The sequence below is a fragment of the Oncorhynchus gorbuscha genome, linkage group LG06 (genome assembly GCF_021184085.1).
Source record: "Oncorhynchus gorbuscha isolate QuinsamMale2020 ecotype Even-year linkage group LG06, OgorEven_v1.0, whole genome shotgun sequence".
NCBI lineage: Eukaryota > Metazoa > Chordata > Actinopteri > Salmoniformes > Salmonidae > Oncorhynchus > Oncorhynchus gorbuscha.
Genome location: NC_060178.1, coordinates 105,451,074 through 105,523,162, shown reverse-complemented (window position 1 = coordinate 105,523,162; position 72,089 = coordinate 105,451,074).

Below are 72,089 nucleotides of genomic sequence, written 5' to 3'. Positions count from 1 at the left end.
TCTCCAAGTCATTAAGGTTTCGAGGCTGATGTTTGGCAACTCGAACCTTCAGCTCCCTCCACAGATTTTCTATGGGTTTAAGGTCTGGAGACTGGCTAGACCACTCCAGGACCTTAATGTGCTTCTTCTTGAGCCACTCCTTTGTTGCCTTGGCCGTGTATTTTGGGTCATTGTCATGCTGGAATACCCATCCACGAACCATTTTCAATGCCCTGGCTGAGGGAAGGAGGTCCTCACCCAAGATTGACAGTACATGGCCCCGTCCATCGTCCCTTTGATGCCGTGAAATTGTCCTGTCCACTTAGCAGAAAAACACCCCCAAAGCATAATTTTTCCACCTCCATGTCCGACGGTGGGGATGATGTTCTTGGGGTCATAGGCAGTAATCCTCCTCCTCCAAACACGGCGAGTTGAGTTGATGCCAAAGAGCTCCATTTTGGTCTCATCTGACCACAACACTTTCATCCAGTTGTCCTCTGAATGATTCAGATGTTCATTGGTAAACTTCAGAAGGGCATGTATATGTTCTTTCTTGAGCACGGGGACCTTGCGGGCACTGCAGGATTTCAGTCATTCACGGCGTAGTGTGTTACCAATTGTTTTCTTGGTGACTATGGTCCCAGCTGCCTTGAGATCATTGATAAGATCCTCCCGTGTAGTTCTGGTCTGATTCCTCACCGTTCTCATGATCATTGCAACTCCACGAAGTGAGATCTTGCATGGAGCCCCAGGCTGAGGGAGATTGACAGTTCTTTTGTGTTTCTTCCATTTGCGAATAATCGCACCAACCGTTGTCATCTTCTCACCGAGCTGCTTGGCGATGGTCTTGTAGCCCATTCCAGCCTTGTGTAGGTCTACAATCTTGTCCCTGACATCCTTAGAGAGCTCTTTGGTCTTGACCATGGTGGAGAGTTTGGAATCTGATTGATTGATTGCTTCTGTGGACAGGTGTCTTTTATACAGGTAACAAGCTGAGATTAGAAGCACTCCCTTTAAAAGTGTGCTCCTAATCTCAGCTCTTTACCTGTATAAAAGACACCTGGGACCCAGAAATCTTTCTGATTGAGAGAGGGTCAAATACTTATTTCCCTCATTAAAATGCAAATCAATTTCTAACATTTTTGACATGCCAGAGCCGCCGGTCAGTCAGGAGCGGCCAGAGCCGCCTTAACAGTCAGGAGCTGCCAGAGCCGCCTAACAGTCAGGAGCTGCCAGAGCCGCCGGTCAGTCTGGAGCTGCCAGAGCCGCCGGTCAGTCTGGAGCTGCCAGAGCCGCCGGTCAGTCTGGAGCTGCCAGAGCCGTTCGTTACTTCAAAGAGGCCACGGAGGCAGGTTAGGAGGTGGACAAAGACTATGGCGGAGTGGGATCCACTACCCGTGCCAGAGCCGCCACTGCGGATAGACACCCACCCAGACCCTCCCCTATAGGTTCAGGTTTTGCAGCCAAAGCCCGAGTCATTTTCAAACCATCTTATTACTTCATTATTTTACATGTGATAAGGCCACACAGGGGATCAGATATCATTACAGGCACCTGTAAATATATGATCTACCGACAAGGGCCTCTACATGTCTTTTCATAGATGATATAAAATCCTTGAAAGATACCAAAATGGTAACCTGTGGTGGTGTTTACTGCTAGACCCTGCTACTTCAGAGGATGAGCTCAATGGTAACCTGTGGTGGTGTTTACTGCTAGACCCTGCTACTTCAGAGGATGAGCTCAATGGTAACCTGTGGTGGTGTTTACTGCTAGACCCTGCTACTTCAGAGGATGAGCTCAATGGTAACCTGTGGTGGTGTTTACTGCTAGACCCTGCTACTTCAGAGGATGAGCTCAATGGTAACCTGTGGTGGTGTTTACTGCTAGACCCTGCTACATCAGAGGATGAGCTCAATGGTAACCTGTGGTGGTCTTTACTGCTAGACCCTGCTACTTCAGAGGATGAGCTCAATGGTAACCTGTGGTGGTGTTTACTGCTAGACCCTGCTACTTCAGAGGATGGGTGGAACTGTCAACTGATCTGTCTTCCCAGGTGTGCATGCATCATCACAGCTTCCCTCCCTCCCTCCCTCTTTGCCTCCCTCCCTGCCTCCCTCCCTCCCTCTTGACAAACAGCAGCGCCTCATTTTCTGTGTCATCAAAGGGCCTGCTGTCGTTCTGTTCTCCTCATCCCAAGAGGCCTTCATAGAACAGAACATTCTTTGATGGACCCTTTGCATCTAACACAAGGAGTCACACATATGCACATACCCATGCACACACACATACCCATGCACACACACATACCCACGCACACACAGACATAAACACATACACACATAACAACACACACACAGATAACCAGGCACCCACACACATCCACACACACACGTAACCAGGAACACACACACATACCCACGCACACAGTTAAAGAAATTGCACCATGTGTATTATACTAATGAGAAAGAACAGTCATTCAAGGACACTATGGGTCTATTCTCATTGAAGAGAATTAAGGATCATTTTGAGAGATTCTCAAGAGGTATCGATTCTCGATAGATATTACTGTAATGTAATTGTACTGTAATTGATCACTACCTCTGGCGGTTGCGCATGACACTCGCCCAATAGTTGCCCCCCTTAAAGCAGGACAACGTAAACAGAATTGTCAAGTTGAGACCAACATTCACATAGTTAAAATACTAATAGCACAGCATGATTTTGAAACAACTGAAATGAGTAGACAGTTTCATTATATTGGAGACTTGTTTTATTGAATTTTCACTTGACAATGAATTACAGGGACTATCCGCAACTATATTCAATGTGCAGGACAAAATTGAGGCTATGATTAAGAAGTTGGAGCTCTTCTCTGACTGCATTTTTTATTTAACCTTTATTTAACTAGTCAAGTCAGTTAAGAGCAAATTCTCATTTTCAATGACAGCATAGGAACAGTGGGTTAACTTGCCTTATTCAGGAACAGAACGACAGATTTTTACCTTGTCAACCTTTGGACGACTAAAACAACTGGATTCGTTATCTTTTTCATGCCCTGCCTCCTGTCCACTGACCGATATCTGAGCCTCATTGGAATTGCAACAAGCAGTTCTGTGAAAATGTAATTTAATCAGAAGCCACTGCCAGATTTCTGGACAGGGCTGCGCTCAGAGTATCCTGCTTTGGCAAATTGAATTCTCAGTCCTCACTAGCATGAAAAATAAATACAGGCCCAGACTGTGTGTGGAAAATGACTTAAGACTGAGACTCTCTCCAATATAACCCAACATGGCAGAGGTATGTTGCATCCTTTCACACATACCCTTCTCATTAACCTGTGGTGAGTTATTCACAATTTTTGATGAACAAATACAGTAAGGTTTTATATGTAAGATGGTTAAATAAAGAGCAAAATGGTGGATTATTATTACATTCATTTTTGTGCCCTGGTCCAATTAGAGCTCTTTGTCACTTCCCACGAGCCGGGTTGTGACAAAAACTTACGCTCATTCTTATGTTTAATAAATGGATTGTATATTGTGTGTGTGGCAGGCTTACAATGATGGCACAAAACAACATTTGAGAGTGTGCGGACCCTGGTGCTAGAGGGGGTACACAGCTGTCCCTGGTGATAGAGGGGGTACACAGCTGTCCCTGGTGCTAGAGGGGGTACACAGTTGTCCCTGGTGCTAGAGGGGGTACACAGCTGTCCCTGGTGCTAGAGGTGGTACACAGCTGTCCCTGGTGCTAGAGGGGGTACACAGCTGTCCCTGGTGCTAGAGGGGGTGCACAGCTGTCCCTGGTGCTAGAGGGGGTACACAGCTGTCCCTGGTGCTAGAGGGGGTACACAGCTGTCCCTGGTGCTAGAGGGGGTACACAGCTGTCCCTGGTGCTAGAGGGGGTACACAGCTGTCCCTGGTGCTAGGGGTACACAGCTGTCCCTGGTGCTAGAGGGGGTACACAGCTGTCCCTGGTGCTAGAGGGGGTACACAGCTGTCCCTGGTGCTAGAGGGGTACACAGCTGTCCCTGGTGCTAGAGCGGGTACACAGCTGTCCCTGGTGCTAGAGGGGGTACGCCGCTGGATGTTGAATGTTTGAAGGGGTACGGGACTATAAAAAGTTTGGCAACCACTGTTTTAGAATAATAGTTTTCAATCTCACTGGCTAGTTGCTACTGTGATACTGATATTTATAGGAGCAGACAGGTTAAAGAAGGATATTTAAGCTTTAAGACAATTGAGACATGGATTGTGTGTGTGTGCCATTCAGAGGGTGAATGGGCGAGACACAAGATTTAAGTGCCTTTGAACGGGGTATGGTAGTAGATGCCAGGCGCACCAGTTTGAAGGTGTCAAGAACTGCAACACTGCTGGGCTTTTCACACTCAACAGTTTCCTGTGTGTATCAAGAATAGTCCACCACCCAAAGGACATCCAGCCAACTTGACACAACTGTGGGAAGCATTGGAGTCAAAATCGGCCAGCATCCCTGTGGAACACTTTTGACACCATGTGAGTCCATGCCCCAACTCTTCTGAGGGCAAAAATGCTGCATCTCAATTTTAAGAAGGTGTTCCTAATGCTTTGTACACTCAGTGTAGAGGGGCATTGAAGAGATGTTGGCTGTATCTAAAAACATTACTGTCAAATCCTTGTACCCTCCAATTCCTTGCCTCCCTCTCAGCGATTGGAGGTGATCCAGTTGAAATCTCAGTAATCAAGAATCAATCATTAAATTACTAATTTACCACATTGTTCTGTTACCCACAATAACACAATGCACCACGCCCACTGCCACAAGGCTGTTGTCTCTCACAGCACCAGCACACACACTGACACTGACACTACACAACCCACACAAACGTGTGCAGCCATCTGTTACGGGCCTGCTGTAGCTTATTTGTGAAGGGGAGAGGAAAAGTTCAGATGTAAAGTCATGTTTACAGTACGCTTGATTAGTATAGATGGGAATTCTACTTTTGGTGCAGATTGGGCCAGGTAAGAAGTCAGGTGAGAAGTCAGGTGGTGACGCCAGGAGGTGATGCCAGGAGGTGATGCCAGGTAGTGACGCCAGGTGGTGACGCCAGGTGGTGACGCCAGGAGGTGATGCCAGGTAGTGACGCCAGGTGGTGACGCCAGGTGGTGACGCCAGGAGGTGATGCCAGGTAGTGACGCCAGGTGGTGACGCCAGGAGGTGATGTCAGGTGGTGACGCCAGGAGGTGATGCCAGGTGGTGACGCCAGGAGGTGATGCCAGGTGGTGACGCCAGGAGGTGATGCCAGGTGGTGACGCCAGGAGGTGATGCCAGGAGGTGATGCCAGGTAGTGACGCCAGGTGGTGACGCCAGGTGGTGACGCCAGGAGGTGATGCCAGGTAGTGACGCCAGGTGGTGACGCCAGGTGGTGACGCCAGGTGGTGACGCCAGGTGGTGACGCCAGGTGGTGACGCCAGGAGGTGATGCCAGGTGGTGACGCCAGGTGGTGACGCCAGGAGGTGATGCCAGGTGGTGACGCCAGGTGGTGACGCCAGGAGGTGATGCCAGGTGGTGACGCCAGGTGGTGACGCCAGGTGGTGACGCCAGGTGGTGACGCCAGGTGGTGACGCCAGGTGGTGACGCCAGGAGGTGATGCCAGGTGGCGAGGAAAGTTATGGGACCTAATCTCAGCTATTTGTCCCTGAGAATGTATTGATCAGCATTGTGGGTTCAGATCATTGGTTGGTGGTGATCATCATCCATCAGGCTTGTCCAGAACTGCATCCCAATTTGTCACCCTATTCCCTATGTAGTACACGATATAGGGAATAGGGAGCCTTGTAGCCCTGGAGAAGGTATTCATCTTGATTTTGAGAGATCCCTGTGTATCTGGGGACCAGTTACGCCACTCAAACACACCTCCCATGATGCAGGTGTGTGTGTGGTTTTGGAGGGGCAGTGTGTGTCTTTGGACGCATTAAGCCACTCACACATTAATCCGTGCTGCTGTCATCAATCACTCAAGCCGCCGCTCCACCAAAATGCCTATTTACCACTAATAGTCTGTAGGTTCAGAGGTTAGCCAACAAATGAAGGAAAGGTGAGGATTAAGTATTTTTTTGGGGGGGGACTGGTTCATGAAATATTGGGGATTTTATGAAATATGAAATCTTAGCATAGTGAAATGAAACAAATGGAATTGAAGGGGATTGCACCCTAACAGGCTTACCTGATTGAGGGAAGATTGTGAATGAGAGAAAGATATAGAAGAAGAAGAAGAAGTCTGGAATAATTGTTGTGGAATATGTCACCTTCAGAATAGAGTGCACTTTATTCTCAGAGGGAACGCAGTGGAAAGCCTGTGGCAATATTTGCTCATTGCCATTGAACAGGGCTGGTTAAAATCAGCAATTACCACGTTGAAATGGAGCCAGCCCTGCTTCAGTATGCCCTCGGGTTGAACAGCTGCATCTCCGCACAGCAGTGGCTGAGAAATTGGGCTTAGATGAGGAAGAGAATAAGAAAGAGAGCGAGCGAGGGAGAACTGGGAAGGAAGAGGGAGGGGGGGATATGTAGAGGAGAGAGAGAGAGGAGGAGAGAAAGATAAGAGGGGGAGGGTGTAAAGGAGGGAGAGGGAGAGGCAGAGAGAGAAAGCAATAGACACCAACCTCATTCCCATTAGAATGATAACACCTGCCATGATGCACAGTCAGTACCAGCTTAATCTCTGGCGAGTGCTTAATACGGTCCTCATCCCCTTTATGAAAGAGAGAGTGAGAGGGTACCGATGGGAAGTAAGAGGAAGGAAAACAGTCAAGTTGTGTGGAATAACTGATAGCTCCCAGTTATGAGGGAACTGGAACATCACTTAGCAACACGTCCCTGTTCCAGTCCCAGACTGATAGCTTCTAGTTATGAGAGGACTTAAACATCACTTACCTGGTGGTTAAGTGACACAGCAGCTAGTACACACACCACAACCACAACCACAACACATTGACACACACTGTCATGTTTGTCATTTATTATCATGTCTTGTCCCTGTGCTCCCCATTCTATTCGTTTCCCTCTGCTGGTCTTATTTGGTTCTTTCCCTCCTTCTATCCCTCTCTCTCCCCCTCCCTCTCTCACTCTCTCGCTCTCTCTTCTCTCTATCGTTCCGTTCCTGCTCCCAGCTGTTCCTATTCCCCTAATCATCATTTAGTCTTCCCACACCTGTTCCCGATCCTTTCCCCTGATTAGAGTCCCTATTTATTCCTTTGTGTTCCGTTCCTGTCCCGTCGGTTCCTTGTTTAGTATTCACCATGCTGTGATTGCGTTTCGCCCTGTCCTGTCGTGTTTTTGCTGTGATTGTGTATCGCCCTGTCCTGTCGTGTTTTTTGCCTTCATCAGATGCTGCGTGTGAGCAGGTGTCTCTGTCAACTACGGCCTGCGCCTACCCGAAGCGACCTGCAGTCTGTGGCCGCTTCTCCAGTTATTCCCCTCTACAGACTAGAGGATTTCTGTTATTCCCTGTTTGGACTTAAATAAACTCTGTTTCTGTTAAGTCGCTTTTGGGTCCTCTTTCACCTGCATGACAGAAGGAACCGACCAAGGAATGGACCCAGCGACTTCAGACGCTCGTTACACTGCCGTCAAGATCCAAGGAGCTATGCTCGGCAGACACGAGCAGGAATTGTCTGCTGCTCGCCATGCCGTGGAGAACCTGGCCGCTCAGGTTTCCGACCTCTCTGGACAGTTCCAGAGTCTACGTCTCGTGCCACCTGTTACTTCCTGGCCTGCCGAGTCTCCAGAATCTAGGGTTAATAACCCACCTTGCTACTCCGGGCAGCCTACTGAGTGCCGCTCCTTTCTCACGCAGTGTGAGATTGTGTTCTCTCTCCAACCCAACACATACTCTAGAGAGAGAGCTCGGGTTGCTTACGTCATTTCTCTCCTTACTGGCCGGGCTCGAGAATGGGGCACAGCTATCTGGGAGGCAAGGGCTGATTGCTCTAACAAGTTCCAGAACTTTAAAGAGGAGATGATTCGGGTTTTTGACCGTTCAGTTTTTGGTAGGGAGGCTTCTAGGGCCCTGGCTTCATTATGCCAAGGTGAACGGTCCATAACGGATTATTCTATTGAGTTTCGCACTCTTGCTGCCTCTAGTGAGTGGAACGAGCCGGCGCTGCTCGCTCGTTTTCTGGAGGGACTCCACGCAGTGGTTAAGGATGAGATTCTCTCCCGGGAGGTTCCTTCAGATGTGGACTCTTTGATTGCTCTCGCCATCCGCATAGAACGACGGGTAGATCTTCGTCACCGGGCTCGTGGAAGAGAGCTCGCATCAACGGTGTTTCCCTGCTCCGCATCGCAACCATCTCCCTCCTCTGGCTTTGAGACTGAGCCCATGCAGCTGGGAGGGATTCGCATCTCGACTAAGGAGAGGGAACGGAGGATCACCAACCGCCTGTGCCTCTATTGCGGAGTTGCTGGACATTTTGTTAATTCATGTCCAGTAAGAGGCCAGAGCCCATCAGTAAGCGGAGGGCTACTGGTGAGCGCTACTACTCAGGTCTCTTCATCTAGATCTTGTACTACTATGTCGGTCCATCTACGCTGGACCGGTTCGGGTGCTACATGCAGTGCCTTGATTGACTCTGGGGCTGAGGGTTGTTTCATGGACGAAGCATGGGTTCGGAAACATAACATTCCTTTCAGACCGTTAGACAAGCCTACGCCCATGTTTGCCTTAGATGGTAGTCATCTTCCCAGTATCAAATTTGAGACACTACCTTTAACTCTCACAGTATCTGGTAACCACAGTGAGACTATTTCTTTTTGATTTTCCGTTCACCGTTTACACCTGTTGTTTTGGGTCATCCCTGGCTAGTATGTCATAATCCTTCTATTAATTGGTCTAGTAATTCTATCCTATCCTGGAACGTTTCTTGTCATGTGAAGTGTTTAATGTCTGCCATCCCTCCCGTTTCTTCTGTCCCTACTTCTCAGGAGGAACCTGGCGATTTGACAGGAGTGCCGGAGGAATATCATGATCTGCGCACGGTCTTCAGTCGGTCCCGAGCCAACTCCCTTCCTCCTCACCGGTCGTATGATTGTAGTATTGATCTCCTTCCGGGGACCACTCCTCCTCGAGGTAGACTATACTCTCTGTCGGCTCCCGAACGTAAGGCTCTCGAGGATTATTTGTCTGTGTCTCTTGACGCCGGTACCATAGTGCCTTCTTCCTCTCCGGCCGGGGCGGGGTTCTTTTTGTTAAGAAGAAGGACGGTACTCTGCGCCCCTGCGTGGATTATCGAGGGCTGAATGACATAACGGTTAAGAATCGTTATCCGCTTCCCCTTATGTCATCAGCCTTCGAGATTCTGCAGGGAGCCAGGTGCTTTACTAAGTTGGACCTTCGTAACGCTTACCATCTCGTGCGCATCAGAGAGGGGGACGAGTGGAAAACGGCGTTTAACACTCCGTTAGGGCATTTTGAGTACCGGGTTCTGCCGTTCGGTCTCGCCAATGCGCCAGCTGTTTTTCAGGCATTAGTTAATGATGTTCTGAGAGACATGCTGAACATCTTTGTTTTTGTCTATCTTGACGATATCCTGATTTTTTCTCCGTCACTCGAGATTCATGTTCAGCACGTTCGACGTGTTCTACAGCGCCTTTTAGAGAATTGTCTCTACGTAAAGGCTGAGAAGTGCTCTTTTCATGTCTCCTCCGTTACTTTTCTCGGTTCCGTTATTTCCGCTGAAGGCATTCAGATGGATTCCGCTAAGGTCCAAGCTGTCAGTGATTGGCCCGTTCCAAGGTCACGTGTCGAGTTGCAGCGCTTTTTAGGTTTCGCTAATTTCTATCGGCGTTTCATTCGTAATTTCGGTCAAGTTGCTGCCCCTCTCACAGCTCTTACTTCTGTCAAGACGTGTTTTAAGTGGTCCGGTTCCGCCCAGGGAGCTTTTGATCTTCTAAAAGAACGTTTTACGTCCGCTCCTATCCTCGTTACTCCTGACGTCACTAGACAATTCATTGTCGAGGTTGACGCTTCAGAGGTAGGCGTGGGAGCCATTCTATCCCAGCGCTTCCAGTCTGACGATAAGGTTCATCCTTGCGCTTATTTTTCTCATCGCCTGTCGCCATCTGAGCGCAACTATGATGTGGGTAACCGTGAACTGCTCGCCATCCGCTTAGCCCTAGGCGAATGGCGACAGTGGTTGGAGGGGCGACCGTTCCTTTTGTCGTTTGGACAGACCATAAGAACCTTGAGTACATCCGTTCTGCCAAACGACTTAATGCCCGTCAAGCTCGTTGGGCGTTGTTTTTCGCTCGTTTCGAGTTTGTGATTTCTTACCGTCCGGGTAGCAAGAACACCAAGCCTGATGCCTTATCCCGTCTGTTTAGTTCTTCTGTGGCTTCTACTGATCCCGAGGGGATTCTTCCTTATGGGCGTGTTGTCGGGTTAACAGTCTGGGGAATTGAAAGACAGGTTAAGCAAGCACTCACGCACACTGCGTCGCCGCGCGCTTGTCCTAGTAACCTCCTTTTCGTTCCTGTTTCCACTCGTCTGGCTGTTCTTCAGTGGGCTCACTCTGCCAAGTTAGCTGGTCATCCCGGTGTTCGAGGCACTTTTGCGTCTATTCGCCAGCGCTTTTGGTGGCCGACTCAGGAGCGTGACACGCGCCGTTTCGTGGCTGCTTGTTCGGACTGCGCGCAGACTAAGTCGGGTAACTCTCCTCCTGCCGGTCGTCTCAGACCGCTCCCCATTCCTTCTCGACCATGGTCTCACATCGCCTTAGACTTCATTACCGGTCTGCCTTTGTCTGCGGGGAAGACTGTGAGAGCCGCCAATAAACGCAGGATTAAGAGTCCAAGGTATTGTTGCGGCCAGAGAGTGTGGCTTTCCACTCGCAACCTTCCTCTTACGACAGCTTCTCGTAAGTTGACTCCGCGGTTCATTGGTCCGTTCCGTGTCTCCCAGGTCGTCAATCCTGTCGCTGTGCGACTGCTTCTTCCGCGACATCTTCGTCGCGTCCATCCTGTCTTCCATGTCTCCTGTGTTAAGCCCTTTCTTCGCACCCCGTTCGTCTTCCCTCCCCCTCCCGTCCTTGTCGAGAGCGCACCTATTTACAAGGTACATAAGATCATGGACATGCGTTCTCGGGGACGGGGTCACCAATACTTAGTGGATTGGGAGGGTTACGGTCCTGAGGAGAGGAGTTGGGTTCCGTCTCGGGACGTGCTGGACCGTTCACTCATCGATGATTTCCTCCGTTGCCGCCAGGATTCCTCCTCGAGTGCGCCAGGAGGCGCTCGGTGAGTGGGGGGTACTGTCATGTTTGTCATTTATTATCATGTCTTGTCCCTGTGCTCCCCATTCTATTCGTTTCCCTCTGCTGGTCTTATTTGGTTCTTTCCCTCCTTCTATCCCTCTCTCTCCCCCTCCCTCTCTCACTCTCTCGCTCTCTCTTCTCTCTATCGTTCCGTTCCTGCTCCCAGCTGTTCCTATTCCCCTAATCATCATTTAGTCTTCCCACACCTGTTCCCGATCCTTTCCCCTGATTAGAGTCCCTATTTATTCCTTTGTGTTCCGTTCCTGTCCCGTCGGTTCCTTGTTTAGTATTCACCATGCTGTGATTGCGTTTCGCCCTGTCCTGTCGTGTTTTTGCTGTGATTGTGTATCGCCCTGTCCTGTCGTGTTTTTTGCCTTCATCAGATGCTGCGTGTGAGCAGGTGTCTCTGTCAACTACGGCCTGCGCCTACCCGAAGCGACCTGCAGTCTGTGGCCGCTTCTCCAGTTATTCCCCTCTACAGACTAGAGGATTTCTGTTATTCCCTGTTTGGACTTAAATAAACTCTGTTTCTGTTAAGTCGCTTTTGGGTCCTCTTTCACCTGCATGACACACACACCCAGGCACAATCATGAACACACACACACACACACACACACACACACACACACACACACACACACACACACACACACACACACACACACACACACACACACACACACACACACACACACACACACACACACACACACACACACACACACACACACACACACACATCCACATGCTTTATTGGTTGGCTGCACATTGTCTACAGCAGGAACTGAGACTAATCCCTCACCAAACTCTATGGCTACCAAGCTATACATTGTGTGAGTAAACTGATAGGAAATCTGTTGAAACTGCACTGTTATCATGTCTTTCATTATACCGTAGGAAAGAGCGTAGCAAAGGAATAGTACACTAAAGATTGAAGGACTACACATAGAATCAAACTGAACTGTTTAAATACAGTTATTTCAATAAGCAAAAATATATCGTATGATAGCTCAAACTAATACAGAGACCTACAAATAGATGAATAGCTCTCACCCAACCAATAATAATACTTAATACCAAAACTAAGACCTATTCCTGTCCACCCCATCCCAAATACTGTATCTCAGTAATCCTGTAAAACATTCAGAATACACATTGCGTCACCCTATTAGCAGTTGTGCTATTGAAGGGGTTTTCAAACCTCTCCCCTGGGACGCCAGGCTTTCAATGTATTTGAACTATTCTAGAGCTGGCACACCTGATTCAACTGCACACTAATTATTAAGCCCGTGATTGGGTGAATTGGGTGAGCTAGTTCAGGAATACAACACAATTGTGAAATGATTTGTGGTCCCTGGGGGGAGATTTGAAAACCACTGTGCTATGGTACCTGACTATTAGCCACCATTAGCCCTGTAGCCTCCTAGCCCCAGGCTGGCAGTCAACTCCCTTCTATCCAACCATTGGCAGCTTGGATTGGGCTGTGGTACCTAACGATTAGCTGTTAGCCTTGTAGCAAAAACCAGACCTACAGTTTGCCCCATACCTGCAGCCAACAGCCCTCCTATCTCCATACCTGCAGCCAACAGCTACCAGCCCTCCCAGCCCTATAACGACAGCCAACAGCCCTCCTATCTCCATACCTGCAACCAACAGCTACCAGCCCTCCCAGCCCTATAACGGCAGCCAACAGCCCTCCTATCTCCATACCTGCAACCAACAGCTACCAGCCCTCCCAGCCCTATAACGGCAGCCAACAGACCTCCTAGCACCATACCAGCAGCCAACAGCCAACTCCCTTCTCCACAGCCATCCATAGCTTGTACTCCAGCCCTCTCCTTCTATGTACTCTTGTAAAGATGTACGCTGAGAGTCGGAAAGAAAGTTCAGGGAGTTAAAAAAAAAATGTAAGTAAAAAAAGAACAAGACAAGAAACACAAACAACGCACCGACATGAAACAGCAACAATGACGACTGGGGAAAAAACTAAGGGAATGACATTTTTTATTTTACCTTTATTTAACTAGGCAGGTCAGTTAAGAACAAATTCCTATTTTCAATGACGGCGTAGGAACAGTGGGTTAACTGCCTGTCCAAGGGCAGAATATAGATAATATATAAAGAGCAGGTAACCAAGGAAGTGATGGAGTCCAGGCACTGTAATTATGTGCATAACGCTGGTGACAGGTGTGCTCCCTAACGAGCAGCCTGGTGACCTAGAGGCTGGAGAAAGAGCACACGTGACAGTACACCCTCCCCGATGTGCGGCTCCAGCCGCAGAACACCGACCAAGATGACGATCCCGTAGATCAGGATCCCGTAGATCAGGAGCGGACCAGTCACCTCTGCTAAGGCAGACGTTCCGTCTGAGGCGCGGGAGCATGACGACCTAGAGCATACGTGATAGTACCCCCTCACCGGCACGATCGGCCTCAGCCGCAGGATGCCAACCACAGGGATGATCCCGGGGATCCGGAGTGGACCAGTAGCCTCTGCTGAGGCACAGAAACCCGATGAACTGGATGAGGAGTGAGATCCTTTTGAGCCGGCTGAGATCTCCCCAGTTACCTCGGTTGAGGCACGGGAACCTGTTCACCCAGCATAGGCATGGAAGCATATTGAACCCGCTGAGGCATGGGAGCCTACAAACCGGCTGAGGCCTCCTAGGTAGATCTGGCTCCAACACCCGGACCCGGCATCACCCTCATCACATAAACAACCCTGATGGTTCCCTTTGTTGAGTCGTCATTTTGTAACAATGTACGTTGAGAGACGGGAGGCAAATTCAGGGATTGAATACATTTAATAAATTAATGAACAAAACAAGAAACACAAACAACTCACCGACATGAAACAGCAACTATGACGACTGGGGAAAAAACAAAGGGAGTGACACATAATGGGCAGGTAGGAGGTGATTGAGTCCAGGTCAGTGTCATTATGCGCGTAACGCTGGTGACAGGTGTGCGCCCTAACGAGCAGCCTGGTGACCTAGAGGCCGGAGAGGGAGCACACATGACAACTCGAGCCTTCTGCTTTGACAGATCCAGTAGAAGACTAGTTCAATTTTGGTCAACAAGCACCTTTTTCTTCCAATTGCCCAGAATATGTTTGAATAACCGTGACTCGCTAGCTGTTACTAATTTCCCTGATTTTTACTTATCATCTGCCCCAATCCATACACTTAAACAATTACCTATACATGACAGAAAACACACTGTATAGGACAATCATTGTCAAAACATACAAACTATTTGAATTGTCTCTCAAAAAGTAGCTTTTTTAATTGTTTTGTTTAGGCTTATTTCCTGATACCTGTCAAGTCAGAAACCTTGGCTATCAGAACCACTGCATGTTTCAGCGAAAGCAGAATAAGATAATTCTGCTATGGCTCACTGGTCTGTACTTGCTGATTAAGGTAATGTGATCGAGCACTATCGTTGTTCCAGCTGCCCTAGAACGTCCTTAATATAGATGATATTAAATGATCAATGGCATGTCAAAATAGCTAAATAAATATAATATGCTAATACCACCAAAAGGCCACTTTTGATTACATTGCAAATATGCTGCTGGCTCTGCGCTAAGCACGCAAGGTGCTTTGGAAAGCCAAATCTCATTATAATAACGTAAAGGCATGGCAATCATTTCCATCTCTATTTCTACATCTTGGTATAGGTTACTGTAGGCTTGTCGAATGTTAATGGCTGGCAGGGTATAAATGATCTAATCTAGTGAGATATGTTTGCAGGAAATTTAATTGTTTGTTCCACCTACGGTACCTACACTCTCACACTGACTTACATCTTAGATTCAACACATGCTAATGTAATTATCTGGTATTTTACAGTACCAGTCAAAAGTTTGGACGTACCTACTAATTTCCAGGGTTTTGCTTTATTTTGACTATTTTCTACATTGTAGAATAATAGTGAAGACAAAACTATGAAATAACACATATGGAATCATGTAGTATCCAAAAAAGTGTTAAACAAATCAAAATGTATTTCATATTTGAGATTCTTCAAAGTAGCCACCATTTGCCTTGATGACAGCTTTGCACACTCTTGCATTCTCTCAACCAGCTTCACGAGGAATGCTTTTCCAACAGTCTTGAAGGAGTTACCACATATGCTGTCCATCCTAGCTCACCCATTAGTCTTTATCCAAATGACCTAGGTCCTCTGATCCACTCGTCATCCCCTTATGCCATAGTTTGTGCATCTCAATTGTCAGAAGAAACAACATTTGTTTAAGAAAGTCATCCATATCAGCTATGTTTTTTGAAAAGGCAGTAAATGAGGCCGAATGAACTGTTTCGCTGCCAGACAAGGCTCCGCTGATGGCCAGGTGTAGCGGTGGTAAGGATTCAGTCAATGGTCCTGAAAGAAAGCGCTGGTGTTAGAACAGCTTTATGTAAGCCCTAACAGTTTGTGGGTACCGCTTGTCACCATTATAGTGCAATTAATGTATTGTTTAGTGTTGTTTTGTGTTCTGTAGGGGCAGTAGAAATAATAACATTTAAAACTATATAAATATATATACAAAAATAAACCTCATAAATATAAAAAATAAGTAAGAAAGACCTGCGTTCCATCTGAAGTCATTCTAATTCTCCAGTTGGAACGTTATTCAAGATATATGTAAACAATATTCTAAAGTTTGATTCAGTACATCGTTTGACATGTTTCTACTGACTCTTACGGAACTTTTGGACATTTTGTCACGTTATAGTGGACAAGCTTTGTGACTTTGGAATTGTTTACCAAACACGCTAAGCAAAGTAGCTAATTGGACATAAATAACGGACATTTTCGAACAAATCAAGCATTTATTGTGGACCTGGGATTCCTAGGACTGCATTCTGATGAAGTTCATTAAAGGAAACATTTATCATGCATTTTCTGATTTCTGTTGACTCCAACATGGCGGCTAATTTGGCTTCTGTTCTGAGCGCCGTCTCAGATTATTGCATGTGTTGCTTTTTCCGTAAACCTTTTTAAAAATCTGACACAGCGGTTGCGTTAAGGAGAGGTATATCTATAATTCCATGTGTATATCGTCTACATGAGTATTTCTGTTGAAACGATGTGGCCATGCAAAATCATTTGATGTTTTTGGAACTAGAGAATCTAAATAGCCAATGTAAACTCAGATTTTTCTATATAAATATGAACTTTATCAAACAAAACATGCATGTATTGTGTAACATGAAGTCCTATGAGTGTCATCTGATGAAGATAATTCAAGGTTAGTGATGAATTTTATCTTTATTTCTGCTTTTTGTGAATGCTATATTTCACTGGAAAATGGCTGTGCTTATTGTGGTTTGGTGGAGACCTAACATAATCATTTGTAGTGCTTTCGCTGAAAGGCCTATTTGAAATCGAACACATTGGTGGTATTAACAACGAGCAAAGCTTTAAAATCATATATGACACATGTATGTTTTAGGAATTGTAATTATGAGATTTCTGTGGTTTGAATTTGGCGCCCTCTATTTTCACTGGTAGTTGTCATATCGATCCCGGTATTGGGATTGCAGCCATATTAAGCAACTAAAATTTAAGTCTGAATACCAAATATAAGAAGTGTGAAGGAAAGGAAGGACATACAATTCCAAAGTCAGGATCGGGCCCTTAAAGCCTCCATGCAGTCTTTTTAATTGTATTTTTAAATTATCACTGTATGTCCAATACATCATGGTTCATGTTTATTCAATGAAAATAACAATAATATATATATATATATATATGTTTCTTTCCCTTTGAACATTGAAATGCTCAGTCTAATCATGTAAGCCGTAGGAAAATATGTATATACACTGCCCTGATTGACTGATAGGATGGTGCAGAGCCCACCCCCTTACCTAGATTAACGTCATTGGTCTATTATAATCAGATCAGATTCTGACATCATGATCTCGGCCAAAAACTCCATCCCACCTGAACAGGCTGAAATTCTTACAGAAATAGGGCATTATTTTGACTTCATAGTGTGGAAATACCATTTTATTATATATTTTTTTTTCTTCCTTTTTCTTAAACCAGGAAGCAAGCTGCACCAATGTGTCAGAGGAAACACTGTTCAACTAACGATTGAAGTCAGCCTGTAGGTGCCCGGCCCATCAAAATTAGTCACTAGAGCGTGGTTAGCCAAATAAAGCCCCCCCGGGTAAACTCTCCCCTAACCCAGATGATACTGGGCCAATTGTGAGCCACCCTAAGGAACTCCTGGTCACGGCCAGTTGTGACACAGCCTGGGATCGAAATATATTGTAGTATACTGTAGAATAATATGGTAAATGCTATAGTATTAACCCCCCCATGTAACGATCTGGGTGTGAAAAGAGCATAACACACACCTGGGTGTGAAGTCAGGCGCAGGAAACAGAGAGTTCAATGTAGTGCTCTTTTAATGCACACCCGGTGAAAAATAGCCCCCCCCAAGAAACACTGGGTGCTCAAAACAAATGCCCCAAACGCGGGGACGAAAACAGTCCAGCAAAATCCACGAACAGAAACAAACACGTTAGTCTCCAACATACACAAATGTTACAATAATGAATCCCGCACAAAGAAACAGGCGGGCCGGCTGACTAATAAAACCCAACTAATTAGCACAAACTCATAACAGGTGTAACCAATAAACACACAAGGAAGGGGAGGAAAGAATCAGTGGCATCTAGTAGGCCGGCGACGACGAGCGCCGAGCGCCACCCTTCGGTGGGAGTCGTGACACCCCAAAACAACACTGTAGACAAATACTACAGTAATGTTCTCAAAAACACTACAGTCCGCAAAAACACTACACTTTTATAACTATAGTAAATGCAACAGCATTTTATTTGCAATTTTCCTGCCCATTCCCCTCCCCCATATGCCAATGCCCATTCCCCTCCCCCATATGCCAATGCCCATTCCCCTCCCCCATATGCCAATGCCCATTCCCCTCCCCCATATGCCAATGCCCATTCCCCTCCCCCATATGCCAATGCCTATTCCCCTCCCCCATATGCCAATGCCCATTCCCTCCCCCATATGCCAATGCCCATTCCCACCCCCATATGCCAATGCCCATTCCCTCCCCCATATGCCAATGCCCATTCCCCTCCCCCATATGCCAATGCCCATTCCCCTCCCCCATATGCCAATGCCCATTCCCCTCCCCCATATGCCAATGTGTGCCACCCATAAGTGATAAACCTACATTTCAAGTACTGAACATATATTGTGTTCCCTATAAATCAAATGAAATGTTAATTGTAACTTGCGCCAAATACAACCTTATATCGTGAAATGCTTACTTAGTGTCAATATAAATAGTCCAGGTTATAGAAAAGAGCATAAACTCTGAATTATCTGTTAAGAACCCAGTCCGTCCAACCTACCTGTATGTCTGTTATAGATAATGTGCTATTTTTGTATCTTTCAAGTAATTTTCAGGAAGTAGAATGCCTCCACTTCTATTTCAAAGATAATAAAACAAAAACACCATAGTAAATACTGCAGTAATGTCTGCAAAATGACTACAGTAAATACTACAGAGTACTACAATCCACAAAAATATTACATGAATTACTATATTATATACTACAGTTTTCTTTTGCTACAGTATTTATACAATTGTTAACTCTTAATACTACAGTATACTACAGTAAACTTTAGATTACAGAAACACTGCAGTGAATTCTAAAGTAAAGTCTGCAAAAACAACAGAGTGAATACTATAGTATTTATGCCATAGTACACTTTATGCCATAGTATTATTTTTTATAAATGTGGGAAAGCACACGTGTAGCCTGAATAGATTTTTTTTGCGCCTTGACAAAATGATAGTGTTCACGTGGAACCACAATGCATTTTGGAGCGTTTAAGCCTACCACCCGTTTTCAAGTCCATTCACAAATGTTTTATGTATATAATTATATACAGTTTTTCTTCTGTTAATACTTGTTGCCCTAAATTCTACATATAATATATAATAATAATATATGCCATTTAGCAGACGCTTTTATCCAAAGCGACTTACAGTCATGTGTGCATACATTCTACGTATGGGTGGTCCCGGGGATCGAACCCACTACCCTGGCGTTACAAGCGCCATGCTCTACCAACTGAGCTACAGAAGGACCACATAATAGTTGGTGCCATGAAAACATTATTTGCCATTGATAATGTCTTAGCCAAATACTCTTGTCAGTTATTAGCACAGTGTCCTTTCATTGTAGACTACTAGTTCCGTTGTAGACTACCAATTCCATTGTAGACTACCAGTTCCCACCTTTATGAGCAAGCCTCCACTAAAACTAGGCACCGTTATGTGCTGTTTCATCCGGGCAGAATAAAAACATAAATGTTCATGATATACAGAGCTGGTAGAATATGCTTGATTACACCACCGACCGCCACGTTGCCTCCCTGCTGCACCATTTCTCTAGCCAGCACTACAAGGTGATGAAAATGGATGGAGATGGAGAGAGGGAGCCAATTATACACTACAAAACTATGTGGACGCCTGATCATCAAACATCTCATTCCAAAATCATGGACATTAATATGTAGTTGGTCCCCCCTTTGCTGCTATAACAGCCTCCACTCTTCTGGGAAGGATTTACGCTAGACGTTGGAACATTGCTGCGGGAACTTGCTTCCATTCAGCTACAAGCACGTTAGTGAGATCAAGCACTGAAGTTGGGCGATTAGGCCTGGCTCGCAGTTGGCGTTCCAATTTCATCCCAAAGGTGTTTGATGGAGTTGAGGTCAGGGCTAGGTGCATGCCAGTCAAGTTCTTCCACTCTGATCTCGACAAACAAATTCTGTGTGGACCTCGCTTTGTGCATGCAGACATTGTCATGTGAAACAAGAAAGGAACTTCCCCAAATTGTTGGCACAAAGTCGCCACAGAATTGTTTAGAATGTCATTGTATGCTATAGAGTTAAGATTTCCCTTCAATGGCACTAACCATGAGAAACATCCCCAGATCATTCATCTGGAAATTTGAATTTCAAGTCGTGGACATACACAAAATAGTCCAAATCGTTGAAGTGAAATAAAATAAAATATTTGTTAAAAAAATTGGTAAAAAGTTAAAAACGGAAATGTGGTGTGTGCATACGGTTGAATGCAGAAGAAAACATACACTTAGGTTGGACAGCCTTCAATACACCCACCCGAAAAGAAAATGAAATCATTCCAAGTGGACAGATGTAGCCCAGATTATACCTCTTCAATAGTTGGCAGACACCCAAGAGATCCTCAGCTTCTCAATGGTTTGGTGGCAGAGGGAGGTGGCTGTCCTAGCACAGCACCGAGGCAGGGAAATGGGCAGGGGATTGGGGAGGTTCTGGGGTAGGTAGAGGTTGTGGGGCCAAGCCATGTGGCTAGCTAACAGGTGGAGCTTTCTTCACCTTCACTTTCACCGTTGGCTTTGAGATTCACCATAGTTCCAAGTCCAAGCCCAGCTCCGAGGCAAGGAACTAGGCAAGGTATATAATTTAGAACGTTGCGGCCCTGCCCGCCTGTGGGGAAAGCAGCCTGTGGTTGCCTTGGTTACCACATTGGCTCACAGCAAATACTTGACCTTAATCAAATGCAATGTTCTTGTTGTCTGCTTGTTTTAATCAATTACAAAACTAAATTTAAGAAAAGTACATCATGTCTAAAGAATACTTTTCAACACTGCCTGCTCCTGAGCATTCTCACTACTTAGAAAAACATTATATTGTAGGGCTTCTCTCATGCCCAGCCAGCCAAGACCAACAACACAAAACAAACAGACTATTCAGCTACAAGTAGTGAGTAGAGTTATAAACAGACAGTAAACCTACAAGTAGTGACTGGAGTTACAAACAGACAGTAAATCTACAAGTAGTGAGTGGAGTTACAAACAGACAGACTATTCAGCTACAAGTAGTGAGTAGAGAAATAAACAGAGAGTTAAGCTACAAGTAGTGAGTGGAGTTACAAACAGACTAGTCAGCTACAAGTAGTGAGTAGAGTTACAAGCAGACTAGTCAGCTACAAGTAGTGAGTAGAGTTACAAACAGACTAGTCAGCTACAAGTAGTGAGTAGAGTTACAAACAGACAGTAAAGCTACAAGTAGTGAGTGGAGTTACACGAGTGGAGTTACAAACAGACTATTCAGCTACAAGTAGTGATAAGAGATATAAACATACAGTAAATCTACAAGTAGTGAGTGGAGTTACAAAATGACTATACAGCTACAAGTAGTGTGTGTAGTTACAAACAGACTATACCGCTACAGTGAATTGCGAAAGTATTCACCCCTTGCCATTTTTCCTGGTTTGTTGCCTTATAACCTAGAACTAAAACATTTTTTTGGGGGGGACGAATCATTTGATTTACACAACATGCCTACCACTTTGCAGGTGCAAAATATTTTTTTATTGTCAAACAAGCAAAAAAAAAAGAAAAAAAAAGAAAACTATTCACCCCCCAAAGTCAATACATTGTAGAGCCACCTTTTGCAGCAATTACAGATTACATTTTCTTGGTCTATGTCCCTATGAGCTTGGCACATCTAGCCACTGTGATTTTTGCCCATTCTTCAAGGCAAAACTACTCCAGCTCCTTCAAGTTGGATGGGTTCCTCTGCTGTACAGAAATCTTTAAATCTTTAATCTTTAACTTCATATGGCTGCAGGGCAGTATTGAGTAGCCTGGATGAAAAGGTGCCCATTGCAACAGTCTCAGTTGCTAATATATGCATATTATTACTAGTATTGGAGAGAAAACACTCTAAAGTTTCCAAAACTGTCAAAATATTGTCTGTGAGTATAACAGAACTGATATTGCAGGCGTAAGCCTGAGGAAAATCAAAGCAGGAAATGGCTTCTATTTTGAAAACGGCATGTTCCATAGCCTCCCTTTGCTCCATTTAAAGGGATATGAACCAGATTTCCTTTCCTATCGCTTCCCCAAGGTGTCAACAGTTTTCAGACATAGTTTCAGGCTTTTATTTAGAAAAATGAGCCAGAACGATAACATTGCATCAAGTGGTCATGTGAGTTTTAATTGCGCAACAGAATTTGGACAGCCATTGTTTTCCCCTCTTATACTGTGAAAGACATTTGCGGTTGATATATTATTGATTATATATTTTAAAAATAAAAAACGTTTGACATGTTTCTGTGGACATAATGGAAACTATTTGGAATTTTCGACTGCGTTGTCGTGACCGCTCGTTCCTGTGGATTTCTGAACATAACGCGACAAACAAACAGAGGTATTTTGGATAGAAAAATCATCTTTATGGAACAAACGGAACATTTGTTGTGTAACTGGGAGTCTCGTGAGTGAAAACATCCGAAGATCATCAAAGATAAACGATTAATTAGATTGCTTTTCTGATTTTTGTGACCGAGCTACTTGATGCTAAGTGTACTTCATGTTTATCGTGCGATCGATATACTTACACAAATGCTTGGATTGCTTTCGCTGTAAAGCATCATTTCAAAATCTGACACAACAGGTGAATTAATTTAAGGCTAAGCTGTGTTTTCCTATATTGCACTTATGATTTCATGAATATAAATATTTATAGTAATATTTATTGTATGTAGCGCTATGCTATTCAGCGGTTGTTGATGACACTTATCCCGATAGGGGGATTGCAGCCATAACAGGTTTTAAGTCATACCAAAGATTCTCAATTGATGGCGCTAAATAATATGTGTGAGATTTGAGATTGATAGGTCTGGATTTTGACCTGGTTACATGTACATTGAACAACACAGAGCTTTTCAGCATGTTTTGTTATTTCTGTTTAGCAAAACAAATCTATGACGAAGTTGGATCTTACAATGTGAAGGAATGGGAAAGTGTCACGACAGCTCCTGCTCTTCCTCACAGCTTTACGCACTCAAGCCACCATCAGTACGCACACCTGCCTTCCCCCGGTCACGCGCATCAGCGATCATTTGACTCCCGTGGACTCAATTACTTGTGTCATTACCTTCCCTATATCTGTCTGTTCCCAAGCTCTGTTCCCTGCTCTGGGATTAATTGTCTCATGTCTGTGTTACCCGTGTTCTGATGCTGTTCCTGTCTTGTTTCATTGTCTGTTCCCGAATAAATGTCTGACTCCCCGTACCTGCTTCTCCTGTCCGGCGTCGGCCCTTACAGAATCCAGACGCCATCACACAAAGTGTCTGGGAGTACTGACGTTCTGGTTGGTGGTGACGTCGGTCCTGGGTCGCCGCCGATGGAACCGGGGGTGCCTAGCCAGCTCATCAGGCTTCCACACCCTAGCTGGCTCGAGAGGTTTCCCTGCCCCGGTTGGCTCAGAGGGTGCCCATCCCACATCGGGCCTCAGCTGGCTCGTCAGACTGTTCCATCACCGCCGGATCATTGGGCTTCCACGCCGCAGCTGGCTCGCCGGGCTCGCACGCCCCTGCCGGCTCGTGGGGAGTTTACCCCCAGCCGGCTTGCCCAGCACCTATGTCTCGGCCGGCTCGCCTAGGGGGGGGGGTGTACTGTCACGCCTGCTCCTGCTCATCCTCACCCTGGCGCTCGAGGGCTCCAGGATCCCCAGCATTACGCACTCAAGCCACCATCAGTATGCACACCTGCCCTCCCCCGTCACTCGCGTCAGCGATCATTGGACTCACGTGGACTCATTTATTTGTGTCATTACCTTCCCTGTATCTGTCTGTTCCCAAGCGCTGTTCCCTGCTCCAGGATAAATTGTCTCATGTCCGTGTTACCTGTGTTCCGATGCTGTAACCGTCTTGTTTCCTTGTCTGTTTCCGAATAAATGTCTGACTCCCCGTACCTGCTTCTCCTGTCTGGAGTCCACCCTTACAGGAAAGGATGTTTTCCGCAATTTGTGGGAGTGGTCGAGGGGAATGACTTATTATTATTTGTATTATTATTTGTCAATGGACTCTGAGTATAGGCCAAGCCATGTGGCTAACCGATGGAGCTAGAAGACTCCAGATATCTCCAGGAGGGGTAAGTATAATTTTTGTCTTCATCTGTTGTCTATTAATGTATTTTTGCTAGCTAGGGCAATCTACTTTAAGTGATGCCTGTCTTCCCAGTAGCCTACTTGTGAATTGCTGACTGCTCATAACTTGTAGATGATTGATGACACATCAAACAGGATCTAGGAGCAGGGCAATTTCTGATTTGCTTTGGTAATCAGTGACCGTATTGGAGGGAGAGTGGTTTCTCCTCTCCTAGTCAATCAGCAATTACTACAGGGAGGTGTGCTCTCCACCTCTGCTAGGCAATTAGCAATGACTGTTACTAGTTCAGTCTCCCCTGGTTTCTCAGGGGCAACCACGTTGTCAGTGGCGGTGTCATCGTAAATAATATACTTGCCGCCACTGGACTCTGGAGAAGTGGAAAAAGCGTTCTCTGGAGTGATGAATCACGCTTCACCATCTGGTAGTCTGACAGACAAATCTAGGTTTGGGGGATGCCAGGAGAATGCTACATGCACCAATGCATAGTGCCCGCTGTAAAGCTTGGTGGAGGAGGAATAATGGTCTGGGACTGTTTTCATGGATTGGGCTAGGCCCCTTAGTACCAGTGAAGGAAGATCTTAACTATCTATTTGGAATCAATCAGCCAGCTGTCATTTACCAGCCATCAAGGCCGATTTAATCTATTTGTGAATGGGGGGCTAAAACTCAACTAATCCTGATGACTCGGGGGTAAAATGCAGCTAATCCTGATTTCCCTTAATTTATCCTCCAGAAAAAGGAATGTGTTTGTCCGACTTAGAATTACACACACACACGCACACTAGATAGATAGATAGATTGATTGCTTTAGCTATAATGAGGCAAAGATGGATCCTGACTGCAGTGGCTGCCTTCCTGCCTGTCTTAAATGCAAATGAATTACTTAAAAATCATACAATGTGATTTTCTGGATTTTTGTTTTAGATTTCGTCTCTCACAGTTGAAGTGTACATATGATAAAAATTATAGACCTCTACATGCTTTGTAAGTAGGAAAACCTGCAAAATCGGTAGTGTATCTAATACTTTTTCTCCCCACTTTATATGAGATGAGTAATGGGTATGTAAACATTATATCAAGTAGCATCGTTTAAAGTGGCTAGTGATACATTTATTACGTACATTTTTCCATTGTTAAAGTGAATAGAGATGAGTCAGTATGTTGGCAGCAGCCACTCAATGTTAGTGGTGGCTGTTTAACAGTCTAATGGTCTTGAGATAAAAGCTGTTTTTCAGCCTCTCGGTCCCCGCTTTGATGCACCTGTACTGACCTCGCCTTCTGGATGATATTGGAGTGAACAGGAAGTGGCTCGGGTGGTTGTTGTCCTTGATGATATTTTTGGCCTTCCTGTGACATCGGGTAGTGTAAGTGTCCTGGAGGGCAGGTAGTTTGCCCCCGGTGATGCGTTGTGCTAACACCTGCCTCTGATTGAGAACCATATTAGGCCAAACACAGAAACAGACAAACTAGACACACAACATAGAATGCCCACTCAGATCACACCCTGACCAAACAAAACATGGAAACATACAAAGCAAACTATGGTCAGGGTGTGACAGTATTATGGTCTGTTTGTTTCTCCACTCACTACTTGTGTATTCATCTATGTTATCTATTTGTTTCTCCACTCACTACTTGCTATATAGTCTATTTGTTTCTCCTCTCACTATGGCTATATAGTCTATTTGTTTTCTCTCACTACTTGTGGCTATATAGTCTGTTTGTTTCTCCTCTCATACTTGTGGCTATATAGTCTATTTGTTTCTCCTCTCACTACTTGTGGCTATATTCTATTTGTCTATTTGTTTCTCCTCTCACTACTTGTGGCTATATAGTCTGTTTGTTTCTCCTCAAACACTACTTGTGGCTATATAGTCTGTTTGTTTCTCCTCTCACTACTTGTGGCTATATAGTCTATTTGTTTCTCCTCTCACTACTTGTGGCTATAGTCCCATATGGAACAAACACTGTCTACATTTGTTTCTCAAAACTCACTACTTGTGGCTATATAGTCTATTTGTTTCTCTCTCACTACTTCAGATATAGTCTGTTTGTTTCTCCTCTCACTACTTGTGGCTATATAGTCTGTTTGTTTCTCCTCTCACTACTTGTGGCTATATAGTCTGTTTGTTTCTCCTCTTACTACTTGTGGCTGTATAGTCTATTTGTTTCTCCACTCACTACTTGTGGCCAATACATTTGTTTCTCCTCTCACTACAGCTATATAGTCTATTTGTTTCTCCTCTCACTACTTGTGGCTATATAGTCTGTTTGTTTCTCCTCTCACTACTTGTGGCTATATAGTCTATTTGTTTCTCCACTCACTACTTGTGGCTATATAGTCAAAACTACTTGTGGCTATATAAACATACTTGTGGCTATATTACTTGTGGCTATATAGTCTATTTGTTTCTCCTCTCACTACTTGTGGCTATATAGTCTGTTTGTTTCTCCACTCACTACTTGTGGCTATATAGTCTATTTGTTTCTCCTCTCACTACTTGTGGCTATATAGTCTATTTGTTTCTCCTCTCACTACTTGTGGCTATATAGTCTATTTGTTTCTCCTCTCACTACTTGTGGCTATTTGTTTCTCCTCTCACTATAGTCTATATAGTCTTTGTTTCTCCTCTCACTACTTGTGGCTATATAGTCTATTTGTTTCTCCTCTCACTACTTGTGGCTATATAGTCTATTTGTTTCTCCTCTCACTACTTGTGGCTATATAGTCTATTTGTTTCTCCTCTCACTACTTGTGGCTATATAGTCTGTTTGTTTCTCCTCTCACTACTTGTGGCTATATACTTGTGGCTATTTGTTTCTCCTCTCACTACTTGTGGCTATATAGTCTATTTGTTTCTCCTCTCACTACTTGTGGCTATATAGTCTATTTGTTTCTCCTCTCACTACTTGTGCTATATAGTCTGTTTGCTATATAGTCTATTTGTTTCTCCTCTCACTACTTGTGGCTATATAGTCTATTTGTTTCTCCTCTCACTACTTGTGGCTATATAGTCTATTTGTTTCTCCTCTCACTACTTGTGGCTATATAGTCTATTTGTTTCTCCTCTCACTACTTGTGGCTATATAGTCTATTTGTTTCTCCTCTCACTACTTGTGGCTATATAGTCTATTTGTTTCTCCACTCACTACTTGTGGCTATATAGTCTATTTGTTTCTCCTCTCACTACTTGTGGCTATATAGTCTATTTGTTTCTCCTCTCACTACTTGTGGCTATATAGTCTATTTGTTTCTCCTCTCACTACTTGTAGCTGAATACTCTGTTTGTTTCTCCTCTCACTACTTGTGGCTATATAGTCTGTTTGTTTCTCCTCTCACTACTTGTGGCTATATAGTCTGTTTGTTTCTCCTCTCACTACTTGTGGCTATATAGTCTATTTGTTTCTCCTCTCACTACTTGTGGCTAATAGTCTGTTTGTTTCTCCTCTCACTACTTGTGGCTATATAGTCTATTTGTTTCTCCTCTCACTACTTGTGGCTATATAGTCTATTTGTTTCTCCTCTCACTACTTGTGGCTATATAGTCTATTTGTTTCTCCTCTCACTACTTGTGGCTATATAGTCTGTTTGTTTCTCCTCTCACTACTTGTAGCTGAATACTCTGTTTGTTTCTCCTCTCACTACTTGTGGCTATATAGTCTATTTGTTTCTCCTCTCACTACTTGTGGCTATATAGTCTATTTGTTTCTCCTCTCACTACTTGTGACTATATAGTCTGTTTGTTTCTCCTCTCACTACTTGTGGCTATATAGTCTATTTGTTTCTCCTCTCACTACTTGTGGCTATATAGTCTATTTGTTTCTCCTCTCACTACTTGTGGCTATATAGTCTATTTGTTTCTCCTCTCACTACTTGTGGCTATATAGTCTATTTGTTTCTCCTCTCACTACTTGTGGCTATATAGTCTATTTGTTTCTCCTCTCACTACTTGTGGCTATATACTCTGTTTGTTTCTCCTCTCACTACTTCTAGCTGAATACTCTGTTTGTTTCTCCTCTCACTACTTGTAGCTGAATACTCTGTTTGTTTCTCCTCTCACTACTTCTAGCTGAATACTCCATTTGTTTCTCCTCTCACTACTTGTAGCTGTACAGTCCATTTAAAACTCCACTCATTACTTGCAGCTGTATGGTCCGTTGGTTTTGTTGGTCATGGCTAGCTTAATGTTCCAGTCGGTAGCTAGCACTCACTCACTCACACACGTAGCTGCTAGCACCGTCATGAAAAGGGGCATGAGGGAAGCCCTACAACATAATGTTTTCTAAGTAGTGAGAATGCTCAGGAGCAGGCAATGTTGAAAGTAATCAATAGACATGTACTTTTCTTAAATTTAGTTTGGTAATTGACTAAAACAAGCATACATCAAGAAAATTGCATTTGAAAAAAGTTTAAGTTTTACTGTGAGCCAATGTAGTAACCTAGAGTAGGTAATCATAGGTAGTTTTCCCATAGGCAGGTGGGGCCGTGACGTTCGGTTTAAAACCGACTGGGACAATACAGTAGGTAGTTATTTGAACATGAGGGAGAGAATGTATGGATCATTTGCACCTCTACAGATGTAGGATCTTAAGTTGATCACCCTGATGCAGGAGAACTCCTGCAATGCATTACATTAAAAAAGGTGTATTTGTAGCTTAAAAAACATCTGAAGTTTTTAATTTCTACTTTGAAATTTCAGACTTGATTTTCCCTTACCGAAAATGTATCAACACCTACAAAAATGTCAATTAACTACTCCACATAATAATTCACATTTCCTGTTGCTACTGTATTATTTACCTGCTTAATAAGCAAACTGACTCAAATCAATTACGATCCTACAGCAGCACAGTATGCACATTCTTTCACCATGCACTGCTATCATTAAAGCCATTTTCAAAGATATGCATTATGCTATTCCAATGTTCAATGTCACAGGGAAGTGTAATGTAAACATTTAAAATTAGGCTTGTGTCCAAACCGGTAGATTTCTAATCATAACAGCGGGACTTTCTTATTGGCCTGTAGAGGACATGGAGATTCTGAATCATTACATCTCTCATACAATTCTCCAGGTGTTGAGCGTCAATGTCAATCCCATCATTATGCTGCAGTGTTGCCATTTTAATAGGCACGCCAACATAAGTGGATGGTTTTACTCTGTGTCAGTGCTGTGTATACGGGACCTGTCAGTGTTCACTATCATGTCAACAAATCTAGTCCTCTGACTTCTCTAAAGATGTTCTGCCTCTATTCCCTAGGAGTCAAGAGAGGGAGAACCACCTCATTAACTCTGCTATGCACTCCTATAGCTCACAGCCTTATTAGTCCCTTTTGTATATATTAATTACCAATAAACTAGGAAAAACTCTCTCTCTCCCAAAGGGTCTAGCAGCCAATTAATCCATTTCCCTCCACATAGGAACGTTAGTTGCCTGATTTTCAACAAAAGTGGCTATGTCATTTTCATAATATTCCAGTGTCTCTCTCTCCTGTCCCCATCTCCCTCTGAGATGATGCCTTTACTGCTGATGCCAGTAATGTTGTTATTATGGTAATAGCTGGCGGTGTGTGTGTGTGTGTGTGTGTGTGTGTGTGTGTGTGTGTGTGTGTGTGTGTGTGTGTGTGTGTGTGTGTGTGTGTGTGTGTGTGTGTGTGTGTGTGTGTGTGTGTGTGTGTGTGTGTGTGTGTGTGTGTGTGTGTGTGTGTGTGTGTGTGTGTGTGTGCGTGGGGGGGGGACAGTCTACTTGTGGAGAGATATGGACATAATTGATGCTCTGTCATGCTGACATTGATCTGTTTACATTCGGTCCTCTCTATCAATATGCAGGTAACACACAATCTGTCATTGGTTTTCTCCTCAAATTGGAAATGTATGGATCGTAGACAGAAAGCAATATGCAGGGAACTACCTTTTTGGCCCTTGTGATTGAAAGTTTGTAAGAATGGTGTGTCACTGCTGTGGTGCTGGTACGTATTGTTTGTGGCATTTTTATTAGTGTTGGGCCAATGGAGACTGACAGTAAAGGATTATCTAAAGGTTGTTGACCTATCATCTCTATGACTGACAGTGTATTATACTGGAAAGGTGGCTGACCTATCATCTCTATGACTGACAGTGTATTATAATGGAAAGGTTGTTGACCTATCATCTCTATGACTGACAGTGTATTATAATGGAAAGGTTGTTGACCTATCATCTCTATGACTGACAGTGTATTATAATGGAAAGGTCGTTGACCTATCATCTCTATGACCAACAGTGTAGGATTATGGAAAGGTCGTTGTCCTATCATCTCTATGACTGACAGTGTATTATAATGGAAAGGTTGTTGACCTATCATCTCTATGACTAACAGTGTAGGATTATGGAAAGGTCGTTGACCTATCATCTCTATGACTGACAGTGTATTATAATGGAAAGGTCGTTGAGCTATCATCTCTATGACTGACAGTGTATTATAATGGAAAGGTCGTTGAGCTATCATCTCTATGACTGACAGTGTAGGGTTATGGAAAGGTCGTTGAGCTATCATCTCTATGACTGACAGTGTATTATAATGGAAAGGTCGTTGACCTATCATCTCTATGACTGACAGTGTATTATAATGGAAAGGTCGTTGACCTATCATCTCTATGACTGACAGTGTATTATAATGGAAAGGTCGTTGACCTATCATCTCTATGACTGACAGTGTAGGATTATGGAAAGGTCGTTGACCTATCATCTCTATGACTGACAGTGTATTATAATGGAAAGGTCATTGACCTATCATCTCTATGACTGACAGTGTATTATAATGGAAAGGTCGTTGACCTATCATCTCTATGACTAACAGTGTAGGATTATGGAAAGGTCGTTGACCTATCATCTCTATGACTGACAGTGTATTATAATGGAAAGGTTGTTGACCTATCATCTCTATGACTGACAGTGTATTATAATGGAAAGGTCGTTGACCTATCATCTCTATGACTGACAGTGTATTATAATGGAAAGGTCGTTGACCTATCATCTCTATGACTGACAGTGTATTATAATGGAAAGGTCGTTGACCTATCATCTCTATGACTGACAGTGTAGGGTTATGGAAAGCTATCATCTCTATGACTGACAGTGTATTATAATGGAAAGGTCGTTGACCTATCATCTCTATGACTGACAGTGTATTATAATGGAAAGGTCGTTGACCTATCATCTCTATGACTGACAGTGTATTATAATGGAAAGGTCGTTGACCTATCATCTCTATGACTAACAGTGTAGGATTATGGAAAGGTCGTTGACCTATCATCTCTATGACTGACAGTGTATTATAATGGAAAGGTTGTTGACCTATCATCTCTATGACTGACAGTGTATTATAATGGAAAGGTCGTTGACCTATCACCTCTATGACTGACAGTGTAGGATTATGGAAAGGTCGTTGACCTATCATCTCTATGACCAACAGTGTAGGATTATGGAAAGGTCGTTGACCTATCATCTCTATGACTGACAGTGTATTATAATGGAAAGGTTGTTGACCTATCATCTCTATGACTGACAGTGTAGGATTATGGAAAGGTCGTTGACCTATCATCTCTATGACTGACAGTGTAGGATTATGGAAAGTTCTGTTTTTGTATCAAGCACAATGACTTATTATTCAACTACTGCTTGTAGATAGATCCATGTTTTCTTTGCCTGACAAGGGGCAATTGATTTTGATAGATTGATTGATTGATTGATTGATTGATTGATTGCATACTGTATATCAAATTTTCTTATTAACATCTCAATTCTGCATAGATTATTTGAGGAAATATATAGGTTACTCTTTTCAATGAGGATAATAATGCCAACACCTTTATTACATCTTATTACGCAAGTTATCAATCTTTCATTTAGAGTGATAGTGAAAAATGGCCATCTTCATATCTGCGATATTGCATTAACATAGACATTATTTCCTGCTTGTGTAAAACACTGCTTTCATCCTCATGTGGCATCATTAGCTAGATATATTTTCCTGGTGATATATTGAGAGGAGAAAACCTCCATGCTGGTCCCAGATCTGTAGGCACCAGCGTCAAGGGAGCTTAATGATACCGCCCAACACTCTCTCTCTCTCTCTCTGTCTTTGTCTCTCTCGTACTCTCCATTTGATTTCACCCCCTAAAACCTCCAGAGAACCTCACTGCCTCCTCACATCTCTTTATTCGTTCTGTTTATTAGCCTTGGTCAATTTGTCTTCTGATGCTGCTGCTATGTGTAATTTGACACAGGATTCCATTCAGACTGCTCTCCCTTTTCCCCTTTTTTACATCGGCCCCACCCTCCTCCTTCTCCTGCTCCCTCTCTCCCTCTCTCCCTCCCCTCCCTTCTACCTCCCCATCCCTTCTTCTCCTGCTCCCTCTCTCCCTTTCTCCCTCCCCTCCCTTCTCCCTCTCCATCCCTTCTTCTCATGCTCCCTCTCTCTCCCTCCCCTCCCTTCTACCTCTCCATCCTTTCTTCTCCTGCTCCCTCTCTCCCTACGCCTCCCTTCTACCTCCCCATCCATTCTTCTCCTGCTCCCTCTCTCCCTCCCTCTCTCCCTCCCCTCCCTTCTACCTCTCCATCCCTTCTTCTCCTGCTCCCTCTCTCCCTCTCTCCCTTCCCTCCCTTCTACCTCCCCATCCCTTCTTCTTCGGCTCCCTCTCTCCCTTTCTCCCTCCCCTCCCTTCTACCTCCCCATCCCTTCTTCTCCTGCTCCCTCTCTCCCTTTCTCCCTTACTCCCTTCTGCCTCCCCATCCCTTCCTCTCCTGCTCCCCTTCTCACTCCCCTCCCTTCTACCTCCCCATCCCTTCTTCTCCTGCTCCCTCCCTCTCTCCCCCTCTCCCTCCCCTCCCTTCTACCTCTCCATCCCTTCTTCTCCCGCTCCCTGTCACCCTCTCTCCCTCCCCTCCCTTCTACCTCCCCATCCCTTCTTCCTCTGCTCCCTCTCTCCCTCCCTCTCTCCCTCCCCTCCCTTCTACCTCCCCATCCCTTCTTCTCCTGCTCCCTCTCTCCCTTTCTCCCTCCCCTCCCTTCTCCCTCCCTCCCTTCTTCTCATGCTCCCTCTCTCTCCCTCCCCTCCCTTCTACCTCTCCATCCTTTCTTCTCCTGCTCCCTCTCTCCCTACGCCTCCCTTCTACCTCCCCATCCCTTCTTCTCCTGCTCCCTCTCTCCCTCCCTCTCTCCCTCCCCTCCCTTCTACCTCCCCATCCTTTCTACTCATGCTCCCTCTCTCCCTCCCCTCCCTTCTACCTCTCCATCCCTTCTTCTCCTGCTCCCTCTCTACCTATCTCCCTCCCCTCCCTTCTACCTCCCCATCCCTTCTACTCATGCTCCCTCTCTCCCTCCCTTCTACCTCACCATCCCTTCTTCTCCTGCTCCCTCTCTCTCTCCCCTCCCTCTCTCCCTCCCCTCCCTCTCTCCCTCCCCTCCTACCTCCCCATCCCTTCTTCTTCTGTGTGATCTTTTCTGTTTATATCACCAACCTGTCACTTCATTCACTTTTCTGTTGAATTTCAATCTCCTTACTATTGGCATTGATGATCTGTTCATTTCTAAGGGCAAATTGTGAATAAGCTGTGAAGGAATTGGGCATGAATTTAAAGTCCCTAGGTGGGTGGCTTTGGCTGTGTTCCTAACACGCCCTTTAGATTTGACACTGGATACCATTCTCCCCCTTTATTGTCTCAATCTGTTTAGCATGTTTCCCCATGGATATATAGAGGGATAATATCATTATCAAACTGAATCTAACCTTTTGGAGAAGATGACTAGAGGAACATTGTTGTTCCCTTCAGTAAACATATTAAGAGTGCTGGCAAGATACTGTATTGATTTTCACTGAGTATTTCTCACTTTTGGAGAAGAAAGGATACAAATAGTTTTTTTATTTGACCTTTATTTAACCAGGTAGGCTAGTTGAGAACACCTTTATTTAACCAGGTAGGCTAGTTGAGAACACCTTTATTTAACCAGGTAGGCTAGTTGAGAACACCTTTATTTAACCAGGTAGGCTAGTTGAGAACACCTTTATTTAACCAGGTAGGCTAGTTGAGAACACCTTTATTTAACCAGGTAGGCTAGTTGAGAACACCTTTATTTAACCAGGTAGGCTAGTTGAGAACACCTTTATTTAACCAGGTAGGCTAGTTGAGAACACCTTTATTTAACCAGGTAGGCTAGTTGAGAACACCTTTATTTAACCAGGTAGGCTAGTTGAGAACACCTTTATTTAACCAGGTAGGCTAGTTGAGAACACCTTTATTTAACCAGGTAGGCTAGTTGAGAACACCTTTATTTAACCAGGTAGGCTAGTTGAGAACACCTTTATTTAACCAGGTAGGCTAGTTGAGAACACCTTTATTTAACCAGGTAGGCTAGTTGAGAACACCTTTATTTAACCAGTTGAGAACACCTTTATTTAACCAGGTAGGCTAGTTGAGAACACCTTTATTTAACCAGGTAGGCTAGTTGAGAACACCTTTATTTAACCAGGTAGGCTAGTTGAGAACACCTTTATTTAACCAGGTAGGCTAGTTGAGAACACCTTTATTTAACCAGGTAGGCTAGTTGAGAACACCTTTATTTAACCAGGTAGGCTAGTTGAGAACACCTTTATTTAACCAGGTAGGCTAGTTGAGAACACCTTTATTTAACCAGGTAGGATAGTTGAGAACACCTTTATTTAACCAGGTAGGCTAGTTGAGAACAAGTTCTCATTTGCAACTGCGACCTGGCCAAGATAAAGCATAGCAGTGTGAGCAGACAACACAGAGTTACACATGGAGTAAACAATTAACAAGTCAATAACACAATAGGAAGAGAAAAAAAGGGGAGTCTATATACATTGTGTGCAAAAGGCATGAGGAGGTAGGCGAATAATTACAATTTTGCAGATTAACACTGGAGTGATAAATGATCAGATGGTCTTGTACAGGTAGAGATATTGGTGTGCAAAAGAGCAGAAAAGTAAATAAATAAAAACAGTAATGGGATGAGCTAGGTAAAAATGGATGGGCTATTTGCCGATAGACTATGTACCGCTGCAGCGATCGGTTAGCTGCTCAGATAGCAGATGTTTGAAGTTGGTGAGGGAGATAAAAGTCTCCAACTTCAGCGATTTTTGCAATTCGTTCCAGTGACAGGCAGCAGAGAACTGGAACGAAAGGCGGCCAAATGAGGTGTTGGCTTTAGGGATGATCAGTGAGATAAACCTGCTGGAGCGCGTGCTACAGATGGGTGTTGCCATCGTGACCAGTGACCTGAGATAAGGCGGAGCTTTACCTAGCATGGACTTGTAGATGAACTGGAGCCAGTGGGTCTGGCGACGAATATGTAGCGAGGGCCAGCCGACTAGAGCGTACAAGTCGCAGTGGTGGGTGGTATAAGGTGCTTTAGTGACAAAATGGATGGCACTGTGATAAACTGCATCCAGTTTGCTGAGTAGAGTGTTGGAAGCAATTTTGTAGATAACATCGCCGAAGTCGAGGATCGGTAGGATAGTCAGTTTTACTAGGGTAAGTTTGGCGGCGTGAGTGAAGGATGCTTTGTTGCGGAATAGAAAGCCGACTCTTAATTTGATTTTCGATTGGAGATGTTTGATATGAGTCTGGAAGGAGAGTTTACAGTCTAGCCAGACACCTAGGTACTTATAGATGTCCACATATTCAAGGGTGGAACCATCCAGGGTGGTGATGCTGGTCAGGCGTGCGGGTGCAGGCAGCGAACGGTTGAAAAGCATGCATTTGGTTTTACTAGCGTTTAAGAGCAGTTGGAAGCCACGGAAGGAGTGTTGTATGGCATTGAAGCTTGTTTGGAGGTTAGATAGCAGTGTCCAAGGACGGGCCGGAAGTATATAGAATGGTGTCGTCTGCGTAGAGGTGGATCAGGGAATCGCCCGCAGCAAGAGCAACATCATTGATATATACAGAAAAAAAAGTCAGCCCGAGGATTGAACCCTGTGGCACCCCCATAGACTCTCTAAACCTCTATCAGTGGTGAAATAAAATGGAGTCTAATTAATCCGCCTAACTCAATAGACCCAGCCTGTACTACAACCCATAGATACAGAGTTAGATGTACTGACATATATACCCTTGGTAGAGGGCATATGTTAACATATTAAGCGCCCTCTCCCATTTTCAGGAGCGAAAAGGTTACTACATTCATTAATACAACCTAAACTACTGTAAATGACATAGTGATAAATTAGTTAAATGTCACAGGAAATGTCTCAAATGGTACCCTATTCACCATATAGTGTGCTACAGAAGTAGTGCAATATATAGGGGATATGAAACCATTTGGGATGCAGACACTGGAATGCTCTGCATTATTTGAAATGAGACCAGGGCATCAGTGTAGGTGAATGACTAATCTAATATCATGGAAAGGTCCTGTCTTAAATAAACATGAGATCATACCATGCCAGCATCGCTCAAGTTTTTGTTGATGATGTGTGGACTTTCTACCATGTTGAGTTTATAGTAATGGACAATAGACCCAACAGTGTCCCAAAGGCGTACTGTCTTTACCCTACCAGTATAAATGTCTCCAATAGTCTCCTATAGACGTACTGTCTTTACCCTACCGGTATAAATGCCTCCTATAGTCTCCTATAGATGTACTATCTTTACCCTACCAGTATAAATGTCTCCTACAGTCTCCTATAGATGTCTCCTATAGATGTACTATCTTTACCCTACCAGTAAATAAATAGATGTCAGTCTTTATAGATGTCTTTACCCTACCAGTATAAACTATAGATGTACAGTCTTTACCCTACCAGTATAAATGTCTCCTACAGATGTACTGTCTACCAGTATAAATGTAGATGTACAGATGTACAGTCTTTACCCTACCAGTATAAATGTCTCCTACAGATGTACTGTCTTTACCCTACCAGTATAAATGTCTCCTACAGATGTACTGTCTTTACCCTACCAGTATAAATGTCTCATATAGTCTCCTATAGATTACAGTCTTTACCCTACCAGTAAATAAATGTCTCCTATAGTCTCCTATAGATGTACTATCTTTACCCTACCAGTATAAATGTCTCCTATAGTCTCCTATAGATGTACTATCTTTACCCTACCAGTATAAATGTCTCCTATAGTCTCCTATAGATGTACTATCTTTACCCTACCAGTATAAATGTCTCCTATAGTCTCCTATAGATGTACTGTCTTTACCCTACCAGTATAAATGTCTCATATAGTCTCCTATAGATGTACTGTCTTTACCCTACCAGTATAAATATCTCCTATAGTCTCCTATAGATGTACTATCCTTACACTACCAGTATAAATGTCTCCTATAGATGTACTGTCTTTACCCTACCGGTATAAATGTCTCCTATAGATGTACTGTCTTTATCCTACCAGTATAAATGTATCCTATTGTCTCTGATAGATGTACTATCTTTACCCTACCAGTATAAATGTCTCCTATAGTCTCCTATAGATGTACAGTCTTTACCCTACCAGTATAAATGTCTCCTATAGATGTACTGTCTTTACCCTACTAGTATAAATGTCTCATATAGTCTCCTATAGATGTACTGTCTTTACCCTACCGGTATAAATGTCTCCCATAGATGTACTGTCTTTACCCTACCAGTATAAATGTCTCCTATAGTCTCCTACAGTCTTTACCCTACCAGTATAAATGTATCCTATTGTCTCCAGTATAAATGTCTCCCATAGATGTACTGTCTTTACCCTACCGGTATAAATGTCTCCTATAGATGTACAGTCTTTACCCTACCAGTATAAATGTCTCCTATAGTCTCCTATAGATGTACAGTCTTTACCCTACCAGTATAAATGTCTCCTATAGATTACCCTACCAGTATAAATGTCTCCTATAGATGTACAGTCTTTACCCTCCAGTATAAATGTCTCCTATTGTCTCCTATAGATGTACAGTCTTTACCCTACCAGTATAAATGTCTCCTATAGATGTACTGTCTTTACCCTACTAGTATAAATGTCTCCTATAGTCTCCTATAGATGTACTGTCTTTACCCTACCGGTATAAATGTCTCCTATAGATGTACTGTCTTTATCGTACCAGTATAAATGTATCCTATTGTCTCCGATAGATGTACTATCTTTACCCTACCGGTATAAATGTCTCCCATAGATGTACTGTCTTTACTCTACCAGTATAAATGTCTCCTATATTCTCCTATAGATGTACAGTCTTTACCCTACCAGTATAAATGTCTCCTATAGTCTCCTATAGATGTACAGTCTTTACCCTACCAGTATAAAATGTCTCCTATAGATGTACTGTCTTTACCCTACCAGTATAAATGTCTCCTATAGATGTACAGTCTTTACCCTACCAGTATAAATGTCTCCTATAGTCTCCTATAGATGTACAGTCTTTACCCTACCAGTATAAATGTCTCCTATAGATGTACAGTCTTTACCCTACCAGTATAAATGTCTCCTATAGATGTACAGTCTTTACCCTACCAGTATAAATGTCTCCTATAGATGTACAGTCTTTACCCTACCAGTATAAATGTCTCCTATTGTCTCCTATAGATGTACTGTCTTTACCCTACCAGTATAAATGTCTCCTATTGCCTCCTATAGATGTACAGTCTTTACCCTACCAGTATAAATGTCTCCTATAGATGTACAGTCTTTACCCTACCAGTATAAATGTCTCCTATAGATGTACAGTCTTTACCCTACCAGTATAAATGTCTATTCCTATAGATGTACAGTCTTTACCCTACCAGTATAAATGTCTCCTATAGATGTACAGTCTTTACCCTACCAGTATAAATGTCTCCTATAGATGTACAGTCTTTACCCTACCAGTATAAATGTCTCCTATAGATGTACAGTCTTTACCCTACCAGTATAAATGTCTCCTATAGATGTACAGTCTTTACCCTACAAATATAAATGTCTCCTATAGATGTACAGTCTTTACCCTACCAGTATAAATGTCTCCTATAGATGTACAGTCTTTACCCTACCAGTATAAATGTCTCCTATAGATGTACAGTCTTTACCCTACCAGTATAAATGTCTCCTAGATGTACAGTCTTTCCTACCAGTATATAGTCTCCTAGATAGATGTACAGTCTTTACCCTACCAGTATAAATGTCTCCTATAGATGTACAGTCTTTACCCTACCAGTATAAATGTATCCTATAGATGTACAGTCTTTACCCTACCAGTATAAATGTCTCCTATAGATGTACTGTCTTCACCCTACCAGTATAAATGTCTCCTATAGTCTCCTATAGATGTACTGTCTTTACCCTACCAGTATAAATGTCTCCTATAGTCTCCTATAGATGTACTGTCTTTACCCTACCGGTATACATGTCTCCTATAGATGTACTGTCTTTACCCTACCAGTATAAATGTCTCCTATAGATGTACTGTCTTTACCCTACCAGTATAAATGTCTCCTATAGATGTACTGTCTTTACCCTACCTGTATAAATGTCTCCTATAGATGTACAGTCTTCACCCTACCAGTATAAATGTCTCCTATAGTCTCCTATAGATGTACTGTCTTTACCCTACCAGTATAAATGTCTCCTATAGTCTCCTATAGATGTACTGTCTTTACCCTACCGGTATAAATGTCTCCTATAGATGTACTGTCTTTACCCTACCGGTATAAATGTCTCCTATAGATGTACTGTCTTTACCCTACCAGTATAAATGTCTCCTATAGATGTACAGTCTTTACCCTACCAGTATAAATGTCTCCTATAGATGTACTGTCTTTACCCTACCAGTATAAATGTCTCATATAGTCTCCTATAGATGTACAGTCTTTACCCTACCGGTATAAATGTCTCCTACAGATGTACTATCTTTACCCTACCAGTATAAATGTCTCCTATAGATGTACTGTCTTTACCCTACCAGTATAAATGTCTCCTATAGTCTCCTATAGACGTACTGTCTTTACCCTACCGGTATAAATGTCTCCTATAGATGTACTGTCTTTACCCTACCTGTATAAATGTCTCATATAGTCTCCTATAGACGTACTGTCTTTACCCTACCGGTATAAATGTCTCCTATAGTCTCCTACAGACGTACTGTCTTTGCCCTACCGGTATAAATGTCTCCTATAGTCTCCTATAGATGTACTGTCTTTACACTAGCGGTATAAATGTCTCCTATAGATGTACTGTCTTTACCCTACCAGTATAAATGTCACATATAGACATACTGTCTTTACCCTACCAGTATAAATGTCACATATAGACATACTGTCTTTACCCTACCAGTATAAATGTCTCATATAGATGTACTGTCTTTACCCTACTAGTATAAATGTCTCCTATAGTCTCCTATAGATGTACTGTCTTTACCCTACCGGTATAAATGTCTCCTATAGATGTACTGTCTTCACCCTACCAGTATAAATGTCACATATAGACATACTGTCTTTACCCTACCAGTATAAATGTCACTAGACATACTGTCTTTACCCTACCAGTATAAATGTCACATATAGACATACTGTCTTTACCCTACCAGTATAAATGTCACATATAGACATACTGTCTTTACCCTACCAGTATAAATGTCTCCTATAGATGTACTGTCTTTATCCTACCAGTATAAAAATGTCTCCTATAGATGTACTGTCTTTACCCTACCAGTATAAATGTCTCCTATAGATGTACAGTCTTTACCCTACCAGTATAAATGTACTATAGATGTACTGTCTTTACCCTACTAGTATAAATGTCTCATATAGTCTCCTATAGATGTACTGTCTTTACCCTACCAGTATAAATGTCTCCTATAGATGTACTGTCTTTACCCTACCAGTATAAATGTCTCCTATAGTCTCCTATAGATGTACAGTCTTTACCCTACCAGTATAAATGTCTCCTATAGTCTCCTATAGATGTACAGTCTTTACCCTACCAGTATAAATGTCTCCTATAGATGTACTGTCTTTACCCTACCAGTATAAATGTCTCCTATAGTCTCCTATAGATGTACAGTCTTTACCCTACCAGTATAAATGTCTCCTATAGATGTACTGTCTTTACCCTACTAGTATAAATGTCTCCTATAGTCTCCTATAGATGTACTGTCTTTACCCTACCGGTATAAATGTCTCCTATAGATGTACTGTCTTTATCCTACCAGTATAAATGTATCCTATTGTCTCCGATAGATGTACTATCTTTACCCTACCAGTATAAATGTCTCCTATAGTCTCCTATAGATGTACAGTCTTTACCCTACCAGTATAAATGTCTCCTATAGATGTACTGTCTTTATCCTACTAGTATAAATGTCTCCTATAGTCTCCTATAGATGTACTGTCTTTACCCTACCGGTATAAATGTCTCCCATAGATGTACTGTCTTTACTCTACCAGTATAAATGTCTCCTATAGTCTCCTATAGATGTACAGTCTTTACCCTACCAGTATAAATGTCTCCTATAGTCTCCTATAGATGTACAGTCTTTACCCTACCAGTATAAATGTCTCCTATAGTCTCCTATAGATGTACTGTCTTTACCCTACCAGTAGAAATGTCTCCTATAGATGTACAGTCTTTACCCTACTAGTATAAATGTCTCCTATAGTCTCCTATAGATGTACAGTCTTTACCCTACCAGTATAAATGTCTCCTATAGTCTCCTATAGATGTACAGTCTTTACCCTACCAGTATAAATGTCTCCTATAGATGTACAGTCTTTACCCTACCAGTATAAATGTCTCCTATAGATGTACAGTCTTTACCCTACCAGTATAAATGTCTCCTATTGTCTCCTATAGATGTACAGTCTTTACCCTACCAGTATAAATGTCTCCTATTGCCTCCTATAGATGTACAGTCTTTACCCTACCAGTATAAATGTCTCCTATAGATGTACAGTCTTTACCCTACCAGTATAAATGTCTCCTATAGATGTACAGTCTTTACCCTACCAGTATAAATGTCTCCTATAGATGTACAGTCTTTACCCTACCAGTATAAATGTCTCCTATAGATGTGTCTTTACCCTACCAGTATAAATGTCTCCTATAGATGTACAGTCTTTACCCTACCAGTATAAATGTCTCCTATAGATGTACAGTCTTTACCCTACCAGTATAAATGTCTCCTATAGATGTACAGTCTTTACCCTACCAGTATAAATGTCTCCTATAGATGTACAGTCTTTACCCTACCAGTATAAATGTCTCCTATAGATGTACAGTCTTTACCCTACCAGTATAAATGTCTCCTAAAGATGTACAGTCTTTACCCTACCAGTATAAATGTCTCCTATAGATGTACAGTCTTTACCCTACCAGTATAAATGTCTCCTATTGCCTCCTATAGATGTACAGTCTTTACCCTACCAGTATAAATGTCTCCTATAGATGTACAGTCTTTACCCTACCAGTATAAATGTCTCCTATAGATGTACTGTCTTTACCCTACCGGTATAAATGTCTCCTATAGATGTACTGTCTTCACCCTACCAGTATAAATGTCTCCTATAGTCTCCTATAGATGTACTGTCTTTACCCTACCAGTATAAATGTCTCCTATAGTCTCCTATAGATGTACTGTCTTTACCCTACCGGTATACATGTCTCCTATAGATGTACTGTCTTTACCCTACCAGTATAAATGTCTCCTATAGATGTACTGTCTTTACCCTACCAGTATAAATGTCTCCTATAGATGTACTGTCTTTACCCTACCTGTATAAATGTCTCCTATAGATGTACTGTCTTCACCCTACCAGTATAAATGTCTCCTATAGTCTCCTATAGATGTACTGTCTTTACCCTACCAGTATAAATGTCTCCTATAGTCTCCTATAGATGTACTGTCTTTACCCTACCGGTATAAATGTCTCCTATAGATGTACTGTCTTTACCCTACCGGTATAAATGTCTCCTATAGATGTACTGTCTTTACCCTACCAGTATAAATGTCTCCTATAGATGTACAGTCTTTACCCTACCAGTATAAATGTCTCCTATAGATGTACTGTCTTTACCCTACCAGTATAAATGTCTCCTATAGTCTCCTATAGATGTACAGTCTTTACCCTACCGGTATAAATGTCTCCTACAGATGTACTATCTTTACCCTACCAGTATAAATGTCTCCTATAGATGTACTGTCTTTACCCTACCAGTATAAATGTCTCCTATAGTCTCCTATAGACGTACTGTCTTTACCCTACCGGTATAAATGTCTCCTATAGATGTACTGTCTTTACCCTACCTGTATAAATGTCTCATATAGTCTCCTATAGACGTACTGTCTTTACCCTACCGGTATAAATGTCTCCTATAGTCTCCTACAGACGTACTGTCTTTGCCCTACCGGTATAAATGTCTCCTATAGTCTCCTATAGATGTACTGTCTTTACACTAGCGGTATAAATGTTTCCTATAGATGTACTGTCTTTACCCTACCAGTATAAATGTCACATATAGACATACTGTCTTTACCCTACCAGTATAAATGTCACATATAGACATACTGTCTTTACCCTACCAGTATAAATGTCACATATAGATGTACTGTCTTTACCCTACCAGTATAAATGTCTCACTCCTATAGATGTACTGTCTTTACCCTACCAGTATAAATGTCAAATATAGATGTACTGTCTTTACCCTACTAGTATAAATGTCTCCTATAGTCTCCTATAGATGTACTGTCTTTACCCTACCAGTATAAATGTCTCCTATAGTCTCCTATAGATGTACTGTCTTTACCCTACCGGTATAAATGTCTCCTATAGATGTACTGTCTTTACCCTACCAGTATAAATGTCTCCTATAGATGTACTGTCTTTACCCTACCAGTATAAATGTCTCCTATAGATGTACTGTCTTTACCCTACCTGTATAAATGTCTCCTATAGATGTACTGTCTTCACCCTACCAGTATAAATGTCTCCTATAGTCTCCTATAGATGTACTGTCTTTACCCTACCAGTATAAATGTCTCCTATAGTCTCCTATAGATGTACTGTCTTTACCCTACCGGTATAAATGTCTCCTATAGATGTACTGTCTTTACCCTACCAGTATAAATGTCTCCTATAGATGTACTGTCTTTACCCTACCAGTATAAATGTCTCCTATAGATGTACAGTCTTTACCCTACCAGTATAAATGTCTCCTATTGTCTCCTATAGATGTACTATCTTTACCCTACCAGTATAAATGTCTCCTATAGATGTACTGTCTTTACCCTACCAGTATAAATGTCTCCTATAGTCTCCTATAGACGTACTGTCTTTACCCTACCGGTATAAATGCCTCCTATAGTCTCCTATAGATGTACTATCTTTACCCTACCAGTATAAATGTCTCCTATAGATGTACTATCTTTACCCTACCAGTATAAATGTCTCCTATAGATGTACTGTCTTTACCCTACCAGTATAAATGTCTCCTATAGTCTCCTATAGATGTACAGTCTTTACCCTACTGGTATAAATGTCTCCTACAGATGTACTGTCTTTACCCTACCAGTATAAATGTCTCCTATAGTCTCCTATAGATGTACAGTCTTTACCCTACCAGTATAAATGTCTCCTACAGATGTACTGTCTTTACCCTACCAGTATAAATGTCTCCTATGTCTATAGATGTACAGTCTTTACCCTACCAGTATAAATGTCTCCTACAGATACTGTCTTTACCCTACCAGTATAAATGTCTCCTACAGATGTACTGTCTTTACCCTACCAGTATAAATGTCTCCTATAGTCTCCTATAGATGTACTGTCTTTACCCTACCAGTATAAATGTCTCCTATAGATGTACTGTCTTTACCCTACCAGTATAAATGTCTCCTATAGTCTCCTATAGATGTACTATCTTTACCCTACCAGTATAAATGTCTCCTATAGTCTCCTATAGATGTACTGTCTTTACCCTACCAGTATAAATGTCTCCTATAGTCTCCTATAGATGTACTATCTTTACCCTACCAGTATAAATGTCTCCTATAGTCTCCTATAGATGTACTGTCTTTACCCTACCAGTATAAATGTCTCCTATAGTCTCCTATAGATGTACTGTCTTTACCCTACCAGTATAAATGTCTCCTATAGATGTACTGTCTTTACCCTACCGGTATAAATGTCTATAAATGTCTTTATCCTACCAGTATAAATCTCCTACGATAGATGTACTATCTTTACCCTACCAGTATAAATGTCTCCTATAGTCTCCTATAGATGTACAGTCTTTACCCTACCAGTATAAATGTCTCCTATAGATGTACTGTCTTTACCCTACCAGTATAAATGTCTCCTATAGTCTCCTATAGATGTACTGTCTTTACCCTACCGGTATAAATGTCTCCCTATAGATGTACTGTCTTTACCCTACCAGTATAAATGTCTCCTATAGTCTCCTATAGATGTACAGTCTTTACCCTACCAGTATAAATGTCTCCTATAGTCTCCTATAGATGTACAGTCTTTACCCTACCAGTATAAATGTCTCCTATAGATGTACTGTCTTTACCCTACCAGTATAAATGTCTCCTATAGTCTCCTATAGATGTACAGTCTTTACCCTACCAGTATAAATGTCTCCTATAGATGTACTGTCTTTACCCTACTAGTATAAATGTCTCCTTTAGTCTCCTATAGATGTACTGTCTTTACCCTACCGGTATAAATGTCTCCTATAGATGTACTGTCTTTATCCTACCAGTATAAATGTCTCCTATTGTCTCCTATAGATGTACTAGTCTTTACCCTACCAGTATAAATGTCTCCTATAGTCTCCTATAGATGTACAGTCTTTACCCTACCAGTATAAATGTCTCCTATAGATGTACTGTCTTTACCCTACTAGTATAAATGTCTCCTATAGTCTCCTATAGATGTACTGTCTTTACCCTACCAGTATAAATGTCTCCATAGATGTACAGTCTTTACCCTACCAGTATAAATGTCCTATAGTCTCCTATAGATGTACAGTCTTTACCCTACCACTATAAATGTCTCCTATAGTCTCCTATAGATGTACTGTCTTTACCCTACCAGTATAAATGTCTCCTATAGTCTCCTATAGATGTACAGTCTTTACCCTACTGGTATAAATGTCTCCTACAGATGTACTGTCTTTACCCTACCAGTATAAATGTCTCCTATAGTCTCCTATAGATGTACTGTCTTTACCCTACCAGTATAAATGTCTCCTACTATAGATGTACTGTCTTTACCCTACCAGTATAAATGTCTCCTATAGTCTCCTATAGATGTACAGTCTTTACCCTACCAGTATAAATGTCTCCTACAGATGTACTGTCTTTACCCTACCAGTATAAATGTCTCCTACAGATGTACTGTCTTTACCCTACCAGTATAAATGTCTCCTATAGTCTCCTATAGATGTACAGTCTTTACCCTACCAGTATAAATGTCTCCTACAGATGTACTGTCTTTACCCTACCAGTATAAATGTCTCCTATAGTCTCCTATAGATGTACTATCTTTACCCTACCAGTATAAATGTCTCCTATAGTCTCCTATAGATGTACTATCTTTACCCTACCAGTATAAATGTCTCCTATAGTCTCCAATAGATGTACTATCTTTACCCTACCAGTATAAATGTCTCCTATAGTCTCCTATAGATGTACTGTCTTTACCCTACCAGTATAAATGTATATAGTCTCCTATAGATGTACTGTCTTTACCCTACCAGTATAAATGTCTCCTATAGTCTCCTATAGATGTACTATCCTTACCCTACCAGTATAAATGTCTCCTATAGATGTACTGTCTTTACCCTACCGGTATAAATGTCTCCTATAGATGTACTGTCTTTATCCTACCAGTATAAATGTATCCTATTGTCTCCGATAGATGTACTATCTTTACCCTACCAGTATAAATGTCTCCTATAGTCTCCTATAGATGTACAGTCTTTACCCTACCAGTATAAATGTCTCCTATAGAACTGTCTTTACCCTACTAGTATAAATGTCTCTATAGTCTCCTATAGATGTACTGTCTTTACCCTACCGGTATAAATGTCTCCTATAGATGTACTGTCTTTACCCTACCAGTATAAATGTCTCCTATAGTCTCCTATAGATGTACAGTCTTTACCCTACCAGTATAAATGTCTCCTATAGTCTCCTATAGATGTACAGTCTTTACCCTACCAGTATAAATGTATAGATGTACTGTCTTTACCCTACCAGTATAAATGTCTCCTATAGTCTCCTATAGATGTACAGTCTTTACCCTACCAGTATAAATGTCTCCTATAGATGTACTGTCTTTACCCTACTAGTATAAATGTCTCCTTTAGTCTCCTATAGATGTACTGTCTTTACCCTACCGGTATAAATGTCTCCTATAGATGTACTGTCTTTATCCTACCAGTATAAATGCCTCCTATAGTCTCCTATAGATGTACTATCTTTACCCTACCAGTATAAATGTCTCCTATAGTCTCCTATAGATGTACTGTCTTTACCCTACCAGTATAAATGTCTCCTATAGATGTACTGTCTTTACCCTACCAGTATAAATGTCTCCTATAGTCTCCTATAGATGTACAGTCTTTACCCTACCAGTATAAATGTCTCCTACAGATGTACTGTCTTTACCCTACCAGTATAAATGTCTCCTACAGATGTACTGTCTTTACCCTACCAGTATAAATGTCTCCTATAGTCTCCTATAGATGTACAGTCTTTACCCTACCAGTATAAATGTCTCCTACAGATGTACTGTCTTTACCCTACCAGTATAAATGTCTCCTATAGTCTCCTATAGATGTACTATCTTTACCCTACCAGTATAAATGTCTCCTATAGTCTCCTATAGATGTACTGTCTTTACCCTACCAGTATAAATGTCTCATATAGTCTCCTATAGATGTACTGTCTTTACCCTACCAGTATAAATGTCTCCTATAGTCTCCTATAGATGTACTATCCTTACCCTACCAGTATAAATGTCTCCTATAGATGTACTGTCTTTACCCTACCGGTATAAATGTCTCCTATAGATGTACTGTCTTTATCCTACCAGTATAAATGTATCCTATTGTCTCCGATAGATGTACTATCTTTACCCTACCAGTATAAATGTCTCCTATAGTCTCCTATAGATGTACAGTCTTTACCCTACCAGTATAAATGTCTCCTATAGATGTACTGTCTTTACCCTACTAGTATAAATGTCTCATATAGTCTCCTATAGATGTACTGTCTTTACCCTACCGGTATAAATGTCTCCCATAGATGTACTGTCTTTACCCTACCAGTATAAATGTCTCCTATAGTCTCCTATAGATGTACAGTCTTTACCCTACCAGTATAAATGTCTCCTATAGTCTCCTATAGATGTACAGTCTTTACCCTACCAGTATAAATGTCTCCCATAGATGTACTGTCTTTACCCTACCAGTATAAATGTCTCCTATAGTCTCCTATAGATGTACAGTCTTTACCCTACCAGTATAAATGTCTCCTATAGATGTACTGTCTTTACCCTACTAGTATAAATGTCTCCTTTGGTCTCCTATAGATGTACTGTCTTTACCCTACCGGTATAAATGTCTCCTATAGATGTACTGTCTTTATCCTACCAGTATAAATGTATCCTATTGTCTCCGATAGATGTACTATCTTTACCCTACCAGTATAAATGTCTCCTATAGTCTCCTATAGATGTACAGTCTTTACCCTACCAGTATAAATGTCTCCTATAGATGTACTGTCTTTACCCTACTAGTATAAATGTCTCCCAGTATAGAATGTCTTTACCCTACCGGTATAAATGTCTCCTATAGATGTACAGTCTTTACCCTACCAGTATAAATGTCTCCTATAGTCTCCTATAGATGTACAGTCTTTACCCTACCAGTATAAATGTCTCCTATAGTCTCCTATAGATGTACTGTCTTTACCCTACCAGTATAAATGTCTCCTATAGATGTACAGTCTTTACCCTACTAGTATAAATGTCTCCTATAGTCTCCTATAGATGTACAGTCTTTACCCTACCAGTATAAATGTCTCCTATAGTCTCCTATAGATGTACAGTCTTTACCCTACCAGTATAAATGTCTCCTATAGATGTAGTCTTTACCCTACCAGTATAAATGTCTCCTATAGATGTACAGTCTTTACCCTACCAGTATAAATGTCTCCTATAGATGTACAGTCTTTACCCTACCAGTATAAATGTCTCCTATAGATGTATAGTCTTTACCCTACCAGTATAAATGTCTCCTATAGATGTACAGTCTTTACCCTACCAGTATAAATGTCTCCTATAGATGTACAGTCTTTACCCTACCAGTATAAATGTCTCCTATATGTACAGTCTTTACCCTACCAGTATAAATGTCTCCTATAGATGTACAGTCTTTACCCTACCAGTATAAATGTCTCCTATAGAACAGTCTTTACCCTACAAGTATAAATGTCTCCTATAGATGTACAGTCTTTACCCTACCAGTATAAATGTCTCCTATAGATGTACAGTCTTACCCTACCAGTATAAATGTCTCCTATAGATGTACAGTCTTTACCCTACCAGTATAAATGTCTCCTATTGCCTCCTATAGATGTACAGTCTTTACCCTACCAGTATAAATGTCTCCTATAGATGTACAGTCTTTACCCTACCAGTATAAATGTCTCCTATAGATGTACTGTCTTTACCCTACCGGTATAAATGTCTCCTATAGATGTACTGTCTTCACCCTACCAGTATAAATGTCTCCTATAGTCTCCTATAGATGTACTGTCTTTACCCTACCAGTATAAATGTCTCCTATAGTCTCCTATAGATGTACTGTCTTTACCCTACCGGTATAAAAGATGTACTGTCTTTACCCTACCAGTATAAATGTCTCCTATAGATGTACTGTCTTTACCCTACCAGTATAAATGTCTCCTATAGATGTACTGTCTTTACCCTACCTGTATAAATGTCTCCTATAGATGTACTGTCTTCACCCTACCAGTATAAATGTCTCCTATAGTCTCCTATAGATGTACTGTCTTTACCCTACCAGTATAAATGTCTCCTATAGTCTCCTATAGATGTACTGTCTTTACCCTACTGGTATAAATGTCTCCTATAGATGTACTGTCTTTACCCTACCGGTATAAATGTCTCCTATAGATGTACTGTCTTTACCCTACCAGTATAAATGTCTCCTATAGATGTACAGTCTTTACCCTACCAGTATAAATGTCTCCTATAGATGTACTGTCTTTACCCTACCAGTATAAATGTCTCCTATAGTCTCCTATAGATGTACAGTCTTTACCCTACCGGTATAAATGTCTCCTACAGATGTACTATCTTTACCCTACCAGTATAAATGTCTCCTATAGATGTACTGTCTTTACCCTACCAGTATAAATGTCTCCTATAGATGTCTTTACCCTACCTGTATAAATGTCTCATATAGTCTCCTATAGACGTACTGTCTTTACCCTACAGGTATAAATGTCTCCTATAGTCTCCTACAGACGTACTGTCTTTGCCCTACCGGTATAAATGTCTCCTATAGTCTCCTATAGATGTACTGTCTTTACCCTACTGGTATAAATGTCTCCTATAGATGTACTGTCTTTACCCTACCGGTATAAATGTCTCCTATAGATGTACTGTCTTTACCCTACCAGTATAAATGTCTCCTATAGATGTACAGTCTTTACCCTACCAGTATAAATGTCTCCTATAGATGTACTGTCTTTACCCTACCAGTATAAATGTCTCCTATAGTCTCCTATAGATGTACAGTCTTTACCCTACCGGTATAAATGTCTCCTATAGATGTACTGTCTTTACCCTACCAGTATAAATGTCTCCTATAGATGTACCGTCTTTACCCTACCTGTATAAATGTCTATATAGTCTCCTATAGATGTACTGTCTTTACCCTACCAGTATAAATATAGTCTCCTACAGATGTACTGTCTTTACCCTACCGGTATAAATGTCTCCTATAGTCTCCTATAGATGTACTGTCTTTACCCTACCAGTATAAATGTCACATATAGACATACTGTCTTTACCCTACCAGTATAAATGTCTCATATAGATGTACTGTCTTTACCCTACTAGTATAAATGTCTCCTATAGTCTCCTATAGATGTACTGTCTTTACACTAGCAGTATAAATGTCTCCTATAGATGTACTGTCTTTACCCTACCAGTATAAATGTCACATATAGACATACTGTCTTTACCCTACCAGTATAAATGTCACATATAGACATACTGTCTTTACCCTACCAGTATAAATGTCACATATAGACATACTGTCTTTACCCTACCAGTATAAATGTCACATATAGACATACTGTCTTTACCCTACCAGTATAAATGTCAAATATAGATGTACTGTCTTTACCCTACTAGTATAAATGTCTCCTATAGATGTACTGTCTTTACCCTAGTATAAATGTCTCCTATAGATGTACTGTCTTCACCCTACCAGTATAAATGTCTCCTATAGTCTCCTATAGATGTACTGTCTTTACCCTACCAGTATAAATGTCTCCTATAGTCTCCTATAGATGTACTGTCTTTACCCTACCGGTATAAATGTCTCCTATAGATGTACTGTCTTTACCCTACCAGTATAAATGTCTCCTATAGATGTACTGTCTTTACCCTACCAGTATAAATGTCTCCTATAGATGTACTGTCTTTACCCTATCTGTATAAATGTCTCCTATAGATGTACTATCTTCACCCTACCAGTATAAATGTCTCCTATAGTCTCCTATAGATGTACTGTCTTTACCCTACCAGTATAAATGTCTCCTATAGTCTCCTATAGATGTACTGTCTTTACCCTACCGGTATAAATGTCTCCTATAGATGTACTGTCTTTACCCTACCGGTATAAATGTCTCCTATAGATGTACTGTCTTTACCCTACCAGTATAAATGTCTCCTATAGATGTATGTCTTTACCCTACCGGTATAAATGTCTCCTACAGATGTACTATCTTTACCCTACCAGTATAAATGTCTCCTATTGTCTCCTATAGATGTACTATCTTTACCCTACCAGTATAAATGTCTCCTATAGTCTCCTATAGATGTACAGTCTTTACCCTACCAGTATAAATGTCTCCTACAGATGTACTATCTTTACCCTACCAGTATAAATGTCTCCTATAGATGTACTGTCTTTACCCTACCAGTATAAATGTCTCCTATAGTCTCCTATAGACGTACTGTCTTTACCCTACCGGTATAAATGTCTCCTATAGATGTACTGTCTTTACCCTACCTGTATAAATGTCTCATATAGTCTCCTATAGACGTACTGTCTTTACCCTACCGGTATAAATGTCTCCTATAGTCTCCTACAGATGTACTGTCTTTGCCCTACCGGTATAAATGTCTCCTATAGTCTCCTATAGATGTACTGTCTTTACCCTACCAGTATAAATGTCACATATAGACATACTGTCTTTACCCTACCAGTATAAATGTCTCATATAGATGTACTGTCTTTACCCTACCGGTATAAATGTCTCCTATAGATGTACTGTCTTTACCCTACCAGTATAAATGTCACATATAGACATACTGTCTTTCTACCAGTATAAATGTCACATATAGACATACTGTCTTTACCCTACCAGTATAAATGTCACATATAGACATACTGTCTTTACCCTACCAGTATAAATGTCACATATAGACATACTGTCTACCCTACCAGTATAAATGTCAAATATAGATGTACTGTCTTTACCCTACTAGTATAAATGTCTCCTATAGTCTCCTATAGATGTACTGTCTTTACCCTACCGGTATAAATGTCTCCTATAGAACTGTCTCCTACCAGTATAAATGTCACATATGACATACTGTCTTTACCCTACCAGTATAAATGTCACATATAGAAATGTCTTTACCCTACCAGTATAAATGTCACATATAGATGTACTGTCTTTACCCTACCAGTATAAATGTCTCCTATAGATGTACAGTCTTTACCCTACCAGTATAAATGTCTCCTATTGCCTCCTATAGATGTACAGTCTTTACCCTACCAGTATAAATGTCTCCTATTGCCTCCTATAGATGTACAGTCTTTACCCTACCAGTATAAATGTCTCCTATAGATGTACTGTCTTTACCCTACCAGTATAAATGTCTCCTATAGTCTCCTATAGATGTACAGTCTTTACCCTACCAGTATAAATGTCTCCTATAGATGTACTGTCTTTACCCTACTAGTATAAATGTCTCCTTTGGTCTCCTATAGATGTACTGCCTTTACCCTACCGGTATAAATGTCTCCTATAGATGTACTGTCTTTATCCTACCAGTATAAATGTATCCTATTGTCTCCGATAGATGTACTATCTTTACCCTACCAGTATAAATGTCTCCTATAGTCTCCTATAGATGTACAGTCTTTACCCTACCAGTATAAATGTCTCCTATAGATGTACTGTCTTTACCCTACTAGTATAAATGTCTCCTATAGTCTCCTATAGATGTACTGTCTTTACCCTACCGGTATAAATGTCTCCCATAGATGTACAGTCTTTACCCTACCAGTATAAATGTCTCCTATAGTCTCCTATAGATGTACAGTCTTTACCCTACCACTATAAATGTCTCCTATAGTCTCCTATAGATGTACTGTCTTTACCCTACCAGTATAAATGTCTCCTATAGATGTACAGTCTTTACCCTACTAGTATAAATGTCTCCTATAGTCTCCTATAGATGTACAGTCTTTACCCTACCAGTATAAATGTCTCCTATAGTCTCCTATAGATGTACAGTCTTTACCCTACCAGTATAAATGTCTCCTATAGATGTACAGTCTTTACCCTACCAGTATAAATGTCTCCTATAGATGTACAGTCTTTACCCTACCAGTATACATGTCTCCTATTGCCTCCTATAGATGTACAGTCTTTACCCTACCAGTATAAATGTCTCCTATAGATGTATAGTCTTTACCCTACCAGTATAAATGTCTCCTATAGATGTACAGTCTTTACCCTACCAGTATAAATGTCTCCTATAGATGTACAGTCTTTACCCTACCAGTATAAATGTCTCCTATAGATGTACAGTCTTTACCCTACCAGTATAAATGTCTCCTATAGATGTACAGTCTTTACCCTACAAGTATAAATGTCTCCTATAGATGTACAGTCTTTACCCTACCAGTATAAATGTCTCCTATAGATGTACAGTCTTACCCTACCAGTATAAATGTCTCCTATATATGTACAGTCTTTACCCTACCAGTATAAATGTCTCCTATTGCCTCCTATAGATGTACAGTCTTTACCCTACCAGTATAAATGTCTCCTATAGATGTACAGTCTTTACCCTACCAGTATAAATGTCTCCTATAGATGTACTGTCTTTACCCTACCGGTATAAATGTCTCCTATAGATGTACTGTCTTCACCCTACCAGTATAAATGTCTCCTATAGTCTCCTATAGATGTACTGTCTTTACCCTACCAGTATAAATGTCTCCTATAGTCTCCTATAGATGTACTGTCTTTACCCTACCGGTATAAATGTCTCCTATAGATGTACTGTCTTTACCCTACCAGTATAAATGTCTCCTATAGATGTACTGTCTTTACCCTACCAGTATAAATGTCTCCTATAGATGTACTGTCTTTACCCTACCTGTATAAATGTCTCCTATAGATGTACTGTCTTCACCCTACCAGTATAAATGTCTCCTATAGTCTCCTATAGATGTACTGTCTTTACCCTACCAGTATAAATGTCTCCTATAGTCTCCTATAGATGTACTGTCTTTACCCTACTGGTATAAATGTCTCCTATAGATGTACTGTCTTTACCCTACCGGTATAAATGTCTCCTATAGATGTACTGTCTTTACCCTACCAGTATAAATGTCTCCTATAGATGTACAGTCTTTACCCTACCAGTATAAATGTCTCCTATAGATGTACTGTCTTTACCCTACCAGTATAAATGTCTCCTATAGTCTCCTATAGATGTACAGTCTTTACCCTACCGGTATAAATGTCTCCTACAGATGTACTATCTTTACCCTACCAGTATAAATGTCTCCTATAGATGTACTGTCTTTACCCTACCAGTATAAATGTCTCCTATAGATGTACCGTCTTTACCCTACCTGTATAAATGTCTCATATAGTCTCCTATAGACGTACTGTCTTTACCCTACAGGTATAAATGTCTCCTATAGTCTCCTACAGACGTACTGTCTTTGCCCTACCGGTATAAATGTCTCCTATAGTCTCCTATAGATGTACTGTCTTTACCCTACTGGTATAAATGTCTCCTATAGATGTACTGTCTTTACCCTACCGGTATAAATGTCTCCTATAGATGTACTGTCTTTACCCTACCAGTATAAATGTCTCCTATAGATGTACAGTCTTTACCCTACCAGTATAAATGTCTCCTATAGATGTACTGTCTTTACCCTACCAGTATAAATGTCTCCTATAGTCTCCTATAGATGTACAGTCTTTACCCTACCGGTATAAATGTCTCCTATAGATGTACTGTCTTTACCCTACCAGTATAAATGTCTCCTATAGATGTACCGTCTTTACCCTACCTGTATAAATGTCTCATATAGTCTCCTATAGACGTACTGTCTTTACCCTACCGGTATAAATGTCTCCTATAGTCTCCTACAGACGTACTGTCTTTGCCCTACCGGTATAAATGTCTCCTATAGTCTCCTATAGATGTACTGTCTTTACCCTACCAGTATAAATGTCACATATAGACATACTGTCTTTACCCTACCAGTATAAATGTCTCATATAGATGTACTGTCTTTACCCTACTAGTATAAATGTCTCCTATAGTCTCCTATAGACGTACTGTCTTTGCCCTACCAGTATAAATGTCTCCTATAGATGTACTGTCTTTACCCTACCAGTATAAATGTCACATATAGACATACTGTCTTTACCCTACCAGTATAAATGTCACATATAGACATACTGTCTTTACCCTACCAGTATAAATGTCACATATAGACATACTGTCTTTACCCTACCAGTATAAATGTCACATATAGACATACTGTCTTTACCCTACCAGTATAAATGTCAAATATAGATGTACTGTCTTTACCCTACTAGTATAAATGTCTCCTATAGTCTCCTATAGATGTACTGTCTTTACCCTACCAGTATAAATGTCTCCTATAGATGTATAGTCTTTACCCTACCAGTATAAATGTCTCCTATAGATGTCAGTCCTATAGATGTACAGTCCCCTACCAGTATAAATGTCTCCTATAGATGTACAGTCTTTACCCTACCAGTATAAATGTCTCCTATAGATGTACAGTCTTTACCCTACCAGTATAAATGTCTCCTATAGATGTACAGTCTTTACCCTACCAGTATAAATGTCTCCTATAGATGTACAGTCTTTACCCTACCAGTATAAATGTCTCCTATAGATGTACAGTCTTTACCCTACCAGTATAAATGTCTCTATTAGTCTCCTATAGATGTACAGTCTTTACCCTACCAGTATAAATGTCTCCTATAGATGTACAGTCTTTACCCTACCAGTATAAATGTCTCCTATAGATGTACTGTCTTTACCCTACCAGTATAAATGTCTCCTATAGTCTCCTATAGATGTACTGTCTTTACCCTACCAGTATAAATGTCTCCTATAGTCTCCTATAGATGTACTGTCTTTACCCTACCAGTATAAATGTCTCCTATAGTCTCCTATAGATGTACTGTCTTTACCCTACCGGTATAAAATGTCTCCTATAGATGTACTGTCTTTACCCTACCAGTATAAATGTCTCCTATAGATGTACTGTCTTTACCCTACCAGTATAAATGTCTCCTATAGATGTACTGTCTTTACCCTACCTGTATAAATGTCTCCTATAGATGTACTGTCTTTACCCTACCAGTATAAATGTCTCCTATAGTCTCCTATAGATGTACTGTCTTTACCCTACCGGTATAAATGCCTCCTATAGTCTCCTATAGATGTACTGTCTTTACCCTACTGGTATAAATGTCTCCTATAGATGTACTGTCTTTACCCTACCAGTATAAATGTCTCTATAGTCCTATAGATGTACTGTCTTTACCCTACCAGTATAAATGTCTCCTATAGATGTACAGTCTTTACCCTACCAGTATAAATGTCTCCTATAGATGTACTGTCTTTACCCTACCAGTATAAATGTCTCCTATAGTCTCCTATAGATGTACAGTCTTTACCCTACCAGTATAAATGTCTCCTACAGATGTACTATCTTTACCCTACCAGTATAAATGTCTCCTATAGATGTACTGTCTTTACCCTACCAGTATAAATGTCTCCTATAGATGTACTGTCTTTACCCTACCTGTATAAATGTCTCATATAGTCTCCTATAGATGTACTGTCTTTACCCTACAGGTATAAATGTCTCCTATAGTCTCCTACAGATGTACTGTCTTTGCCCTACCAGTATAAATGTCTCCTATAGTCTCCTATAGATGTACTACTCTTAAATACCCTACCGGTATAAATGTCTCCTATAGATGTACTGTCTTTACCCTACCAGTATAAATGTCTCCTATAGATGTACAGTCTTTACCCTACCAGTATAAATGTCTCCTATAGATGTACTGTCTTTACCCTACCAGTATAAATGTCTCCTATAGTCTCCTATAGATGTACAGTCTTTACCCTACCGGTATAAATGTCTCCTATAGATGTACTGTCTTTACCCTACCAGTATAAATGTCTCCTATAGATGTACCGTCTTTACCCTACCTGTATAAATGTCTCATATAGTCTCCTATAGACGTACTGTCTTTACCCTACCGGTATAAATGTCTCCTATAGTCTCCTACAGACGTACTGTCTTTGCCCTACCGGTATAAATGTCTCCTATAGTCTCCTATAGATGTACTGTCTTTACCCTACCAGTATAAATGTCACATATAGACATACTGTCTTTACCCTACCAGTATAAATGTCTCATATAGATGTACTGTCTTTACCCTACTAGTATAAATGTCTCCTATAGTCTCCTATAGATGTACTGTCTTTACACTAGCGGTATAAATGTCTCCTATAGATGTACTGTCTTTACCCTACCAGTATAAATGTCACATATAGACATACTGTCTTTACCCTACCAGTATAAATGTCACATATAGACATACTGTCTTTACCCTACCAGTATAAATGTCACATATAGACATACTGTCTTTACCCTACCAGTATAAATGTCACATATAGACATACTGTCTTTACCCTACCAGTATAAATGTCAAATATAGATGTACTGTCTTTACCCTACTAGTATAAATGTCTCCTATAGTCTCCTATAGATGTACTGTCTTTACCCTACCGGTATAAATGTCTCCTATAGATGTACTGTCTTCACCCTACCAGTATAAATGTCTCCTATAGTCTCCTATAGATGTACTGTCTTTACCCTACCAGTATAAATGTCTCCTATAGTCTCCTATAGATGTACTGTCTTTACCCTACCGGTATAAATGTCTCCTATAGATGTACTGTCTTTACCCTACCAGTATAAATGTCTCCTATAGATGTACTGTCTTTACCCTACCAGTACAAATGTCTCCTATAGATGTACTGTCTTTACCCTATCTGTATAAATGTCTCCTATAGATGTACTGTCTTCACCCTACCAGTATAAATGTCTCCTATAGTCTCCTATAGATGTACTGTCTTTACCCTACCAGTATAAATGTCTCCTATAGTCTCCTATAGATGTACTGTCTTTACCCTACCGGTATAAATGTCTCCTATAGATGTACTGTCTTTACCCTACCGGTATAAATGTCTCCTATAGATGTACTGTATTTACCCTACCAGTATAAATGTCTCCTATAGATGTACAGTCTTTACCCTACCGGTATAAATGTCTCCTACAGATGTACTATCTTTACCCTACCAGTATAAATGTCTCCTATTGTCTCCTATAGATGTACTATCTTTACCCTACCAGTATAAATGTCTCCTATAGTCTCCTATAGATGTACAGTCTTTACCCTACCAGTATAAATGTCTCCTACAGATGTACTATCTTTACCCTACCAGTATAAATGTCTCCTATAGATGTACTGTCTTTACCCTACCAGTATAAATGTCTCCTATAGTCTCCTATAGACGTACTGTCTTTACCCTACCGGTATAAATGTCTCCTATAGATGTACTGTCTTTACCCTACCTGTATAAATGTCTCATATAGTCTCCTATAGACGTACTGTCTTTACCCTACCGGTATAAATGTCTCCTATAGTCTCCTACAGACGTACTGTCTTTGCCCTACCGGTATAAATGTCTCCTATAGTCTCCTATAGATGTACTGTCTTTACCCTACCAGTATAAATGTCACATATAGACATACTGTCTTTACCCTACCAGTATAAATGTCTCATATAGATGTACTGTCTTTACCCTACCGGTATAAATGTCTCCTATAGATGTACTGTCTTTACCCTACCAGTATAAATGTCACATATAGACATACTGTCTTTACCCTACCAGTATAAATGTCACATATAGACATACTGTCTTTACCCTACCAGTATAAATGTCACATATAGACATACTGTCTTTACCCTACCAGTATAAATGTCACATATAGACATACTGTCTACCCTACCAGTATAAATGTCAAATATAGATGTACTGTCTTTACCCTACTAGTATAAATGTCTCCTATAGTCTCCTATAGATGTACTGTCTTTACCCTACCGGTATAAATGTCTCCTATAGATGTACTGTCTTTACCCTACCAGTATAAATGTCACATATAGACATACTGTCTTTACCCTACCAGTATAAATGTCACATATAGACATACTGTCTTTACCCTACCAGTATAAATGTCACATATAGATGTACTGTCTTTACCCTACCAGTATAAATGTCTCCTATAGATGTACAGTCTTTACCCTACCAGTATAAATGTCTCCTATTGCCTCCTATAGATGTACAGTCTTTACCCTACCAGTATAAATGTCTCCTATTGCCTCCTATAGATGTACAGTCTTTACCCTACCAGTATAAATGTCTCCTATAGTCTCCTATAAATGTCCGGCCTTTACCCTGAATTTTTCCATATTTTGTTACGTTGCAGCCTTACCCTAAAATGGATCAAATTGTAAAAATTCTTAGCAAGTTGACCCCAAAAGGGACACACCTGTAGACAATCCAATGCCTCTGCCAGTGTGTCATAACTATTGACAGGGGGTGCTGCGGTGTAGGGGGATATGGACAGACGGTGATGCGGTGTGTAGGGGGCTATGGACAGGGGTGCTGCGGTGTGGGGGCTATAGACAGGAGCGCTGCAGTGTGTAAGGGGCTATGGATAGGGGTGCTGCAGTGTGTAGGGGCTATAGACAGGGGGCGCTGCAGTGTGTAGGGGGCTATAGACAGGGGCGCTGCAGTGTGTAGGGGTCTATAGACAGGGAGCGCTGCAGTGTGTAGGGGGCTATAGACAGGGGGCGCTGCAGTGTGTAGGGGGCTATAGACAGGAGCGCTGCAGTGTGTAGGGGCTATAGACAGGAGCGCTGCAGTGTGTAGGGGGCTATAGACAGGGGGTGCTGCAGTATGTAGGGGGCTATGGATAGCAGGTGCTGCAGTGTGTAGGGGGCTATAGACAGGGGGCGCTGCAGTGTGTAGGGGGCTATAGACAGGGAGCGCTGCAGTGTGTAGGGGGCTATAGACAGGGAGCGCTGCAGTGTGTAGGGGGCTATGGATAGCGGGTGCTGCAGTGTGTAGGGCGCTATAGACAGGGAGCGCTGCAGTGTGTAGGGGGCTATAGACAGGGAGCGCTGCAGTGTGTAGGTGGCTACAGACAGGGAGCGCTGCAGTGTGTAGGGGTCTATCGACAGGAGCGCTGCGGTGTATAGGGGGCTATAGACAGGGGAGCTGCAGTGTGTAGGGGGCTATAGACAGGGAGCGCTGCAGTGTGTAGGGGGCCATAGACAGGGCGTGTAGGGGGCTATAGACAGGGGCGCTGCAGTGTGTAGGGGGCTATAGACAGGGAGCGCTGCAGTGTGTAGGGGGCCATAGACAGGGTGTGTAGGGGCCTATAGACAGGGGCACTGCAGTGTGTAGGGGGCTATAGACAGGGAGCGCTGCAGTGTGTAGGGGGCCATAGACAGGGTGTGTAGGGGGCTACAGACAGGGGGCGCTGCAGTGTGTAGGGGGCTATAGACAGTGAGATCTGCAGTGTGTAGGGTGCCATAGACAGGGTGTGTAGGGGGCTATAGACAGGGAGCGCTGCAGTGTGTAGGGGGCTATAGACATGGGGCGCTGCAGTGTGTAGGGGGCTATAGACAGGGAGCGCTGCAGTGTGTAGGGGGCTATAGACAGGGAGCGCTGCAGTGTGTAGGGGGCCATAGACAGGGTGTGTAGGGGGCTATAGACAGGGGGCGCTGCAGTGTGTAGGGGGCTATAGACAGGGAGCGCTGCAGTGTGTAGGGGGCTATAGACAGGGAGCGCTGCAGTGTGTAGGGGGCTATAGACAGGGAGCGCTGCAGTGGGTAGGGGGCTATAGACAGGGAGCGCTGCAGTGTGTAGGGGGCTATAGACAGGGTGTGTAGGGGGCTATAGACAGGGGCGCTGCAGTGTGTAGGGGGCTATAGACAGGGAGCGCTGCAGTGTGTAGGGGGCTATAGACAGGGAGCGCTGCAGTGTGTAGGGGGCTATAGACAGGGAGCGCTGCAGTGTGTAGGGGACTATAGACAGGGAGCGCTGCAGTGTGTAAGGGCTATAGACAGGGGCGCTGCAGTGTGTAGGGGGCTATAGACAGGGAGCGCTGCAGTGTGTAGGGGGCTATAGACAGGGGGAGCTGCAGTGTGTAGGGGGCTATAGACAGGGAGCGCTGCAGTGTGTAGGGGGTTATAGACAGGGAGCGCTGCAGTGTGTAGGGGGCTATAGACTGGGAGCGCTGCAGTGTGTAGGGGGCTATAGACAGGGAGCGCTGCAGTGTGTAGGGGGCTATAGACAGGGGCGCTGCAGTGTGTAGGGGGCTATAGGCAGGGAGCGCTGCAGTGTGTAGGGGGCTATAGACAGGGAGCGCTGCAGTGTGTAGGGGCGTTATAGACAGGGAGCACTGCAGTGTGTAGGGGGCTATAGACAGGGAGCGCTGCAGTGTGTAGGGGGCTATAGACAGGGAGCGCTGCAGTGTGTAGGGGGCTATAGACAGGGAGCGCTGCGGTGTGTAGGGGGCTATAGACTGGGAGCGCTGCAGTGTGTATGGGGCTATAGACAGGGAACGCTGCAGTGTGTAGGGAGCTATAGACAGGGGGAGCTGCGGTGTGTAGGGTGCCATAGACAGGGTGTGTAGGGGGCTATAGACAGGGGGCGCTGCAGTGTGTAGGGGGCTATAGACAGGGGCGCGGCAGTGTGTAGGGGGCTATAGACAGGGAGCGCTGCAGTGTGTAGGGGGCTATAGACAGGGAGCGCTGCAGTGTGTAGGGGGCCATAGACAGGGTGTGTAGGGGGCTATAGACAGGGGGCGCTGCAGTGTGTAGGGGGCTATAGACAGGGAGCGCTGCAGTAGACAGGGAGCGCTGCAGTGTGTAGGGGGCTATAGACAGGGAGCGCTGCAGTGTGTAGGGGGCTATAGACAGGGAGCGCTGCAGTGTGTAGGGGGCTATAGACAGGGAGCGCTGCAGTGTGTAGGGGGCTATAGACAGGGTGTGTAGGGGGCTATAGACAGGGGGCGCTGCAGTGTATAGGGGGCTATAGACAGGAGCGCTGCAGTGTGTAGGGGGCTATAGACAGGGAGCGCTGCAGTGTGTAGGGGGCTATAGACAGGGAGCGCTGCAGTGTGTAGGGGGCTATAGACAGGGAGCGCTGCAGTGTGTAGGGGCTATAGACAGGAGCGCTGCAGTGTGTAGGGGGCTATAGACAGGGAGCGCTGCAGTGTGTAGGGGGCTATAGACAGGGAGCGCTGCAGTGTGTAGGGGGCTATAGACAGGGGCGCTGCAGTGTAGGGGGCTATAGACAGGGGCGCTGCAGTGTGTAGGGGGCTATGGACAGGAGCGCTGCAGTGTGTAGGGGGCTATGGACAGGGGGAGCGCTGCAGTGTGTAGGGGGCTATAGACAGGGGGCGCTGCAGTGTGTAGGGGGCTATAGACAGGGGCGCTGCAGTGTGTAGGGGGCTATAGACAGGGAGCGCTGCAGTGTGGAGGGGTCTATAGACAGGGAGCGCTGCAGTGTGTAGGGGGCTATAGACAGGGAGCGCTGCAGTGTGTAGGGGGCTATAGACAGGGAGCGCTGCAGTGTGTAGGGGGCTATGGATAGGGGGCGCTGCGGTGTTTAGGGGGCTATAGACAAGGAGCGCTGCAGTGTGTAGGGGGCTATAGACAGGGAGCGCTGCAGTGTGTAGGGAGCTATAGACAGGGAGCGCTGCAGTGTGTAGGGGGCTATGGACAGGGTGGGTAGGGGGCTATGGACAGGGTGTGTAGGGGGTTATGGACAGGGGGTGTTGCGGTGTGTCAGTACTATGGACAGGGTGTGTAGGGGGCTATAGACGGGGCACTACGGTGTGTCAGCACTATGGACAGGGTTTGTGGGGGGCTATATACAGGGGACGCTGCAGTGTGTAGGGGGCTATGGACAGGGGGTGCTGAGGTGTGTCAGCACTATGAACAGAGTGTGTAGGGGGCTATGGACAGGGGGTGCTAAGATGTGTCAGCACTATGGACAGAGTGTGTAGGGGACTATGGATAGTGGGTGCTATGATGTGTCAGCACTATGGACAGGGTGTGTAGGGGGCTTTGAACAGGGGGCGCTGCGATGTGTAGGGGGCTATGGACAGTCAGTCAGTGACCTAAAGTACACTACAGTTGTGACTAGGGTGGGCGTTCTATGTTTTTGTATTTCTTGTTTTTGGCCGGGTATGGTTCTCAATAAGGGACATCTGTCTGTCGTTGTCTCTGATTGAGAACCATACTTAGGCAGCCTGTTTTCCCAATAGGGGTTGTGGGTAGTTGTTTTCTGTTTTGTGTGTATTGCACCTTGCAGAACTGTTCGTTTCGCACTCTGGAGGGTCCGGGCTAAAGTGGTTATCCAGCCTGGAGGAGTGGTGCCAAGGCTGCGCACCAGAGCTCTAGTGCTCCCCCACAGCCAGGTACATCCGGTGCCCCCTCCACGCACCAGGCCTCCTGTAGGTCTCCCCAGCCTGGTGGGTCCTCTGGTGGGCCCTGTGGCAGCCCCACGTATCAGGCTGTCTCTCCGTCTCCTCCCTCCAGGTTCTCCCGCCTGCCCGGCGCTTACGGAGTCTCCCTCCTGTCCGGAGCTGCCAGAGCCGCCCGTCAGTCAGGAGCTGCCAGAGCCGCCCGTCTGTCAGGAGCTGCCAGAGCCGCCCGTCAGTCAGGCGCTGCCAGAGTCGCCCTTCACTCCGGAGCTGCCAGAATCGCCCTTCACTCCGGAGCTGCCAGAATCGCAGCCCCTCAGTCCACAGGCGCCCCTCAGTCCAGAGGCGCCCCTCAGTCCAGTGGCGTGTGCCAAGACTGAGGTGGAGGGGGTCCACGTCCCGCACCCAAGCCGCTGTCGTAAGAAGGCCCAACCGGACCCTCCCCTTCAGGGTCAGGTTTTGCGGCCGGAGTCCTCACCTTTGGGGGGGGGTATTGCACCTTGCAGAACTGTTCGTTTGTCGTGTTTTGTTCAATTATTCGTATTTATTAAAAGTATAATGAATACTTACAACGCCGCACCTTGATCCTCTTCTCCTTCTCACGACGACAATCATTACAACAGTAAGTTGTACAGTACACCACAGTCACCACAGTCACCACAGTCACAATAATTCCTCATTTTAATTGATGTCGCTTTCCTCCATCCACCAGTCACCATTTTTAAATAGTTATTTAAAACCCTCCCCTTTCTCTAGTGTATCCATTAATATGAAAGGATCTCACTGTGCCAGGTCTCCGTCGGTCAAACCATTGTTTAGAATTTAATGAGATTCTGGTTAAAGTACAGTTCATCACCATCCTGCAGGCTGTAAACCAATGATTAATACTGCTGTGTGTGTGCAAACCAATGATTAATACTGCTGTGTGTGTGCAAACCAATGATTAATACTGCTGTGTGTGTGCAAACCAATGATTAATACTGCTGTGTGTGTGCAAACCAATGATTAATACTGCTGTGTGTGTGCAAACCAATGATTAATACTGCTGTGTGTGTGCAAACCAATGATTAATACTGTCTGTGTGTGTGTGTGTGTGTGTGTGTGTGTGTGTGTGTGTGTGTGTGTGTGTGTGTGTGTGTGTGTGTGTGTGTGTGTGTGTGTGTGTGTGTGTGTGTGTGTGTGTGTGTGTGTGTGTGTGTGTGTGTGTGTGTGTGTGTGTGTGTGTGTAAACCAATCATTAATACTGCTGTGTGTGTGTGTGTCACACCCTGATCAGTTTCACCTGTCCTCATTATTGTCTTCACCCCCTCCAGATGTAGCTTGTTTTCCTCAGTGTATTTATCCCTGTGTTTCCGGTCTCTCTGTGCCAGTTCGTATTGTATGTTCCAAGTCAACCAGTGTTTTTCCCGTACTCCTGCCTTTGCTATTCTCTTTTTCTAGTCCTCCCAGTTTTTATCCTTGCCTGTTCTGACCATTCTGCCTGCCTTGACCACGAGCCTTTCTGCCACTCTGTACATCCTGGACTCTGATCTGGTTTTAACCTTTTGCCTGTTCATCACAATTCTCTTGCCTACTCCTTTTGGATTATTAAACATTGTAAGACACCAACCATCTGCGTCTGGGTCTCGCCTCGTGTCATGATTGTGTGTGTTCCCTCATATGCGGTAACTGGGTTTACTGTATTTCCATTCCACCAATCCAATAAAGTGATGCTACTTGGAGTCACATAATATTGTTTGGGGCCGTTCTCTTTCCCCTGTACTATTGCAGAAGATCCCAATACTCTCTTATGACATGCATGCAGTCTACAGCACAGGTATATTTCTAATTCATCTACAGGTATATGAATAATACATGATAATGTGTTATAGTATAGTTATAGTAGTGGGTGATAATGTATTATATGTAGTTATAGTAGTGTGTAATAATGTGTTATAGTGTAGTTATAGTAGTGTGTAATAATGTGTTATACTGTAGTTATAGTAGTGTGTAATAATGTGTTATTGTATAGTTATAGTAGTGTGTAATAATGTGTTATAGTATAGTTATAGTAGTGGGTGATAATGTATTATATGTAGTTATAGTAGTGTGTAATAATGTGTTATAGTATAGTTATAGTAGTGTGTAATAATGTGTTATTGTATAGTTATAGTAGTGTGTAATAATGTGTTATAGTATAGTTATAGTAGTGTGTAATAATGTGTTATTGTATAGTTATAGTAGTGTGTAATAATGTGTTATAGTATAGTTATAGTAGTGTGTAATAATGTGTTATAGTATAGTTATAGTAGTGTGTAATAATGTGTTATTGTATAGTTATAGTAGTGTGTAATAATGTGTTATTGTATAGTTATAGTAGTGTGTAATAATGTGTTATAGTATAGTTATAGTAGTGGGTGATAATGTATTATATGTAGTTATAGTAGTGTGTAATAATGTGTTATAGTATAGTTATAGTAGTGTGTAATAATGTGTTATTGTATAGTTATAGTAGTGTGTAATAATGTGTTATTGTATAGTTATAGTAGTGTGTAATAATGTGTTATAGTATAGTTATAGTAGTGTGTAATAATGTGTTATTGTATAGTTATAGTAGTGTGTAATAATGTGTTATAGTATAGTTATAGTAGTGTGTAATAATGTGTTATAGTATAGTTATAGTAGTGTGTAATAATGTGTTATTGTATAGTTATAGTAGTGTGTAATAATGTGTTATTGTATAGTTATAGTAGTGTGTAATAATGTGTTATAGTATAGTTATAGTAGTGGGTGATAATGTATTATATGTAGTTATAGTAGTGTGTAATAATGTGTTATAGTGTAGTTATAGTAGTGTGTAATAATGTGTTATACTGTAGTTATAGTAGTGTGTAATAATGTGTTATTGTATAGTTATAGTAGTGTGTAATAATGTGTTATAGTATAGTTATAGTAGTGGGTGATAATGTATTATATGTAGTTATAGTAGTGTGTAATAATGTGTTATAGTATAGTTATAGTAGTGTGTAATAATGTGTTATTGTATAGTTATAGTAGTGTGTAATAATGTGTTATAGTATAGTTATAGTAGTGTGTAATAATGTGTTATTGTATAGTTATAGTAGTGTGTAATAATGTGTTATAGTATAGTTATAGTAGTGTGTAATAATGTGTTATAGTATAGTTATAGTAGTGTGTAATAATGTGTTATTGTATAGTTATAGTAGTGTGTAATAATGTGTTATTGTATAGTTATAGTAGTGTGTAATAATGTGTTATAGTATAGTTATAGTAGTGGGTGATAATGTATTATATGTAGTTATAGTAGTGTGTAATAATGTGTTATAGTATAGTTATAGTAGTGTGTAATAATGTGTTATTGTATAGTTATAGTAGTGTGTAATAATGTGTTATTGTATAGTTATAGTAGTGTGTAATAATGTGTTATAGTATAGTTATAGTAGTGTGTAATAATGTGTTATTGTATAGTTATAGTAGTGTGTAATAATGTGTTATAGTATAGTTATAGTAGTGTGTAATAATGTGTTATAGTATAGTTATAGTAGTGTGTAATAATGTGTTATTGTATAGTTATAGTAGTGTGTAATAATGTGTTATTGTATAGTTATAGTAGTGTGTAATAATGTGTTATAGTATAGTTATAGTAGTGGGTGATAATGTATTATATGTAGTTATAGTAGTGTGTAATAATGTGTTATAGTATAGTTATAGTAGTGTGTAATAATGTGTTATAGTATAGTCATAGTAGTGTGTAATAATGTGTTATTGTATAGTTATAGTAGTGTGTAATAATGTGTTATAGTATAGTTATAGTAGTGTGTAATAATGTGTTATTGTATAGTTATAGTAGTGTGTAATAATGTGTTATTGTATAGTTATAGTAGTGTGTAATAATGTGTTATTGTATAGTTATAGTAGTGTGTAATAATGTGTTATTGTATAGTTATAGTAGTGGGTGATAATGTATTATAGTGTAGTTATAGTAGTGTGTAATATTAGTGTCTGATAATGTTATAGTATAGTTATAATAGTGTGTGATAATGTGTTATAGTGTAGTTATAGTAGTGTGTAATATTAGTGTCTGATAATGTTATAGTATAGTTATAGTAGTGTGTGATAATGTGTTATAGTGTAGTTATAGTAGTGGGTGTTAATGTATTATATGTAGTTATAGTAGTGTGTAATAATGTGTTATAGTATAGTTATAGTAGTGGCTGATAATGTGTTATAGTATAGTTATAGTAGTGTGTAATAATGTGTTATAGTATAGTTATAGTAGTGGGTGATAATGTGTTATTGTATAGTTATAGTAGTGGGTGATAATGTGTTATAGTATAGTTATAGTAGTGTGTAATAATGTGTTATTGTATAGTTATAGTAGTGTGTAATAATGTGTTATTGTATAGTTATAGTAGTGGGTGATAATGTATTATATGTAGTTATAGTAGTGTGTAATAATGTGTTATTGTATAGTTATAGTAGTGGGTGATAATGTATTATATGTAGTTATAGTAGTGTGTAATAATGTGTTATTGTATAGTTATAGTAGTGGGTGATAATGTATTATATGTAGTTATAGTAGTGTGTAATAATGTGTTATTGTATAGTTATAGTAGTGGGTGATAATGTATTATATGTAGTCATAGTAGTGTGTAATAATGTGTTATTGTATAGTTATAGTAGTGGGTGATAATGTATTATATGTAGTTATAGTAGTGTGTAATAATGTGTTATTGTATAGTTATAGTAGTGGGTGATAATGTATTATATGTAGTTATAGTAGTGTGTAATAATGTGTTATAGTATAGTTATAGTAGTGTGTAATAATGTGTTATTGTATAGTTATAGTAGTGGGTGATAATGTATTATTGTATAGTTATAGTAGTGTGTAATAATGTCTTATAGTATAGTTATAGTAGTGTGTAATAATGTGTTATTGTATAGTTATAGTAGTGTGTAATAATGTGTTATAGTATAGTTATAGTAGTGTGTAATAATGTGTTATAGTATAGTTATAGTAGTGGGTGATAATGTATTATATGTAGTTATAGTAGTGTGTAATAATGTGTTATAGTATAGTTATAGTAGTGGGTGATAATGTATTATATGTAGTTATAGTAGTGTGTAATAATGTGTTATTGTATAGTTATAGTAGTGTGTAATAATGTGTTATAGTATAGTTATAGTAGTGTGTAATAATGTGTTATAGTATAGTTATAGTAGTGTGTAATAATGTGTTATTGTATAGTTATAGTAGTGGGTGATAATGTATTATATGTAGTTATAGTAGTGTGTAATAATGTGTCATTGTATAGTTATAGTAGTGGGTGATAATGTATTATATGTAGTTATAGTAGTGTGTAATAAGTAATGTGTTATAGTATAGTTATAGTAGTGTGTAATAATGTGTTATTAGTAGTAGTGGGTGATAATGTATTATATGTAGTTATAGTAGTGTGTAATAATGTGTTATAGTATAGTTATAGTAGTGGGTGATAATGTATTATATGTAGTTATAGTAGTGTGTAATAATGTGTTATAGTATAGTTATAGTAGTGTGTAATAATGTGTTATTGTATAGTTATAGTAGTGTGTAATAATGTGTTATAGTATAGTTATAGTAGTGGGTGATAATGTATTATATGTAGTTATAGTAGTGTGTAATAATGTGTTATAGTATAGTTATAGTAGTGTGTAATAATGTGTTATTGTATAGTTATAGTAGTGTGTAATAATGTGTTATAGTATAGTTATAGTAGTGTGTAATAATGTGTTATAGTATAGTTATAGTAGTGTGTAATAATGTGTTATTGTATAGTTATAGTAGTGGGTGATAATGTATTATATGTAGTTATAGTAGTGTGTAACTCCCTCTCTCTGCGTAATAATGTGTTATTGTATAGTTATAGTAGTGGGTGATAATGTATTATATGTAGTTATAGTAGTGTGTAATAATGTGTTATTGTATAGTTATAGTAGTGTGTAATAATGTGTTATAGTATAGTTATAGTAGTGTGTAATAATGTGTTATTGTATAGTTATAGTAGTGGGTGATAATGTATTATATGTAGTTATAGTAGTGTGTAATAATGTGTTATTGTATAGTTATAGTAGTGGGTGATAATGTATTATATGTAGTTATAGTAGTGTGTAATAATGGTGTTATTGTATAGTTATAGTAGTGGGTGATAATGTATTATATGTAGTTATAGTAGTGTGTAATAATGTGTTATTGTATAGTTATAGTAGTGGGTGATAATGTATTATATGTAGTTATAGTAGTGTGTGGTAATGTGTTATTTTAGTGTTTGATAGTGTTATAGTATAGTTATAGTATATAGTAGAGTAGTGTGTGATAATGTATCATAGTATACATTTACATTTACATTTAAGTCATTTAGCAGACGTGTGTGATAATGTATCATGGTGTAGGTATAGTTATAGTAGTGTATTATTTTAGTGTTTGATAGTGTTATTATAAAGTGAAACCATTTCAAACAGTCTCTTATCTGAAAGTAGGTTAAATGGTAATACACTATTGATGCATAATGGTCTATTTAGAATATGTCAAAATAGTGACATTTAACCACTGTAGTTCTATAACCCTAGATGACATAATTATTAGTTGTTTACCCTTACAGTGACATTAATTGTACGTCAAAAACTGCATCACATGTTGTTCTGACAAAATATTGAATGTTATTATGCTGCTGTTCACCTTCCACACACTATATTCTGGACAAAAACAGTGTGTTGCGATTTGAAACTCATAACAGATCGTGTTGAGGAAGTGCTTGATGAGATTTGAAACTCATAAAAAATAATGTTTGGAGGGATGAGATGAGTTATCCTCTCTCTCTCTCTCTCTCTCTCTCTCTCTCTCTCTCTCTCTCTCTCTCTCTCTCTCTCTCTCTCTCTCTCTCTCTCTCTCTCTCTCTCTCTCTCTCTCTCTCTCTCTCTCTCTCTCTCTCTCTCACTCTCACTCACTCACTCCCTCTCACACTCTCCTCTCACTCACTCTCTCTCTCTCTCTCTCTCACTCTCTCTCTCTCTCTCTCTCTCTCTCTCTCTCTCTCTCTCTCTCTCTCTCTCTCTCTCTCTCTCTCTCTCTCTCTCTCTCTCACTCACTCACTCCCTCTCAGTGCCTCTCACTCAACCTCTCTCTCTCTCACTCTCTCTCTCTCTCTCTCTCTCTCTCTCTCTCTCTCTCTCTCTCTCTCACTCACTCTCACTCACTCACTCACTCACTCACTCCTCTCTCTCTCTCTCCTCTCTCTCTCACTCTCACTCTCACTCTCACTCTCACTCTCAGTCACTCTCACTCCCTCTCTCACTCCCTCTCTCTGCGTCAGCAATAGCAGCAGCTTTTGTCTGTTTCTCTGCTGGACAGCTGAGAGGACTGAGTCATCCAGATGTTATCAGCCGGTTTGAAAACATTATGACTATGTCCCAAATTGGACCTTGTTCTCTATATACTGTACGACTTGATCACTATGTGTGTGTGTGTGTGTGTGTGTGTGTGTGTGTGTGTGTGTGTGTGTGTGTGTGTGTGTGTGTGTGTGTGTGTGTGTGTGTGTGTGTGTGTGTGTGTGTGTGTGTGTGTGTGTGTGTGTGTGTGTGTGTGTGTGTGTGTGTGTTGAGAGAGTTCTGTTTACAC